The sequence below is a fragment of the Poecile atricapillus genome, chromosome 2 (genome assembly GCF_030490865.1).
Source record: "Poecile atricapillus isolate bPoeAtr1 chromosome 2, bPoeAtr1.hap1, whole genome shotgun sequence".
Classification (NCBI taxonomy): Eukaryota; Metazoa; Chordata; class Aves; order Passeriformes; family Paridae; genus Poecile; species Poecile atricapillus.
Window position 1 is genome coordinate 131,515,255 of NC_081250.1, and position 66,419 is coordinate 131,581,673.

The following is a 66,419-nucleotide window of genomic DNA, read 5'->3' on the forward strand; positions in this document are numbered from 1 at the left end:
CAGGGAGGGCATTTCAGGGGAAGGGGAAGGGGAAGGGGAAGGGGAAGGGGAAGGGGAAGGGGAAGGGGAAGGGGAAGGGGAAGGGGAAGGGGAAGGGGAAGGGGAAGGGGAAGATCCCTAAAAAATTATTCTTTATTAGTACATGGATTTCCTAGCCAATGACATGATAAACCACATCACAGGCCATGAAGTAACTGGCCCACAGCATCATAAGGAGGAAATGAAGGCAGAAGATGAACATATTTATTGAAGTAAAAGAGCATGGCAGCACTTCAGTCAGGACTAAGAACTGGGCCTGGAAGACATTAACAAATGGGCACTATAGGAAATTATTTTCCAGAGTATTGCACATTGAGCAGAATCTTATGTCTGTATTAAAATGTGCAAAAAGTGCTGTCATTTTACACAGATGACAAGTACCTGAGGAGCAAAGGTCAAAGGAGTCAGGACTTTCAACTAAATAGTCACAGGTAGGAACAGAAGAGCTCTGTGATCTTCTACTAACATCATGATACAAGTTTTTTCTCACACAGAAGAGGATTAAGTACACTCTGATAATTAACTTCTATCCTTCTCATAATAAGCAGTGAAAGACTATTTTAGCTAAGCTCAGTAAACCAAAGCTGTGTGCATACAGAGTAAAATTTCTTTCCTTTTATATGGTTACAAAAAATACCATCTGATTCCAATGATAATCAGCCACTCCACATGATTCCCATTAGCTCTGTCCATGGAACACCTGAACAAAAGCCAAAGGAACTTGGACATGTTCCTCATTCTGCCTTTTCATTATTTTTTTCATCTAAACATCTGTTTTCCCATGTTGACGTATGAGCTCATAACTTGCAGAACAAAGACAACCCGTGCCTTCATGTAGCAGCATGTTTATGTAGGTAGCACTGGGTTTTTCTGACAATTTCTCCATATCAATTGTCTTTAGTCTGTTGTCCAAATTCACTGCCACATTGCAAGAGGCACTGAATGCTCCTTTAGTAGGAAAAGTTTTTCAAATAAATAACCAGAAACTAAGGCATAATTTAATGAGGGATATTGGTTAAATATAGCTTTATAGGGAAAACATGATGATGATTACTTCATGAATAGCAATGCTATGACCACTATCACAGATCATGTCTATTTAGCTGCACAACACCATAGCATTTTCAAAACAAATGTAGTCCTTGTGCCCTATTTTGAAGCTTTTACATTTTTAGGGCCATGATCCTGTAAAAGTATTCACTTTTCACCAATCACGGAGATCTCTTGCAGTGCCCCATGCTAACTATGTGTGTGTAACAGCTCAAAAGGACCAGGGCCTCTTGAACACACTGTATTTAATATCATTGGATCCTGTGGAATGTCTCACATATGGAAAACCATGAAAAGTTTAAGTGCTTGCAGATCAAATAAGTGAATTTAGGGAAAAAAAAAATATGAAAGATAAAAATGTTAGAGATTACAAAATAGAGTACAAAGTAGAGTTGCTGTGGACTGTAATGCAATTTTTGTTAGTCCTGCTGGTGTTGGCTTTTCTTTGTTTACAGTATGAATGCTGAAAACCCCCTACAGCAAACCTACAATCTAAATCTGAAATAAAGTTAGGCTCAATGTTAAGCATTTAAATATTTTAGATTTTTTAACAGTTTACAGTGTTAAAGTTTTTCTTGCAATAATGCAGTTAATATTATTTTTAGTTTAGAGTTTGCATAACAACAAATATCTTAATTTTTTTTCTTCCATCCTTCTCAATTATATAAGCAGACACTGGAGTATAGAGATGAAGAAAGTGGAAGGCAGAGAGAGATAGCAAGATGATAAACAACACAGGAGTGTTGTTGCAGAAGGCACTTGGTAACAAATGAGATAATCAGTATCATTAGGTTAAGGTTAGGACAGTGAGGCAGTAAAAGTATGGATGTACAGATTTGTGGCATCACAAAGTACAGAAGTACAGGATACCAAATGTAGCTCTGTGTATTCCTTTGGTAATATAAACAGCAAATCAAACACTGTCAAACATTGTCAGGAGTATGGCACCTGGCTCCAGAGAGAGGAGACAGGCTGCTGTGGGTCAGAGACCATGGGAAGACACCAGTTCCAGCACTGGTTTCAGATAGCTGGGGCTTAACAAGGTTCTAGCAGATCCTGGTGGCACAGAAATAGATTGAGTAGCAGCAAATGGGGGGCTTCTTGTGATTATTCATGCAGAAATTTTTTTCTCAGCTGCCATTGCCCCATCATGTACAGCTACTCAATATATCTTTCCCACCCAGGAGGAGAGCTCAAATGACAGTTTTAGATGACTCTTGTCCCATGGCAAAGACTGACATTAAGAGAAAGAGATTCTTATATCGTGTTTACATACAGCAGATGCGAAGGTATGCAGTTTGTACCTTTTTTTTTGCCAAGCTTTGTTTCATCTGAGAAAATACACACTGAGAGGAAGCATTCATGTTGTGCAGCTTCATGGGAAGGTTGGAGAATTGGAATCCCTGTTTGCTGGACAGATGGACTCACCTGGAGAGCAACCGACCATGCTGTCACTACTGATTCAGCACATGTGGCCAGCTGACGACAAACTGGGCAAGAAAAGCCTTCTCAAATACCTCACAAATACCTTGAACTGTGTTTTTGTGCTTTCTCTTAGGGTGGCACTGCACTGACACTCTTCAATGCCATAACAAACTAGGTTGGGGAGCTAAAATAACATCTAACTATTTGAATTCTCCTCTCCTGGTTTCTGAAAAACTGGTGTCTGGTCCCATTCCCTCCGAAAGAGCAAAGGGTTTTGCAGAGGTGCTGAGTCTCTGCCACATCTCCAGGATACACAGAAACCTGCAGCATGACTCACCAGGTGTAAGTGTTTTGGGTCTAGACACTTAAGAAGTCTTGAGTTGTGTATATACAGCTACAGAAACTTATGAATCTGACTGTAGCAAACCCTGCAGAAACAGTTAAACGCTCCCCCTGCCCTAAGAGATGTAAAACACAATTTGGGAGGAGACCAAATAATAAGTGGGAGAGGAAAAACATTAAATAATAGAAGCAAATATTTATGTAATAACTATAAGCAGCTAGAGTCTGAAAGATTCAAACAAGATAAAACATTAAGAAGAAACACTTGTAAAGGTATGGATAATTTGGGAAAAATTGCTGGAGAAAATTAGTGTTTCATGCAGTTCCATGGTTCCACAGATTTGTATCATTCCCAGATGTTCCACAGATTTCACATCTGAGATTGTCCTCGAAAAAGAGTGTAAAAGAGAAGCATAGTTCCTTGCAAATAATTTAGAAAAGATAAAGGGGAACCTTAAGGGGCACAGAGCAAAAAGGCAGCCACAGCAGAGCAGATAGCTGAAGGAAGAGTAGTGTTACAAGAAACCTCGCTATGAAATGCTTTCACAAAAATTGCACATGCAATAAAACTCAACAAGTTTTACAAGTCTGTTTTCATGCTCTCCATTTATACTTAAGGCTAATTTAAGCTTTTATTTCAATTATAGCAGTTGTAGTACAAATTCATTCTCATAGTTTTGTTCCAATTGCTCAATTTTGATTTATTAAAAAACCCAACCATAGACAATGAAAAGTATCCCTCTCTGTTCTTTAAATAGCCTTCTGTTCTGTTCACTTCTGAGTGCTGCACAGTTGTAGTTACAGCTCTATTAATTAATAACATGCTGTTATCCTCAGCACTGAGAGAAGTGAAGTTACTGATAAAGTTTTGAGGTACCTATTTCCTTTGAGAGCTTCCAATGAAAGAAATGTGGGTGACTGATGATGTAAGTGCTTTGCAGCATGGCTGAGAAAATTGACCCTATCTCTCTGCACCCACAGGTATTCTAACAAGAGTGGTGTTCTTTCTGCAAGTACTAGTCTGGTTTCAAATTGGGTTGTTCCACAACTATCCTTCTCTTCTTTCTCTATCCTTCCTTGCTTCTGGGAAATATTGTATGTTAAGTTCCAGCAATGTGGGGATATAGGAGCTTCATGCTTTGGAGATCTCATGCCTAAATAAATGGTCTATTACATGATTAAGTTCCATTTTTATATATCAGATAGTATAAACAACTTTATGTAAAGTTATGCTGATTATAATCCCACAGTGAAACTGCCAGCAGCACTAAATCACATTTAAACCTCAATAGTTCCTCTTACTGTTATTTTCCTGCTATTTTCCTTCATGGTTTAGTCTATATAGAAGCTTAGATGTGAAATGATAAATGTGACAGATACACCAATATTTATATCACATAAGGTTTTATGTTTTGATTTAAAAAGAAAGAGAAGCTATGCTTCCTAAAGTCAAGATTCTCAGGAGAGGATTGTTGCACTTGTTGCATAAAAACATTCATGTGTCAGCCTCGAAGCACCCACAGCAATGGACAGGCCATGAGGAAAGACAAGCAGAAGTTTCTAGTCAATCAGCCTTTATATTTTTTCTCTTTTTTGTCTTTCTCTCTTTCCATATCCATGAAAGGGACAGCACACAATGGTTAGTTCTTAACAAACCAAATTAAAACCCAGTCTAATCTCCTGATCCTTATCAGAACAATGACATGACAGCACAGTACACTTAGAGGAATAAAGGATAATATTTTAAAAATACATGTAGATGCTCCTGAGACAATTACTTGTGATCAAGAGATACCTGCTTCCTATATGTGACAGAAACTTTATCATGCAAAAAATTATACTATGCAAGACCTAAAGCACATTTACTGACACTTAGGTTCCCCATCTGACTGCACAGATAATTTAGAATTTATACATTCTAAATTCTAAATAGTAAATTCTTCTTATTCGTGTTTGAAGTCTAACAGTTCAATGTTACATACTGATGTAGGTGCTACCAAACAATTCATGCTGTTTTTCACACTGACATGAAAGCTTGACTTTTCAAAAACTAACATATTTTCTCTCAGATATAGTTACAAAGCAGGAGGCTAGACTTGCTAGTGGTCACTTTCAATACCTGACCTTTGGCATACTCTTCTTAGGAAATTCATAATTCACAAACAAATTGTGAAACTCTTACTCATATTAAACAGGCTTCAGCATAAATAAGCATTATGTCACTCAAGCTTACACTAGATAACCAATGGAAAAATGGTCTTACAATCTCTTTTTGATCCTTCTGATCTATGGAATGTCTTCAAAATTAGACGCGGGTAAAACTCCTACCAACATATTTATCCCATCACTAGTAGTAACATCAACAAAGCATCAGCTGGCATTATCTATCTTTTGCCAAGAGACTTATTATCATAATAAAGAAATTGAAGACCTGTTTACTTTGAGATGTTCATAAAGCATTTAAATATATATTCACAGAACCATATTAAGCAACTAGGTAATATTTTACATTAAGAGTGAAGAGGATCCCTGTCCTGAGAGAATCTGATCATTGTCTAAAGTGTTTCACAGAAGAAAAGATAGAAACAAGACAGAGGAAATTTTAAAATAAAATACTGGAAAGTAATGGCTTCCCAAAGTACCATATAAACAAAATGACCCAGTCAGCTAGGGAAAAAGAAGCCCAAATCTCAAATGACAAGAAAAAAAAAAAAAAAGGGATTACAAAACTCACTAGTTTCCTTAGCAGAACATTTTTAAGGTACCAAGGAAGAACAGTTTTGATCTTTTCGGCTGAACAGCTAATGAATAAAATCCTAGCTGGTATAGCATCTCCAGTGTGGGAGTTTGAGAGCTTTGATTCAGAAAGTATCCAAGAAAAATAAGAATGGAAATCAAATTTCATAAAATTTATAAGTAAGATTGTCTTTCATACCACAACTCAGATCTCGAAAATAACTCAGGCCGTGACTTTTTGCAATGATCAAGCTATTTCCTACTATTTCCTTTGTCTTGTCTTTTCCCAGTTGGACCATTTTTCTTTAACAGCAGAAAAATAATAACAGAATAGAGCATGTTGTAGTGAAATTAGAGCTCTCCATCAGCTAGTCTATTTTATGCTTCTTACACCATGAGGTGAATTTTACTTCAACTTCTCTGACTGTGAACTTATATAAAGGATAGAGGGAACTAATGAGTACAGTAGGATGAATGGCAGTAAAAATAGAGAAGATGTCAAGATTTACTGTAAAGCATACCATGGCTTTAAATCTACTATAAATTGTCCAGATTTGTATGAGTTTCTCCTGCTACAAAATGCCCAAATGACTTCAAGACTGAAAGAATTCCAACTGATTAATTTGCATTATCTGTGGCTATTCATGTGAGTCAGTAGAAGGAATATCAGTACTCAAACATCATAACACATGCTCAAATGAGAACAGTTTCTGCTGTTTTTGAACAGCTAGATCCCTAATCATTATTTCACTCAAATATTGTATTTTTTTTTCCAAAAATATTCCATAATGAAAGAGAGCATACTCTAGGGATTATTTACTGACTAAATGCATAAAAAATAAGACAAACTTTAATAATGTTACCTTCAATTTTTTGAAGTGTGTGTGTGTCTTGGGAATCAGTTATTCAGGTTTTAGCTCCTGTTTTCCTGATGTTCCAAGCCCCACAGCTGCAGTACTGATCAGGATGGCAGGATTGCATTGGATAAGCAATATCTGCCATCTGCTGGAATGATATTTTCTAGCACTGATGAGCCTGGGATTGTTTGGGTAGGCGGCCAAATACAGAGAAATTGAATTAACAGCATTCTAGAAGTTGTTGAGAAATTGAAACTCAATCTGCAGTGTAATAAAGACCTTCACATGCTGTTTATTGGTGGAGAAATGAGTCACAGAAGGAATTATTTCCAGAGCAATCTAATTGAACAGGACTAGAGACCTCATCAAAGTCCTAATCAGCTTTTCAGTATGGTATCCCACAATTTCTGCTACTGCAGAAAAAAATAAAAATAAAAATAAAAGAGAGGGCATGGGGGTGATAGTAAACCCCACTAAACCCTATTTTCTATTCAAAGCATTTCAAAAATGCAATTTTCCTCTCTCCACTCTGTAATTATTTGCCATAAACATAGAATACAGCAATATTGCATATTTGAACAGAAAAGGGTCTCAGTCTTCTTATTTTCAAGAAGTACAGCATTTAAGTTATGATAAATGATAAATGACAATGATAAAGCACTTTAGAATGGGAATCGAACCTAGTGTTCCTGTAATGGTATTACAGACATAGATGGTGACTGTTGCATACATATGTGTGGCATACAGATAAACTTCCACAATGTATCTCTTCAGAATTTTGACAAAACACTGCTATTTGTCTGTACTTTTTAATGCCCTTGAAAGTATTCCATTAGGCTTCAAACTGACATTTCCATGATGTGAATGAATGGAATGAAATGCTATAATTACCTGAGCTAACAGAAATTGCACACTGCCTTTGCTACTCTTTGATAGCAGCAGTACACTACCTGGTTAATACATTAGTGTGCTGTAGTAGGACTCATAGTACTATTATGACAATTATCCATCACTTCTGAACCCACTTCCCTCTTAGCAGCAGCATATAATTTTGCCATACATGAATAGCTCAGTCTGGAATTTTCCACGCTGGATGTTTGCCTCTGGACAATTTTGTAGAAAACTTCAGTCAAAAGATTTCAGCTGTTTCTGAAAACACAGTTAAGGGAAAGAAAAAAAAAAATAATGAAACCCCCAACAGACTGTTTTGACCATGTTAAAATATTCTGGCAGCCTTTTCTTTTAATAGCTATAGTGCATTCATCCTTTGGTACAGGGACTTCCTCTTTGCAAGGTAGGTTGCATATTTATCAAAGGTAAACTTCTTGCTATCCTCACAAAATTTTATCAAAGTCTGTCCATGTTATAAACTTTGAAGCCTTTGCATAACATGTTTCCAGTAGATACTGCAGTACATCCACCCACTCCAGCCTTGGGCTGCACACTAGTTTCACAACCTTTCAGGCTCCAAGCAAGCTGATATCACGGCTGGCTGGTTCCCGTGATTCAAGACTAAGGACTTTCAACAGTCCCAACACTGAGTCCTGGTGGTATGGAACAGAAAAAAAGGGGAGCTGGCCAGGACAGAAAATCTATGGTAATTGTGGTTGGTGTGGTGTGGTGTGGTGTGGTGTGGTGTGGTGTGGTGTGGTGTGGTGTGGTGTGGTGTGGTGTGGTGTGGTGTGGTGTGGTGTGGTGTGGTGTGGTGTGGTGTGGTGTGGTGTGGTGTGGTGTGGTGTGGTGTGGTGTGGTGTGGTGTGGTGTGGTGTGGTGTGGTGTGGTGTGGCGTGGTGCAGTGCAGAAGGTGCAGAAGGTGCAGAAGGTGCAGAAGGTGCAGAAGGTGCAGCATGAGGGGAAAGCTGGGATGGGTTCCCAAGGTGCTGAGAGCACTGGGATGGGAACAATCAAGAGAAAAGAAAAGGTTGGTGTGGTTACCTTAGGCCTAGCTCAAGGTGGGATTGAGATGAAGATCTAGAGGAGTGTGAAAATGAACTAATAGGTGTGAAGGAAGGAGATGTGAAAGGGAGATGGATTCAATTAGTGATCAGATATGCTGGAAATAGTGGGAAATGTCTAGGAAAACACACTAGGACAAGCAGCCTAGAGCAGATGAGAAATCTAAAGAAGATTGGAAATCATTCTGAATGGGGAAGCTGAGGAAGAAAGACTAGATGAAGAGTTAGGAGAGAAGAAAAATATGGGTAAGACAAGTATGAAAACATAAACTGAGGAATGAAAGGGGGCCAGTCAAGGAGACAGGGTGGGAGTGGAGCTGGGATTTAGTTGGAGCAGAGATTAGTACTGACTTGAGAAGTCTGTCAGACTGAGTATTCTCAGCCATCATTTATTTCAAGACTCCTTGGTCAATATGGGACATATGTGGACTTTCTAAGGCATGGGCTGTAGGCTGGGGATCCCCAAGTGATGTCATTACACATTACCTTTTGCTCCTGTTTTATTCACTCATCTGCTCTGATGATGCATTTACTACTAGTGTAGTAAAGGAAACGGATTCTTTTCTGGCCAAAATGTGTTTTTAACAGAGGTGACTGAAGAATTTAATTCAGTAAACTTACCCACTATCAAAGACAGTCTGGTTTTACCTTGGCTATATCCAGGTGTATCCACAGTGCTTAGGAAGGCTGTGCACGTGTGCATGTGTGTATGCATGCATTTCTCTTAGGTTACCTTTCCTTCACAGAGTGGGAGCGAGGTATGAAGGAGGGGACAGTGATCTACCATCTCAAACCATTGTAGAGGTGCCATCCTCATAATTGCGTGCTGTTTTAAAAATGAACCTCAAGTATTTTCGTATTTCTTCTAGTATGAAGAGAGCTGAAAAACATAAACTTGCATTTGGAGAGCCAGCACGCTGAGAACCCTAGGCTGGAGAGGAAAAGATGCGTGGGCAGAGCTGTGGGCAGCTGGCAGTGAGCACAGGCTGACTGGAAGTTGCTGCATCTCTTGCACTGGGTAATATGAAGATCCCCTTCAGTCCCTGACCATACACTTACATTGTTGAGAAACCAAATCTCAAGAATTTCCCCCCAGTTTAACTCCTAATTTTTTAAGAACACATTGGTCTCAGGGGCACTCTGATGATAGACCATTAGTAATTAATTATTTTTGGATTTTAATAACCATGGTTAGAATATCAGTTATTTTGTGACTTCAGCAATAGAGAGACATCATTTTCTCATGCAACTGAGGAATGGGGAGACAATAATGCAGACATACTGCATAATGTCCCTATCCACTGAAGACTGTAGTGAAAATGACATCTCCTTAAGAGTAAGAGGAAAAAATTCACATCAGATTAAAGGAAACTTAGTCAAACTTAGTCATGTGTATGACATTATGGATGAGAGGATTTAGAGTAGATAGGTATCCATTTCTCCCTAAAAAGTTGCATATAAAATATCTAATGTCCTGTAACATATATGTCTTGCCAACTAACCAAAAAAAAAAAAAAAAAGCTCAAATATTTAAAATATTTCAAATACTTAACAGTATTTGTATCCAGAGTATCATTTGTATACTTTTAAAAGAGCCATACAACCACAACTGATTTTTACTGTCTTTACACTGGATTCAGAGTAAATATGAAAGAACAACCCATGTTATTCAGTGACAGACAAGGGAGTCTTTTAAAATGTGTTGGTGATGTGTGTACTTAAAGGCTTCCATTGCTCTCTGGTGGCAAAGGCTCCTGGGCATCAAACCTTTCCCAAGTGGTCAAAACCTGAGTTTTTTAAACCTCCTCTCAGTTCTAAGCTATTTTCTTTCTTCTTTCTCCGTGCCTGTTCCCATGCCTGTTCCTGTCTTGGGTTCATGTGAGTGCACAGTCCTGTGGTATTGCTGCCTAGTACCCAGAAAAAGCTGTGCTGGGCAACAGCAGCTCTGTCTTATGTGCCGCAGCTAATTAGTGTCAGAAGGAACAAAACCAAAGAGAAAAATAATGACACCTTGAAAATATTCTTACTTTTTTTTTCTTCTTTTTATTCTGAATTGTTTTTGTAGGATCAATAAATTATTTCTCTCTCCTGGACTGGTGTCAGAATCTGAATCACATGAGTACACTTCAAATGTGGGGTGTTGTATATTCATTCCCCATGAACAAAATTTCTCCCTCCCCCCCATTTCCTAGCTGGCAACATTGAGGCAGAGCTTAAATAAAACCTTTTTAGACTCACTTGGAACTTGCTGCTGCCTCTCTGTAGCCCAGTTTCTGGATGTTTGAGCTTAAATTCACAGTCACATGCCAATACAAAAACCCATATTGAGTTCAGTGGGATCATTTGTGACATTTTTCTTCTTGGTATCATTTCATGGTTTTGGCAAGTCTTTATGCCTCTCTCTCCAGGAGGAAGCATTTCAATTCCTTGGTCTCTGGGTAGTTCATCTTTGTTTTAAACTCCTCCCACTTGTTACAACAGGCTGAATTTTCAAAGTCACCAAAGTGCTCAGGTTGGGAGCAAGGCATGAAAGGGGTAAGGGCACGACAGAAATATTTCCGGAAGAGGGTACCAAGTACCTGTGTAGAGAACTGACTGCATGTACACAGGATTCAAGGTTTCTGTATGTCGTGCCTGGGACCAAGGAAAACATGACCAAGGCTCAATAAATATTTCTGAGCCAAGCAGAGGGGATAGGAGATGTCTTCCAAGGTCCAGTCTCATGGACAGAAAATGCCTTTTTTTCTGTTTGTACACTACACATATTATTTGGTTTCTCACGGGAACTCAATGAAAAAGAAAAAAAATAAGCAGTTGAAGAACTTAGATGATCCAAAATTCATTTAAGTAGTTAAATTGTAGCCCACTTTTTGTTCTTTTTTAACTTCTGTGCTGGCAAGGAATTTTCAGCAACACCTAATGTTCAAGATGTGAATTTTATCTAAAGACAATCTGAATGGAAAAGACTACATTTTCAACACTGACAGATTATTAGTCCTGAGTAAAAATGCAAATGTGATCAGCACATTCCTCAGAAAACAAAAAGAAGTGTAAAGTGCTGCTATTCTTTCTGGTGGCTTCTGACTGAGGAGATTAATGCAAGGAAGGCATGGTGAAATACACCAAGTCCAACAGTTGGTCTTTTTTCTCTGAGTGCTGCTCACCTGGTTTTTCTACTTGACTCCACAGTGCAAAGTTTTCAACATAATTTTTCATTTTTCATCATCATTTCTTTCCACATCATTTTTCAATGCTGGATAAAGCAGCTGACAGTCTTACAGCAGACAAAATTCATTAACTGGATGCAAGTTTGGAAATCTTGTTTTCTAATGCTCTGTTTCAACATCTTAAAAACCACATCCAGTGTTCCTAATCAGTTACTTCTTGTTAAAATGTCACTTAAATTATTAGGAAACCTGATGATAAAAGGAAATAAACCATTTTTCATATAATAATTATCACTCTTGATGCAGCTCTCATTTTCCCTTACACCCTTACAATATATTGATAACATGGCTGGTGAAGGGTGCAAAAGGGACCAGATCAAAGTTTTCTTTTTAAGCTATCCCAAACAATTTTCCAACATTGCAAGTCTCTATTTTTCATTCTCCTGACCTGTCCTTCTCCAGTACCACAGCACCTTCACCTCTCCTGAGGATTAAACTACTCTAGTGCTCTACTTCTTCAGAAGACAGTTCCAAAAGCTGCATTTCTGCTGTAATTTTATTGAGGCTTGGATATTTATCAGTCTAGACAGACAACTTAATCAGAATAGAAATATGCCAAGTACTCCCTAGTAGCCAAGACGGATACAAGATCTCTAAGGAAGAGCCAAAAATGGAGTACATTAAGTCAATTTTTTTCTTTATTTCAGGATGTCATTCTTCTTTAAATCATATAGCAGGTGGAGTCTCTTCCTTTTCTCAGCCAACCTCATCCATTCAAGTGTTTGGGTCCTTACAACAGCAATAAAAAGCAATATTGCAGAGGTGTCCCAAGAGACACATAAAGGGGATGCCAGTGTACCTAATCCCACCAAAAAGAAATTGGAAATGATGCATCAAAAAGGGTATTGACCTGCTCTGAACACTTTGCATTTGTTTCATTAAGAGTATAGAAATTTGACAGAAAATAAACCCTTTGTGTTCCAGCTGGTCCTCAGAGATCAGGGAGGCTGGGTGTTGCTGGGTTTAATTTTTGATTATAACCAGTTCTGCACTCTAACTCTGGTCATGTTAAATAAGAATTTTGATGAGCACAGATTCACAAGTAGTGCAATTTCAACAGTATGAGTCTGATTGTGTTCAATACAAATGTGTGTGAGCATGATTCAGGAATAGTGTGATTTACCACTCTGATATTAGAGCTCTGGCCAAGTTCAGTAAAGCCTTATGTGATCCAGAATCACAAATAGTATGGTTTATTGAAGAATCAGGAAAACAGGTTCTGGATTAACAGTGGCAAATGTACTAACTGCAGAGTTAATATGTGTAGCTACCAAAGGTACAGTAACAGAGATGAATATATGTCTGTGTGTGTGTGTGTGTGTGTGTGTGTGTGTGTGTGTGTGTGTGTAAATAAATATTCCTAGGACTGCTCCAATACAGTTGCTCATCTAGAGGCTTCCTTTTGGGAAGGAGGAGAGACACAGCCCATTGACTGATCCCAAAAAAAGCAGACGTGTTTTCCCCCCTCTCTAATCTTTTTATCTTTCTTTTTCTTCCTTCCTCTATACAAAAATTTTTAGTCCGTCCCAAAAGGAGGGAACAATTGCATGTTACAGGTGGGGGTTTGGTAATTATGTAAGAACATGTAAGGCATGTTCTCTTTTCATTTGTTTTCTTAGGGCAGTGAAAGTTAATAAGCAAAGTGCTCCATGACAGTCTTGGCTACTTTCACTCAGAGTTCAGTTGATACAAAGAGTAAAATAAACACTTTGGTCCTCCTCCACCTACAAAAGAAGCACTAAAGGCTGGCTGACATTCACCTGAGAGCTTTTTCATGCATTCTCATCTCTTTAAAGAACCAGATTTGTAGCAAGTCTTGTTTTGCATGGTGAAAGGGGGAGTGAAGCCAATGACTGGTTTGGAGACACAGGCGCTCTTCTGTGCTTCACTGGAACAACACTGGGCAGTGAGGCCTCCACTTTGCTCTGAACATCCTGCAGTAGTTAGGCCTTGCTTGAGCCAGGTGCAAGATAAGAAAGGCTCAGCTCATGTCTTTCCCAACCAACCTCAGCAATTCTTCACCAGCTTAAGGCAATCCTTGTTGCAAGTCTGACAATTTATGATAACACAGGTAGGACAAAAACTAGATGTAACATGCACATGGAGTAACTCTAGTAAAGACTAGCAAACTTCTAAACTATATTATATTATACTATATTATATTACATTACATTACATTACATTATATTATATTATATTATATTATATTATATTATATTATATTATATTATATTATATTATATTATATTATATTATATTATATTATATTATATTATATTATATTATATTATATTATATTATATTATATTATATTATATTATGTTATATTATGTTATATTACATTATATTACATTACATTATATTACATTACATTACGTTTTATTCTGTTATATTATATATTATATATAGCATTATACATTTTATAACAAGAAGTAGCCGGGAATGAATAACAGGAACTATGGAATTAGAAAAGGGCAAGAGTGCAGGCATAACTCTGGAATGAAAAACACGGCAGGGTCAAAGGGAACTGAAAGGTCTAGGAGGAAGGTAAGTCAGAGGATAAATAGATGAGGTTGCAGAAATGGCAGTAAAAGAAGCAGGGCCAACTAGAAAGGAAAAACTCCTAACATCCACTCTGGAGCATGCAGCATGTTACTTGTGCCCTGTAGAATAAATGAACTATTTATTGGCCTTTTAAAAAATCTCCTCTCCCCGTTATTGTTCAAATGATACAGCAAGAAATGCAGTATTTCAGGATTTATTAGAGAAAACTTTGAGAAAAATGGTCACCATAGATATAATTACTCTAAAAAATTAGGAATTGAAAGTAACTCTAGGAGGCACTTTGGCACCTATGTAACTGTATCACCTTGGATTTTAATAGGAGACCACTGTCTTGCAAAGAAATGTTATTTCTACCCTAATGCACACAGGCTGCTGATGTACTGAGAATATTTTCTTACTGGTTTTGAGTGGAATTCCCAAAAGAATATCCTACACTTCATGAGAGGATTTGAGAGTATGATTTTAATACAGGAAACAGAATGACTATTTTAGACACTGTATAAAAGGAGAAGCAATTGTTGAATAGTCTGCACAAATAACACATAATAAACCTAATTATCATAGAAATTATTATGTTAGAGAACTGCTCTTTTTTTTTTTTTTTTTTTACTTTAAATGGACTTTACAAATAGAATGGAAAAAATGAAGGAAAGGGGACGTGCAGAATTTTCTCAAGGTCAAAGGCCATAGTCTGGTAAGATGTTCTGTTAGCACAGAGACAGCACAGCTGCAGGAAGAAAGTTGTGATGCTGCTCAGAAATTCAGTGTGCAGTCATCAGTGATTGCCAGTGATCCCACCGGGTCATGATCATGGAAATGCCTTGAAAATGTGGAATTCAACTCCTGTGCCTTTTTAGGTCTTCAATTTTTTTTTTAAATGAAACATACTTGTTCACCTTTTGGAAGCTACAAAGTGTTTCTTAAAGCTTAACACAGAAAAAATGTATTAATAGTGAATATGGTAAAATGGAACTAAAGGGAAGCATTTATAAATTTGAGTCAAAATGATGACTAGAAGTTTTAGTTGGAGGACAGGATGGAAATTTCATATAGACTGAAACAGTCAAACTTTGCAATATAATATTTCTGTTCAGACATGCCAAAAGCTTGAAACTAAAGATTTTTGTTTCAAAAGAATATTCTCTCCTTTTAAAAATAGCTAAAACAAGAAAAAGACTAAGCAAAAGACATCATTCTAAAAGAAATGTGTGGGGGGAAGCATGCTTCACATTTTCTTTGACCAGAATTGGTTTTGCCTTTTCAGAAAGGAATTCTTGCTTTTGTCTAGGTTTAGTTTTTCAACCCCAAGTATCTGTTTAGTTCCAAGCTTTCTTTTAATTTGCTTTTTTTTGTTTGTTTACATACTGATTTCAGGCTCTAAAATATATTTTCTCAGTGTAAAAGTCACTTTTTTCTCAATATTTTTCCATACTTACAGGGCTGGAGCATATGCCTTAGAAGAAGATTCAGTTTTGGTTAGCCTGGAAAAAAGAAGACTAAGAGGAAATTAATTACTATCTTCAGCTAACTAAAGAAGAGTTGTAGAGAAAACAGCCATAGGCTCTTCTCAGATGGGCACAGCAAAACCACAAGAGGCTGCAAGCCACATCACAGGACATTCCAGCTGGAGATGAAGTTAATACTTTTCACAAAAGTGTGGCCAAGTACTGGCACGTGAAACTAGAGAACCTGAAGAATCTCCATTTTTGGAGTATTTCAAAACCTGTTTGGGCAAGCCTGAGCACCCTGATCAAACTTCAGAATTAGCCCTACTTCTTGCATGCAATGGGAATACATGGGTCACTCCGATTTAATTTACTCTGTATTTCTAAATGTGAATGTTTTGGATAGTAGTTCTCTGGGTTAGATCAAAACAATACACAGAATGATTGAGTAACAACTACATGACTACCAAAAAGCACTGGTCTGGCAGCTAATGCACACATTCCATAGAAATCCAAGTGGTATTTCATGCTCTACTTTAGACTTTCAGGCTGAGCTTGGCCATTGTCAAGGAGGAAATTTGCATCCTGAGCTTGGTTGGACCACACCAGCTAACTTTCCAACCAAACCTCAGGCAGCACATCCAGGATGTTTCACATTAAGCAATGTTGACGTAGTATGGCTTTCTCAGACCTACAAACCTCCATGTGTTGAAACATCTTCACAGATCCTTACAGCACACAGCAAAGCATGCAACCCTCAATCTCATTCTATAAAAACTTCTCTCTGGCAAGATGCAACACAGCTCTGACATTGTGTCTGACAGCTTGACCTAAGGAAAAAAACCTACCAAAAATAGCAATTATCTCTCAGGGTCATAGGAACATCAGATGGTACCCGAATGAAACCCAGAGGCACAACCTATTCAGTATGGACGCAGTTCATGAGTTAAAGCAGTGTGTGTGTGTGAGCCAGAGTGTGCCACCCCATGGCCAGGAACTGAAACAATCCCTGCCACTGTTTTATCGAGCACCATAGACACATATACTGTAGACGCTGCAGTCTTTCAGACAGTCAGGCTTCAATTAGTTCCAAATGAGGCTAAAATTTTTACTCTGTATGGGAATAATGTCCCTCTGAAGTAGATTTAAAAACAGGAAAATTTTTTTTCTATTTTATTTTCTAAAAATTCTAATTTGTATGTAAATTTTTCAATTAAGAAGAATTAAGAATGCCAAACCAAGTACCCAAAAATTAGGAAATACCGTCTCTAGGACTGATGTTTCAGACTGAATTCACATATGTTCTATGTATTATTCATAGTTTCATGATTGACTGGTGGGTTTTTTTCCTCCTCCCATGCGACTATATAGCTTTTTTTTGACTAAAGGAAGGGATGGAAAACACAATATTCTACCTCAGGAAAGGTGTTTGGTTTTCTGGGTTTCCAAGATTACAGCTGCCAAGAACAGGTCTTTTCTGTGGTAGACATCACAGCCAAGGGTGCCCAAGCTTCCCAGCACCCTGCTACATGAGCCATCAGGGAGAACAGGATGAGATTAGGCTTCCTTTGGGTGCCTAAAGTGTGCTGCATGGAAAGCTCACTGAAAGAGAGACATTTTCCTTTGTGATTGTCATTTCCCTGAGCTGATTTGGTATTTTGGAATATTTTCACCTACCTCTGGGATAGAATTACAGAAAATAGTCCAAGCCTGTAACAAAAATATTTAGTGTGGGACATACATGAACAACCAAAAGAACTTGAATAGGTCTACACTGACATCCCTGCAGTTTTCTGACCTTTGCTAGCTCAGGTACTGACAGCACAGGACAGTGAGCAATACAGACTGCAGTGCTACAGTTTAAATGTGTAAATGAGCCTGCATGCCTGGATTCTGTAATTGTATTTAAACCATGTGGTTTAAAGTTAACTTAGTGCCACTTCTATGAACAGCAACCACTTCTTGATTAAAATGCTGTATTAGGAAAACAGTCATGTCTATTTAAAAAAAAAAAAACAAACCACTGTGAAAACTCTACAAACACATATATTACTGGAGACATTTAATGTACACATAATACAATTTCATACAACCAAAGATATGAGCTAATAGGCCTATAATTTGGTGTTTGCTTTCCATTAATCAAGGGGTTTTTTCTCAGATGGGTAGAAAATCTTTGAATATTTATTTTTCTCTGTGTTTAGGGCTGATAGAAATTTGAACGTGAACAGTCTGCCAAAGTGTTCTTCACCTCCCAAGGCATTGAGCTCTATAAGTCATAACAACAAAATAGCTTTGATGACTAAACACTACTTATGTCAAGGGTTTAATGAGAACAGACTTATCCATCATACAGAGAATAAAGTTGAGTATTTTTATCAGAATGTATTTGAATTACATGGTTATGCACAAAAATGTGAACTAATATGGAAAATAATGTAAAATTGAGAAAAACTTTGAAGAACACATTACTCCTTAATACTGAATTTTGATTTAGGATTCTGTCTCAGCTCAAAAAGCTGATCATGCCAACAGAAAAAAAAAATAAAAATGAGGTGAACTTTGAAGGTCAGAGCAGAACATGGGTTACACATATAACTGAACTCTTCCTTTTCCCTTAGGAAAGAAATCCTTCCAGAAGCACTGCATCAGAAAAACTGTAACTGCTCAAAGTCTTGCTTTGACCACTCCAAGAAGACAACTGAGTGCTAGCCCAGGTCCACCAGCCATGTCCCAGGTAAACAAATTCTCAGGGGACAATAACCTTTTGCAACATGCACCTTCCTTCAGCAACCTTCTTCAAGCTTCTCTCCTAACTAAGCTCTGTGCTTTGTCTCTCTCCCAGTTCCAAATTTATGTGTTCATGTGGACTTTTCCCCAACTACCCCAAACACTGTGTTGGATGGGTCCTTGAATTCCTAGCTATGACTCAGATAAACTCATGTAAATTTAATGTAAATTTTTCCTCATGTAAATTTAAGCATAGTTGTCTTGGGGTGATTTTCTGATAATTAGTCTATTCCTTTATAGCCTTCTTCATGCCTAAAAATGGTTGCTATACCTTTAAGGTCTGGGAGGAGAAAGGAGCCTTGGAGCTCTTTGGTGGGCTTTTCCAAAGCCTCACCTCGTGCCATGTGGTCTGGGTTTTTGCTTGGCTGGCATGAGGTTTTTTGTTAGCCAAGGCAGAAGGGTTTTTTTGTTTCTTTCCCTGGCCTTGGAGAGGCTGCAGTAGCAGTTCCTCAGCAGCTCTTCGAAGTGAACTGGATGGTTTGGTGTTGGTCTGAGATCAAGAAACCGGCAGGAAAGACAAAGGGCCTCTCCATTTTGGCCCCATCTCTTGGAAAAAGCTGGGTCAGCAAGAGAAAGCTCAATTGCCTCATCTGCTGTGAAGAGGGGACCAATGTCAGAGACTCACCAGGTTCCACATCTGTTTGCCCAAACTGCTCTTTGAATCTACTGGGGGTTTTTTTAGTTGCTTTTTTTCCCCTGAAAACTCATGCCATTTTGCCCCCATCAAGTGGCAAACCGTTGTTTTTTTCTTTCCCTGACATTTTGGGGTTTTGTTCCAGTGTGTGTGTGTGTGCAAGGGGGTGGAGGGGGCTAAGTTCTGACAATTCAACATCTAGCATTTATTTACTTTTTACTGCTCCATATGGGCACTCTGTTTATCAATAAATGGCTGGGGGTTTTTTCACTTTCATCCACTAGTTTCATTCCTTATCGGCACACAATGATTGTTGGAACCCCTTTTTTTAGAGGAAACACTCACTCCCGAGTGTTTTTCTCCTAAACTTGTCTCTAAACCAAGACAACAGCACAGGACTTCAAGAAAGAATTCTTCTGATATTCTACTGTTCCCTTTGGCAGCCTTTTTCCAGGCTTAACTGGAGTAAACTGGAGCTTCTGCTGTTTGTGTCTCTTCCAACTCTTATCCCAAAACTCGGTGTCAAGGGAGGTCTAGCTCAAGATTCTCAAGCCATAGCCCAGGTGAACATGTCCTTGGGGAACAATTATTTTTGCCCCCATCACTTCCTTTTGCAATCCTTTTTCAATCCCTGACCAAATGAACCACTAGGCTTTCTCTCTTTTCCCAAAGCTGAACATTAGCAGATCCCTAATCATAGATTCAAACTGAGACAGCCCAAAGCCCCTAACCATCAACCAGATGAGAAACTTCTCTGAGAATAATTCTTTCCTGCCCCACTCCAAATGGGGATTCAAACTTGGCCTGCTTACTGTCCCTAAGCCTAACTGTAACCACAACTCCAACACCTGGTATCTGCAGAGACCAGCCAAGGACCCCAAGCCATAGCCGTGATGAACAAGTTATCCTAAGAGAATTCCTACAGCAAATTGTTTAATCAAAATGGAGTTCTAAGCTTTGCCTTGTTAAAAGTCTAACTTAGTCTGAATGCAAAGGATGGATTGAACCTTAGTTACAGATCCTGAACCAGCACCCAGATTAAAAAGATTTCAGGGAAGAGGTATTTTTGCAGCCTTTCTCTGGCTGCTCCTTTTCTGCCCCACACCAACTATAGTCCCAGGTTTTATCTCTCTCCCAACCAGGTATGTAATGTTAACATTAACCCTAATCCCAGACATCAGTTGAGCCTTCTCCAACATGCCCAGCCATGGCCTGGATGAAAAATGTCTCCAGAAAGAATTCTTTTCATGTCCTACCTCTTTATGGCAGTTCTTGGTAGCTCCACACCAAGTGCATCTCTAGGCATGATGACCTTCATTCTCCTAATGCAACATTTAACTCTAAGCCCATTCCTCAGCCTGGGCTGAGTCTTGGCTCAAGGCACCCAGCCATGACCTAGATAAGAAATTTCTCAATGAAAACTCATCCCTTTTCCAACTACTTGTTAACATTGCCAAGGATTGTGATTCTTGGATCAGGGATGTTGTTGTTGTTGTTGCTCCCTCTTTCCAGAAAAATAATGAGTATATAACTTATTATTTTCATGGAATTATGTACTGAGTTCACCTTAAAGCAACTCAGAGTCATGATCCATATAAGACAGCAAAATTGCTTATTGCTCAAGATTTTTTCAATTTCCTGTCACAACAACCTTGAATGTGTTTTGTTGGGATTCTGCCTATTTAACTGATCAGAGGCTTCATCTGCTTCTGCCGTATCCATCTGACTTCTAGTCTAAAGAATGTCTATAGCTGCAAGAGACATGGCTTCAATATCATTCAAGATAATTCTAAAAACTTCTTGAAACAGGTATTTTGAGACTGCAAAGCAATAGTTAGGTTTTCTTCATGCCATGAGAACCATCAGGTATGGAGTTTTAAATATGCTGGAAAGGTATTGTGTAAGGTATGTCTAATGGCTGCTGTGGTAAAACAAGGAATGCTTGCACAGTCAACAGAGCTGTCATTTTGAAAAATAAGTTTAAGCTTTGTCTCCATTCTTTTTGGTTTTGCCATTATTTTCTCTTTTTTAATGTGTCATGTGTAATGCGTAATCTTATGCTGTGATCTTTGGGAGAATGGCATGAGAAAGATGATGCTTTATATTAGCACTGCCGGAAGAGTCCTTGGGGTAACTTTGATCAGATCTATTAATACAGTTGAAGATTAATACTAGACTAATATGTGTCAAAATTAGTTCCAAAGAAAACATTTGCTTTATTTGATGAGTACAGTCAGAGTAGTATATTTGCTCCCAACTGTGTTTTAATGAGTCACACAGTCTTTCTTCAAAATATTTCAATTTGCTACGACTGTATGCCTATTTATGGCTCTATCTCATTGGTTCAGAATAAAAATATATTTATTCCTTTTAGATTAACTTACTTTACCAGCCGAATCAAACTAAAATTGGCTATTTCCAGGTGCGGATCTGCTCCCTTTGTTCTTTTTTGAGACAAAAATGTTTTTCCGACGAGACCTCGGCTCCTCACGATACTGCCACTTGGTGGTGCCCCGGCGCTGCAGTGAAAACCACCGTGTCAATCGCTTGGATTGTGGAATTTAGCCCCACCAGGTTCTTGCGGTGCTTTCTTTAAAATGAACAATATTTACTGTTCTGTGGCCAAGGTTTAATATATATATGTATATACACACAAAACACAAAATGTCCTGTAGCTGAACAACGCTTTCAAATTTGTTAGGCATATTTTTATTGATTTATTTATTAATATAAATTTATTCATTTATTCAAATAAATCATAATATTGATTTAATATATTCTCTATTGATGCATTATTTATTTATTTATTATGAATTTATTTATTTACTCTGAGCCTAAAACTATTAAAACTATAACTATCTGATCACTGTTCTGTCACATCTTCCTATATAGTGCAACATCTTAAACTTCTTAAAATACTTCTAGAATACTTCATTTGGGATGTTAGGGTGGCTGAAACGTTGCAACCAGTTGCAACAACAGTTAATATTTTCTGAAAAATGAAAATAGTCTACGCTAAAGCATCCTTTATGACCGATGTCCTTTTATGACAAGGTGACCCAAGCAGTGGATGAGGGAAAGAAAGGCAGTGGATGTTGCCTACCTGGTCTCTAGTAAAGCCTTTGACACTGTCTCCCACAGTATTCTCGTGGAGAAGCTGTCTGCTGATGATTTGGGCAGTGTTCGCTGGATGAAATACTGGCTCGATGTCGGGCCCAGAGAGTGGTGGTGAATGGAACTAATCCAGCTGGCAGCTGGTCACTAGTGGCGCTGCTCGGGGATCAGTACTGCGTCCAGTTCTGTTTAACATCTTTATCAATGACCTCCACAAGGGGATCAAGTTGACCCTCAGCAAGTTTGCAGTTGACAGCAAGTTGTGTTGGGAGTGTTGATCTGCTGGATAATAAGAAGGCTCTGCAGAGGGATCTGGACAGGCCGGATCGACAGGCCGAGGCCAATTTTAAGAGGTTCAGTGAGACTGAGTACTGGGTCCTGCACTTGGGTCACAGCAACCCCAGTGCCACAGGCTTAGGGCACAGTGTCTGGAAAGCTTCCCAGCAGAAAAGGAGCTGGGAGTGCTGGCTGACAGCAACTGAACATGAGCCAATATGTGCCCAGGTGGCCAAGAAGGCCAGTGGCATTCTGGCCTGTATCAGAAATAGCTTGGTCAGCAGGACCACAAAAGTGACTCACCCTGCAGTCAGCACTAGTAAGGCTGCACCTCAAATCCTGCATCCATTTCTGGGCCTCTCACGACAAGAAAGACATTGAGGTGCTGGAGCATGTCCAGAGAAAAGCAAGGGAGCTGGGGAAGGGGCTGAAGCACAAGTCCTGTGAGAAGCGGCTGAGGGAACCGGGGGTGTTTAGCTCAGAAAAAAATGAGGCTCAGGCGTGAGTTTATCGCTCTGTAAAACTACTTGAAAATAGGGTGTAGCCAGGTGGCGGGGGCGGCCTCTTCTCCTAGGAAGAACCTAGGAGTTTCTCCTAGGTCTCTCCTAGGAAACCAGTGACAGGACGAGAGGACATCATCTCAAGCTCTGCCGGGGAAGCTTCACTTTCGACATTAGAAGGAATTTCTTCACAGAAAAGGTGATCAGATATTAGAACGGGCTGCCTACCCCGGAGCTGTTTAAGGAAAGACAGGACGTGGCACTTAGTGCCAAGGTCTAGCTGGCAGGCTGGTGTTCGGTCATAAATTGGATTTGACGATCTCAGAGGTCGTTTCCAACCCCTCAGCCGCTCCCGCCGCTCCCTCTCCGTTCGCTGCCTGCCACGTCGAGCCCGCCGCTTCCCCTGCCGGCACCGCCCTTGGCTGGGCCGGGCAGGGCCGGGCGCGGCAGGGAAGGAGGCGGAGGAGGCGGGAGGTGCCGCCCCCGCCCCGCGCTGATGGCGGCGCGCTGCGGCGGGCGCGCGGCGGGGCGGTGACGTCGCGCGCGAGGCGGAGGGCGGGGAGGAGGAAGAGGAGGAGACCCGGGCGGCCCCGAGGCTGAGGCGGCCGCGTCCCGCGGAGGCTCCGTCCCGTCCCGTCCGTCCCACCACCCCCGGTGCCTCCGGCTCGGGCGGGCCGGCGCGGCTCTCCCGAGGCCGCGATGCGCTCGGCCTGAGCGCGGCCTCACCGTCCCGCCCGGTTCGGGCCTCTACGAGGCCGGGGACCGCGATGGCTGCGGGAAGCTGGCAGGAGGTGGCGGCCCGGTGGGCTGAGGAGGCGGCGGCCCGGGTGCGGGACGCCTTGTCGGGCGGGCTCGGGCTGCTACGTGCCGAACTGGGCCTCGAACTGGGCCTCGACCCGCAGGCGCTGCCCACCTGGCTCGCCCTGGCGGTCCCGGCCGCGCTGGGGTTCGTGCTGCTGGGGCTGCTGCTGGCCGCGGCCTGCGGGGGCGGCCTCCGCAAGAAGCCGGCGCGGAGCGCGGCCGTGAGGAAGGGTGACGAGGCCGTCGGCGCGGGCCTGACGGCCGGCGGGGGCCAGGGCAAGGCGGCGGGCCCGGGCCCCGGGCAGCTGAACCTCAAAGGCGACGAACAGAAGAAGCGAACCAGGAAGAAGCTGCCAGAGAAAGCGGCGCGGGTGAGAGGGGTGTGAGAGCCGGGAGGACAGCGGGGGTGAAAGGCGTACTGACAGCGGCGGGACTGGGCGGGCGCTGGCACCCGGCCGGGTCCCAGTGGGGAGGCGAGGGGGTCGCGTCTGGCGAGCGGCCCGAGCGCGGCTGCAGCTCCCCAGGCCTGTCCCCGGTGGGAAGGATCTGGGTGCCGTAGAGGTCCTCCCGAGCCGCCGTGCGATATTTGCCTGTGGAGGGAAGGGATGGGGGGGGTCCTGACTGCTCTGGAGCAGTCTTCTGTCGTCTGGTTTGTTTGGTTGCTTTTTGAAAACCTGGAGGAGCAGCGCTGCCACAAGTAAACTAAACGTTAATAGTCCCGGATGATGAGGAAAAAGCTGGCTTTTTGGAAGCATTTTATTGTAAACAAAAATTACATGAAAGCTACTATTACTATTATTACTCACTGAGTAATAGGGTTAGTAACGAGTGGTAGAGACTTTAGCATGGCTTAGAATTTCGAGACAGGAGTTGTAATCTAGGCAGGTAAAGACTGTTGGAAGCAGCATTCTAAGCCGTATAAATGCTATGATGATTCAAACTTGAGTAAGCTTTTCGCTTTGTATTTTCAATAGAACATGTTAGTGTCAATGTTGATGTGAGCGTGCCTCAATAGGAATCTGTCTGATTTTGTTGTTACAGTAAGGATCATCTTCTTTAATAAGGAAATCTCTGTCTTAGCAGACCCTTAAAAAGAGATCATTCCTGTAATTTATATTTTTTTTAAGTCCTCAATATGTGGTGTGGGAACCTTCTATCTTTGACAGTATGCATCCACTTAAGTGAAAATTAGTGGAATGCAGAAATTGTCAACTGTCCTTTCAAAGCTTACAGTTGTCACAGTTTTGGGGCTTGAAGGGATTGCTTCTGTAGCTTTTATATTGTTAGGTTGTTTGTAATCCTATTTATGTCCAAATGGATTATAGGAATGAAAGTGTAACAGATGTCCCCTGCCTATTACAACTGTGTCATATAATAATATCTTGCTCTATAAAATCTGAATCGTTTCCCTAATGACAAGAGAGAGACAGTGGGTTTGTTTCTTCATTTGAGTCTGTGGCAGCATTAAGATTTGAGAAGTTTGGGAAACTTTTTAATGAAAATGTAAGGCTAGAACATCTTAAACAGAACAAAAAATGTCTGCTTGTGCCACCAACTTGTATTTGAACATTGAACCATTGAAGTTGTTTCTGGAAGTTACAAGAGACTGAATGCTGAGAACCAAGAAGAGGAAACATGATGCAGAATCTTTCCAGTGGTTAGGTTCTCCATTTTGGAGAAAGCATGCTAAAGATGTAATTTTTTTGCCATCTGGAGAAGCAGATACTTCAGTGTTAAATAAATATATTATGCTTTATTGACAACAAAGACTAATCCTAGAAATTAAATCGATTTTGCTTGATTTATTTAGTTGAAACCCCAGTAAGAAAATAAGTCATAAACTCTTGCAAGTCACCACCTAAGACATTAAAAAATGCCTCCACACGGAAGATAGAGTGACTAGGTAGATATCACCGTTGACTTGACAATGCTTTGTAGTATAGGGCTTCATGAAAGCGAACTTTAGTAATTTTATATAAAAACACACATTTTGGTGAATATAAATAATTGTACTCTATTGAGCTTGGTTTACCTAGGCACAGAATAAAGTTAAGGCAATGTAAGAGCAAATATTTTTGTAATCAAAAGGGCAAAGTTGTTTTTAAGCTGTCATCCTGTATCGTTAAGATTTTAGAAATTATTTTTATAGTGCTGTGTATTCGTTATTTCCATGATGAGGTGAAAAAAATCCTACCTTCCTCCAAAAGGAAATGCACAAACTGAATCTTTAACTGTAGTACAAATAAGTTTATACCAGTGACAGAGTTTAATAGACCTCCCTTGTGCTCATTTTCCAAGGTAAGTTTAGAGACACCAATATTAGCATGTCCCAGTGTTTTCTGACTTTAATGTGAAAAACTCTCAAAATAACATTGGAAACTTAAAAGGTGCAACAAAAGTTCTTACTGATTGCTGCCTGGTCATTTTCATCGTGTGGTTTGTGTGCTGTGATGCTAATACTGAGGGCTGGAAGGGGAAAAGAGTAAGCCTATTACGAGTAGATTTACTACAGAGCTTGCTATGCCAGGGTCTAGATTTCCATTGTAGGCATTTCAGAAAGCTTAGAGCAACTGGTTTGTGGCTTTAAGAACACACTACAGATGTCTAATTAAAAGCTGTAGGGTTACTTTAATACAGAATTACTGAGCTCACTGTATGGCGGGTGATGTGTAACACTTTTCAGGATCAGAAATGTTCTTAACTGTAGCTTTTCTGAGGAAGAGTATTATATTGTAAGGGTACAACTTACCTCATGTTCCTAGTAAAATAGGTTTCTTGGAGTGGCACTGCATTGACTAAATGCAGTCGTACCTATGAGATTCTGTTTATTTACTTGTTGTGAGCAGAGCAAAAGAAAAATGGAGCTGAAGCTATTTAGCATTCATTAACATTAAAGTTTATAGGGCTAGTTCTGGCTTTCTCAGACTGCTTGGAGCAAGGTATCATGGTGCCTTTACATCAGATTCTGTGCAGTAAACCCAAAGCTGCGTTTTTCTTTTTTAACTTTTATTTTGACTCCTGGAAGAGGCAGAGCTCTTTGGCCCCATTAAGAAATTTTTTTTCTGTCCATAAAACTTCATATTTAATTTTTATTCCTTCACCTTATGAATAATTACTGTGCCTCTCTCTCCTGCTTCAGCAGAAGAAGGTGAAGCTGTTCTTATATGGTTTCTGTGCAATCTGCCAAACACCACAGAAACTTGAGAGTAGCCATCTTCTGTGCTCTGCTACCACTTTCAGAAGCCATTCACTCCATCTATTTGTAGATGTGGAAAATACCAAATTGACTATGTCCTTCCTATTGTTTGTCATGCACCTGGAGAATAAATGCTGCACACTCTAGTAAAAGTATGTGCATTCATTTGAGGAAGTTTCATATTTGGTCTGCATGAAAGAACTTTCTGGGCTATGGCTGTTTAGTGCTTATTTGCCCTTAGATTGTGTAAAGACTTTATACTTTCAGCTGGTACTCATGTTGGTTTGTGTATATGTTTGTGGTCAAATGGCAAAAGTATAGCTGTAGGATTCTTCAGGCCTCATAGAGAAAATTGCTTAGTTTCTTTCTGAAAAGGAGCTTACAGAAAACATTGGGAGACAGAGTCTTTCATTGGCCAAAGATATTCTAAGCAGAGGTATCTTTATAATGTGTAACTGAGGACTTTGGCTAATATAGTGTTGTAAGATTGAGTGATAACAATTTCATTAGTACTGTTTGAAGCATGAAACTGAATTATCCTTTGCACTACCGTGTTTAAGGAGTGCTTTTTGTTTTGACAGTCTAAGCAAAACATTTTCTACGTTTGGTATATCTTAACACCCTCGTGTGTGTGAAAAAAGGTTTATTTAAGTATTGGGATTCTAAGGTCCTCAGGCAAGAAAAGCATTCAGTAATCAGTACTGCTACTGACAGCATTACTTCTGCCTTGTTGCGTCATGCCTGGCAGCTTTAAGATGAGGGTAAAAAAGATGGCAAATAATAAATTGCACAATTTTGAATTAATTAATTTTGTCAGTGGTTGTTTGATATAGTACCCATAAAGTTTCAAACTTTGGGCTTTGGTTGTCTTTTTAAAATGAAACATTTCTGAATACTCTAGAATTTTTTTTTTTTCTTTCCTGTTTCTGTTCCTTTCTTTGATATATCCAAAAATGGTCACGTGGATTTTGGTTGAAATTCAATGATTCATCTATGGGCAGAAAATAAATGTGGAAAGCTTCCACTGAAAAGAAGAGTATTAAAATTAAGGAATGTATTTCTCCCGGAATGTATCAAATTGCAAGTTTTCAAATGTATTTCTAAATGTTGTTGCTTACGTGATCAGATGATCAGGCAGCATTTTGAACAGTCATGTGGATGAATTTTTCCAGAGGCTTTTTAATGGACATGAACTAGTTTATTAGTTCAGAGAAACAGATGAAGTTTTTTTAAACTGAATATTAAAACTTCTGTTTCTTGAATAGTTGGCAGGGATTAAGAATGTAGTTTTCAATTTAAGGTATATATGTAATAGCTAAGAAGCAAAGCAAGGTACAGAATTTAAAAAGTTAGTTGGCTGCAAACTTTTTTGATACACATCCAATACTAGATGCATCAAATATGTTATCTAACTTTACTGCTAGATAGGCTTTGGAGAAAATAGAGAGGCACAAGAACCGAGTTGTTCTCAAGATTAAATACCAGTTCTTTGCTATCCCTGTGGAATATACCAATAAGTTGGACTTTGTTGAGAAGAACCTTTAGAGAGAGTTCCTAGACACAGACTCGTAAAATACACTTCATTTTCAGAGTGCTGAGGGAAATGTACTGCATATTAGATATGAGAAGTCCAGTTTAAAGCTGGTTGTTGCAGGAGAAGAGGGGTTAGGTGACCTGATCTTTCAATTTCTATTTATAGTTACTTTGAAGAAGTTGGCATGCTTGCTAACTACAGTGAGCAGTACTATGTTATGCACTGGTGAAATCATGCAGGGGGTGGTTTGTAAGCATAATACAATGTGGCAAGACTTAAGTGCCTGTAACAGTTAAATTGAGGATCACATCAAATATTTGAAGGAATAGGCCACACTAAGTTGTGATATGGCTTTTGTTTCACTTGAAAGCAATTAGGTTTGTGTGATGCAGAGTTAAAATAACTTTTGGGTTTTTAATAACAAAAAATAACTAATGGTAATAGAGCTTGAAATTTATTTTGAAAGAATTGCAGGAATTAAATCAACTTTGAAGTAGCTGTTTATGCTTATTTAGTTTTCAGTCATTAATTTATCCTAGTCATTCTGAACGTGAACCAGTGACATTTGGGTGGACTCTGTAAATTACTATTCTTAACAATTGTTTTTCACCCAGTGAAATTAATGGCTCACAGTAGTATAATACATGCATATTTTCATCTTTTCTGCAATTAAGCAGAGTTACTTCAGTCACAGCTTTTTGTTAGAAGTAAATTACTTAAATTACTACATTTCTGTATGGGGAATATGTAGGCTAAGGTGTATGCCTTTTCTGTCAAAGGTAAAGACTCATGTAATGATTGTCCAGAGTATTAATTTTATATGTTGAATAATACATGCTCATTTTCTTTCATTAATTCTGTGAGGGGGACATGATAGACTAACGTAATGCCTGTAATCAAGTCTGTCTGAAAAGAACAATGGGGTATCGTGCTTAGTCATGCTTCATGTTTGATTTCTAATTTCTGCTCTACTACGAAGTTTAACTTGTGAAGGAAGTGAGCTGGGAGAGATATGCATAGAAGTTGCAGATGTTTGGTCAATGTAAAAATTACTTTTAAAAATTAGTCCCCTTGCTGAATTGCTACAAAGTGGTAATTGTTTTAATTTAATTAGATAATTTATGGCACGTACGACTGTAGCTGTTCTGAATCAGTTTTCAGAACAGCTACAGGTAATTTTTTAAAAGCTGGTAAATTTCAGAAATTTACCTTTTGTTATGAAATTCCTGGATTGAATAGGAGTGAGATGAAATGAGAAGACCCGTTCTCTTTCCTTTTTCATTTCTGTGTTTGGTAAATACAGTATTGCAGTAGATACTTTGAACACCAATCCACAATTTGGTCTGCTCTATTCAGTAGTCTTACAAGCATTTTTCCATTAACAAGTAATTGCATTTCAGTAGTAATGTAATTTGAGCTTTGCTTCATCTGCTTTCTCTAATTTTTTTATTATTTATGCTCATTGTTTACGCAGCCTAATGGACGGTCTTTCCTTGATGTATCTGAAGATGAAGTACTACAAACTGTCCGTAAGGACAATATAAAGCAGCCTGTGGACACAGAAAAGAAGAATGAAAAGGTTAGTTATGGATACAAAGCAACAGTGTTGAAGTTTGATGTATATTATTTCAGTATCTAATAACTCTGGTTTTGGGTTGAAATCGTGTTACTTATACGAATGAAGAGGCAGATTTCTTACTGTTTAGAGTACTAATCTAATTTGAAGTTGGAAAAAGCTAAAGTAGTATTTTCTTAACTTCTGAGACATCAGAAGTTGGCTTATCACAGAATGTTTGTCAAGGAAACCCCACTCCCAGCTCCCCACTAAACACTGATATCTCTGTTCATCATGTGACAGTGTTAAGCTTACAGAAATAAAGTTTGTTTCATCTTGATGGCTTCTTCGGGGATGCAGCATAATGATAGTATTGTTAAGTGCCTTGTAAATGGTCTACCAATTGGGGGACCACTATTCAAAGGATTAAGACCATGTGCCTGATTATATCTTTTGCCAGATGTATCTATTAGTAATTAGAGTTCTTGATTTTTGATGATAAGTGTCAGCTTTGAAGTCTGCTGTGAACTTTTTGTTATGCAAATTAAACAGCTACATTAAAAATATCTTTTTAAACATGAATCTGCAATGTCTAATCTAAAAGGTAACTGTATTACTGGCAGTGTTATTTTTTGAACTGTGAGGACTAATCTTGTTTTATCATATATGCTCATTTATGGGCAACATGGATATGCTTGGGACTTTCGATAATTTTTTCATTCGGCTCTTTAGCTAACACTGTGCATGAAATTTTCCTACTGTCTTTGTTTTCTGACTTACTTTCTTCAATAAAATGCTTTTGTTGTAGCTATACTGAGGAAAAATAAAAGATTACATATAAGCAGTCAGAAACACTTTGCTGTGAGGGTGGTGAGACACTGGAACAGGTTGCCCAGGGAGGTTGGGGATGCCTCATCCCTGGAAGTGTTCAAGGTTAGGCTGGGGTTTTGAGTAACCTGGTCTAGTGAAAGATGTCCCTGCCTGTGGCTGGGGTTGTAACTAGATAATCTTTAAGGTCCCTTCTAACCCAAGCCATTCCATGATTGTTGTCATTTCTTTAGCTCATTCAAGCTTTAATAAATATACTTGACTACCCTCCAGTAACTTCTTTTGCAGTTAGTATTTTGGCTAAAAGACTGTATCCTTTTAGTTTGCTGTAGGGCTTTAAATGTTTTTGCCATTGGCAAATTGAGTGACTTTTCTATGAAATATGTTTGCCTCAAAGTTAAATGCTGTGTGGCTCTTTCTCTTCCCCATGTTTTGCATGTCAGATTGACTTTCCTGGGTTTTTTTCCCCAAGAACGTAACACAGTTTTAACCTGAATTAATAACTCTATCTGCAGGCTTTCAAATAGATAATGTGTTTAAATCCTAAACTCAACTTCACCTTAAAATTGCAAGCATAATGGTCTGACTTATAAATGTGAAGCTGAAGCTGCAGCTCTAGGAAACAAGTACCACTGCATGGATGTGGATGATTGTTCAGATTGTGTTTTCATATCATTTTGGGGGACCCTGGGCAAAAAATGATTGGGTCAGGGGTGAATTGTTACTCTTCAATTAAAGGTATACTTAAGAACATCCTTCAAACTACAGTATCTGTACAGGCTTCTAATTATTTAGTAAGGCTTCTCAGTGCATCTGTAACATTTGTAACATAAACCTACTGAGGTTGTAACGGGTCCTGTGTGTCTTGGGGCACCATCTTTGGGATGAATGGTATAAGACAGTGGCTGTGATTGAAGTTGTATGTGCATGTGTTTACATATATGAATACATATAATCTATGGCCTGAAGGATGTGGTTATTTTTTATGCTTCATTATATGCTTTCAGTGAAAATCACACATCCTTTGTGTTTCTGTATTTCTTGGCTGCTTCAGGGTTGTGAATTTCTTGCATGGTTTTCTGCTTTGTGGGAGGGGAAGCTTTGGGTAATGTCTGGACTCTAGCTGTTCATAGGGCTTATGATTCTGCAATTAGTAACTTGCCACAGTATAGGGGTTTTTTAATGTTTAGTGTAAGAGACTTACTTAAGAAGTGACTGTGTGGATGAGACTGTGGGAAGTTAAGATGTCATCATCCATTCTGTTTGCAAGCACATAGCTGCATTGTCTTGAATACTAGAATTAATTCCTCAACTAGAGATCAAGAAGAAAGGTTTATTTTTCTATTGTTCTTGCATGGAGCACAATGCATCTAAAAGACTTAAAAAATTTTGGCAGGCTTGCAGTATTCCTCATGTGCTCTTTGGCTGTTGGCAGAGCCAACACTGGCATCTTTGTGTGTTGGAGAAGGTGACATTCTGAATGCATGGACTTCTGCAAAATGACCGGCTGGCTTGCTCCAGCTTTAGCATCTCTTGTCAGTTTGGTACTGGGATAGCAACTAGTACAGTACAAAGTTTAGCAGGTGGTGGGTTATTTGGATAAAAAATGATGCTTCTGGTTTTTCAGAATAGGGTAACACAGTTTGGGAAAGTAAAACACATTTTCAGGATTTGCATTCTTGATCTTTTTGAAAACAGTCTGTGTTAATCACAAACTTCTTTTTAGGCTGTTAAACTTTGATGTTTTCCTGAAAAGTGTAAAATTTGATGGCAGTACTTCATAGGAGCTAGTTATTTAAGGGAACTGAAGTTACAATTTGGAAATCATCTTGAACTGTTGTCTGGGATACTTCTGAAGTAATTTCAGGTGTTCTCTTAGTGCCAGAGGACAGTCGGGTAGTTACGGCTTTGTAGATGGAAACTTTAGGATCTCAAGTTCTAGTCTCAGTGTAACTGCAAATGGGAGACAAAGGTACAAACTTACTAATCTTTCTATGCTTGAGCTTGAAGAGGCAATTTATAACTAATTTTAATTCTAATTTTCACTTTACTTTTTAATTCTTTCCTTAGAAGTTGCCCTAAAAATAATTTGACTTGTTCATGTTTTTAGAGCCAGTTCTTCTCAGGTTGCTTCTGAAACCAGCCCCCTTCTCTTTTGGAGGCTTTTCAGAAATTAGTTAGCTGGTATGTGGGTAGTCTGCTGAGCAAATGAGAATTCAGTTTGGCTGCATCTGTAGTTTGGGTCCCCTAGTACATTAAACCATGAGTTACCTGTTCAGATCAGTTACCTAAATGTTAAAGGTGTGGTGATGCAGCATTGCATATAAGCAGTGAATTTTTTATCATCTCTGCTGCACTAACAAGCTATACTGCTCTCAGTATCTGTATTGAAGCTGCAGATTACTGTTGGGGCATGGTAAGTCTAAGGCATATGAACTGCATGCCATTGTGGGGGCCCATAGAATGTCTGCAGCACCTGTGGTAATAATAATTTAGGTGTTACCAATTCTGAATCCTAGCGAGATTGTTAGACACTTCTTTGACATTTAGGACTAGAAAACTAAATAGTGGGAACACAGGTGTACAACTAACAATGTGTAACAGCTAACAGGTGTACAGTCTGACTCTGTCAGATGTATCCCAGAAAGGCATCCAGCATTCTTAGAATATTTCTGAGACAGTGAATAAGTGAATAGTTCCCCTTATAACATTTGAGTGGGTAATCATATTTCTTTCAAAAGTCTTGTTTTTCATTCATGTTTATCTGGTAGTTCTTATTCCTTTCTTCACTAGGTTGAAAAGCTTTTCAATACTGTGTTTTCTTCCTAAGAAAGTAATCAAGTCAATTTGCTCTGAGGCTTTCTGCAATATACTTTCTCCCAGTATTTTGGGTTTTTTTTCTCAATACTCTTTTCAACACTCTAGTTTGCTACCTGTTGCACCAAAACTACTTTATAAACTAAACTTTATACTTCTTCACAAAACAAATTTTGACAGAGTAGTATCTGCCTGCTAAACAGCACATTACTCTTCTGTGACTGTGATGCTGCCAACATAGCTTCTTCTACCTGTCTTTGTACTCTGCAGCGTAAGTAACATTCCCTCCACCTGCCATTTCTGTGCACAGAGGGTTGTTGCGGAGAATCTGTTTTAAATTTATTCCTTTATTTTGCGGGGAGGGCAGGGGAGGGAATTCTTAATCACTATGCCAGGTGATCCATAGGTAATCATTAAAATAATTTTTATTTTTATTCTAGTCAAAGAAAAAAAAGAAATCAAAGGGAGATTCCAAAACGGTTCAGGATTCATCTCGTCAAGATGGAAAGGAAGTTGATGAAGGTACTGAACACAAACATACACAAAATGCAAACATTATGGCTTAAATACTGCTTAAGATTTACTTGTGTTTGGTTCATGAAGAAACATAAACTCATAACTCCCTAGTCACATATTATATCTGGAAGTCTGATATTTGAAACAACAGTATTTAGTAACTTCAACTGTTTTTTTTTAAATAATCTTATAAAAACTGAGAAATTATGGATAGTAGGGTACTTATGTTACTCATGGTTTGCTCTGTGAAGCCACGTATTATCACAGAAAAACTTACCTTTGGCCATTTGTTAGTGTTTTCAAACTAAGGTTGAAGCTGACTGGTTAAACTGCCCTCAGACTTCTCTTTGATGCAATTCAAACTTAAAATCTTTCCTTCCTCTCTGACTTACTGATATTTTCATTTGGGTGATGTTTTAGGAGCTTGGGAAACAAAAATCAGTAACAGAGAGAAGCGTCAGCAGCGTAAGCGAGACAAAGTTCTGAATGATGGTGGCTCAGGAGAATCAAATCTCCAGGGTGTAGAAAACACAGTTACTGTATCCATTGAACAGCTGATGCCTACATCATCACTTCCAGTTGGTCTGAGAAAAAATAAAGGTATGATGCTTGGTAGGTCTGTGAATGTGTCCTAGAAAGATAACTTTACTTGAATGCTTAAATAGTGATTCTGTTTTGCATGTATGTTAGGTATATTTGGAGGTGAAACTCTTGAAGAAATTATTTCAAGCTGTGTAAAAGTACTTTCTCATTCTGCAAAACTCCCCCTTTTCTAGCCATAATTTTGGGGAAGCTCAGGAGAGTGTTTTGGACCAAGTGGCTAAGACACTGGACTCCATTCACACTGGTGCATTGTCAGTTGCTGCACCGCTACATAGGCCTGTCCCTGTTCTTTCACTTGTGCTCTGTGACTCTGCCCTTTGTTTCTAGAAACTTCAAAGGCATCCTCAGCATTGCTGCAGACAGCACCAACTCCTTAACTTTTTGAGTACATCCTTGTGGGAAGGTTATGCCCCTGAAGTTCTCTTAAAACACCATTCACTGCTTAACATGTAGGCATTTTTTTACAATGTAGATTTATTAGCATCCTGTACTAAAGCTCTTCATAATGGTAACGTACATGTGGCTGAGATTTAGTAGTAATTGCTGTAGCTGAAGATTCAGTAGATATGGCTGCTGCTGCTGTTTGAGAACAGAAGGATTGCATGGGCTGGTTTAAAGTGTGTGTAGGCACAGGAATTCATATTTGGGTAAAACTGAGAAATAGGTGCTTTAATTAAATGAAACTTGATGTTCTAGCAAAGTGGCAAAAAGACTGAGTCTAACAACTGTCCAGTATCTTGGAACCATTTATTGAAATTTGTGTGCCTAATCCTCCTGTTTCATTGACACTCATTTTCACCTTGAGTGAGTGCATAATTGTTGCCCTGAGGACTAGATCAGTTGTTTCCTGTTGCCGTTTTTTTTCCCCATCCATTTACACAGTGCTTCAAGAAATGGTAGTTCCAACTCTCTGTATGCCCTGTTGCTAGTTATAACTACTGTAACCTCTCCAGTCAGAATCCTTTACGTATCATAATTTTTTTTGTATCTTATGTGTCACCTTGTACAAAACCAATCCAAAAAGAATTCAGCTGTATCTAGTGTTTTCATGGTAAGTTAGAAATAGTTACAGGGCTGAAATACTTAGATCCACTCTTTGCTTGTTAATGACAACCTGTGTTTTAGAGTTATGCTATTCCTTCATTGGGCAAGTAGCTAAAGTTCTTTGAAATCTGCAGTTACTTGGTATATGGGTTCTAAGTCACTTTGAGTGCATTCTGTCTGCAACATGAACACAAACAATAAAAAATAGAGCATTTTAATTTTATCCTTGAGTGTTGTGGAATTGTCTTAATTTACTATGAGGTACTAATATAGTCTTCTCTTAAAACATTAGTAATGGATTCTTAGAAGCTTTGTACATGTTGCTGTTAAAAAAATTTCATCTCACTTTGTTTCCTCTTACTTCTTAATCAGGTGATGTACTTTTGAATGCACAGATTAACAGTTCTAAACCTGCAAAGGGGGAGTCATCAGTTCCACAAGGTAAAAAGTTTTCATTATTGGGCATCATAAGTAACTAGAGAAGTATTTTAAGAAGTGAGAACGGCAACTGTCAGTGCAGGATTTTGAGTTACTGACATGGAGCTTTACTGTACACATGGCTCTTTTGGCTATGCAAATGTTATACTTCTGAGTTTCAGTTATTTCTGAAGAAGTTGAAAACTGTGTTACATGTAGAAATACAATTCAGTATTTCAAATTTTCAGACAGATTACCTATTATAAAAAATTTTATGTACAGAGCAGTAATATTTATTTTTAAGCTCTGCTGAAAAATTCTTTATGCTAGCTTTTCAGACTTACTCATTTGTGTTAATGAATTATTTGCTCAAAGAAAACCCTGGTACAGATAACTGCAAAGAGCTCCAAGGGCTCTCTGCAAAGAGTTACAAGTCCTGATTATTATTTAAGTTTGTTTCAGGTTGAATATACAAGTTATTCAGTGCTTTACATTCTCCTTTGAGATGAATAAATATATTAGTTTTGAAAGTCCTCACATATAAATATGTGTTTATAAAAAGAATATACTTGACCTATGTCATACACATAGCTTAAGGTATTTGACTAGTGAAAATTAGCAGTTTTCTCATAGCAGATACTGTTATAATAATACTTGAAGTGAATTAGTTTGACATAATGAAATCAAGATGGTTGTTACTGACATTAGGTGTGTTGCTTTAATCAAAAGTAGCTAGTGTAAATAAGCAAGTCAGCAAATGAATTATTAAAAGCATACAGATCCAGAAAGTAAATCTCTTTCTGCTTGTTTTTGAGAGCTTTACTCTCAAATGTTGCAGAGAAGCAGGGAGCTGTATTCTTCAGAGATGCCTAATGGGAGGACAGGAGACAATAATCAGGTTTCAGTAAGGGGAAATTCTGATAGGTCATGACAAACAAAGCTTTTGATGAGATAGTTCAAAGCATCTCTGGGCAAATCAGCCTTTATGGTTTCCAGAACTTCAATAGCATAGTATAATTTTGAAGTTAGCTGTGCATTGAACAGAAGGTGGGACCAGGTGACTTTGAGAGATCCTTTTCAATCTTAAGTTTTCTGTGATTCATTGAAAACTGGCTGGTCATTCAGAAGTTAAAGTTTTTGACAAGAGAGTAGTACAATAAACAGAGAATAATCAAGCTCCTGCTTCAGGACCTCAGCTGCCTTTTTTCAAAGTTGCAAAAAGGTTTTTCTACCAGCTGCAGTTTGGTTTCTGTCTCTCCTTTTGTTGCCTTTCCCTAAGACTTCATATTAGGCTAGGAGGACATTGACTGACAGGAGCATTGCTTGTGCTGTAGAGAAAGGGCAGTGTTTTTTGTACAGCAGTGGTGACCTTAGGGGTGTCTGTGTTTGGAATTGATTTGTCTGAGAAAATCTAGGCATATCTCACCTAATTAATTCTATGTCAATGAGGCCAGCTTGAATTGGGCATGTTCATCCTGCCTGAGTTAAAAGTTCATTTGAAAAATGAAATGTTTGGTCTGTATTTTTTGTTGGCATATGACACTGACTTGTGTGTGAGGGTTTGGCTTACTTTTAAGTGTTACACTTCTAATATGCAAATATTTCTTAATTGCTTGTAGAAGAAAAGTTTTTCTTTTTTTTCCGCTGCATATTTAAAAAGAGAAAGGGGATTTGAAATACAAAGCAGTTTGAGAAAGGTTTGTGATATATAGGCAGTGAGGCTGGGTACACTAGCCCTTATATTTTAGAGGGACATAAATTTAAAAAACTTCTATTGTCATCTTTGTACTGCTGACTTCTCAAAGTATATGTTAAACTTGCAGCGGCTAGTAATTTCTTATCAGGGTAACGTAACACAGACTCTTGCAGTGTTGTGGTCTTTTACTTTAGTGTAACATGAAATACCTTACTTACAAATTGAGTGCTACTGTGATTTTTATCTCTCACTGTGAGGGACAATATGTTCAGTTTGATATCTATGCTCTTTGTAAATCCCGTGTAGTGTTTGGGAAGTATTTTCTAATACTTGGTAATTTCATCTACATCCTGCTTGGAGAACTGCTGCATGCAGTTATGAAACAGAAAATATTCTCAGTTTAGTCCATGGGCTTTTCCACAAGTCATCCCCATACTCTCTAAGATAAATTAGCTGACAGTGTTGAAAGTACCCTCCCCACCCTTCTGCTAATCTAGAGGCACCAGTTCACCAATACATCAACCCTGTGAAGAAAGGGATGAGGAAATAGAATGCAGTTGGTGCTGGTTTTTCCTCCCTCTTCAGGTTAGTAGACAGATGGTGCATGTCATCTGAACTGGAAAATCAGCTGAGACAGAGCAGCAGCCCTCTCTGTATCACGCTGGTGTAGCAAAGCTGCTGTTCATTCAGGGGTTTTTTATTAAGTGAATGTGCATATAAGTGATATTTTAGTTCTTCATCCAGTTCTTATTTTAAATAATCCTTTTATTATTGTTATATTTAAGTTTCTCCGGGATTGAGTGAAAGCCATACAGTAAATGGAGGAAGCTGGAATGAGAAGTCTGTAAAAATCTCCTCACAGATTGGTGTAGGGGAGGAGAAATGGACATCTGTTCCTTCAACTGCAGCTGGGAAGAGGAAGACTGAGACATTGGCTTGGGGCCAAGACACTGGAGATGCTAATGGAAATGGAAAGGACTGGGGTGTAAGCCTGGTGGGCAGGCCCTGGAAAGAGCGTTCTTTGTTCACTCCTATTGGTAAGCTATTTCCAAGAACTTGCCTGACATAAGCATTTTTACATAAACGTATTCTTTGGTAGTGGATCTCTGAAATCCTTTTATGTTTATATATTGAAAAAATCTTGACATGGTATAGTGAAATGCAAGCTGAACAATTTCCATTTACTGTAAGTTCTGATGGCTTAGCATCTATGCCTCTGTATACAGTTAAACTGGGTTTTTTGAGTTTATCTGACATAAAATTATTTCTGTGAAGGAATGCAGTGTTATATATAATTTTCATAAAGTTTTGAAAATTATTACTAAGCCATTTTAAAGCATAATTTCTTTTAAATAATGTCTTAAAACCCAGGCTGTAAATCTATTCTGTTGGTCCAACATAATCAAATCAACTGTCTGTTGTTTTGGCAGGTGTTTTTTTAGGCTCTAGGCATAAACATTGTTCAACTCTGTGACACTTAGTGTTGCACTGTTTTTCTCATTAGAAACTGATTTTTAGTGCTCAGTACAATTTTCTGCCTTTTTCGCTTGTGCTGTCCATAGTAGTAACGGAGAAGAAATTTCTCAATATCTCTCAGGGCAACAATCATCAGCTTATTAGTAAGTGCTGTAACCTGGCCCTTCCCACTGTTCAGTCTAACTAATCCTCATCTCTTCTGGAAAGCAGTGTTCCCTTGTAGTCAGCAGTGTTACTTCAGTCTTGTCAAGTCTTAACCCCAGCCGGCAGCCAAGCTCCATCCAGCTGCTCACTCACTCTCCCACCAGCAGAATGGGAGAGACAATCGGAAGGAGAAAAGCTGGCAGACCAATGGGTTGACATAAGGACAGTTTAATAGGGAGAGCAAAACCAGTGCATGCAATCAAAGCAAGGAAATAATTCTCTACTTTCCACGGGCTGGCAGATGGATGTTCAGTCATCTTCAGGAGAGCAGGGCTCCATCATGTGTAATGGTGACTTGTGAAGACAAACACCATAACTCCAAATGTCCCTCCCTTCCCTCCTTCTTCCTCTGACTTACATAGTGAGCATGATGACACATAGTAGGGAATATTCCTTTGGCCAGTTGCGGTCACATGTCCGGGCTGTGTCTCTTCCAACTTCTTGTTGGGTAGACAAGCCCCAGCTGCCTTACTGTCCTTGATACAAGAAGTGGGAAAGACCTTGACTCTTGTGTGAGCACTGCTCAGCAACATCCCTGTATTACAAACCCTGTTTTCAGCATAAATCCAAAATACAACCTTACCCCAGCCATAATCTGCTAGAAGAAGTCTAGACCTTCTTTTATTTCTCTGGCATATTTTGGAATAGTTACTGAGGTTAGATCTGATATACCCTTGGAAGCTTTACCACTGCTAAGTAGAAGTAAAGGGCTTTTTTCATGTTCTGGCTAGATGTGTTCTGCTGTGTATTCTAATAGGCAGTTTGTAGTGGTTTTTTTTGTTTTTGTTTTATTGCTGAGGATAGATCATGTCTACCAAGCTGATTTGCTTCTGGTAAAATTAATAATTTTGTGGAGAGCAGTGAAAGTCTTTCATGATGACTAGTGCTTTCAATACTGTTGCTCACAGTGTTGTATCCAAACTAGAACAGGTGAAAAACTGGTCAGGCCCAAGGTAATGGTCAGTAAGTCCTACTGTGCCTGGAGGCTGATGACAAAGGGAATGTCACAGGGTAGTACTTAAAACTGAACTATTTATCATCTTCAAAGTGACCTGGAGGAGGCAACCGTGTCATTGACATCCAGTTTCCAGATTATACCAAGCTTAAATGTGGGGGCAGGAATCAGTTGAAACAGTCCAGGTCAGGGATCCCATCCAGAAGGACCTAAACCTGATGGGAGTAATTGGCCCACAGGAACCTGAGGAATTCAGTGAGCATAAATGTTAAGTGCTGAATCTGGGTTGGAAGCAACCCTGGCTGGATATTGACTGCCTGGGTTGCAGCTTTGTGAATTAAGGGTCTTAGTGGGCTGTTTCTACTTATTTTCTGCCTTACATATAACAGTCTAGTATGTCTTCATTTTTAAGCAGTATCTCCTATTTGTCCAAAATTGTTCTGAATTTTATTCCATTCTTTAACATATATATAATATACTCCTAGCTGTGTTCCATCTACATGTACTTTTCAAAACTTAATGATTGTAGTAATGGGAGGAATAATTGTATGTGGCTCGAAAAACAGTTGACTTCTCTTTTGTAAGAAGTTTATATATAGAAAAGGCTGTAAAGGGAAGATGGTCTTAGAAAGCTTGAAAATTGTTTCAAGCTGCGTGTTCATAAAGTCACATCTCTATCAGCACTGATTAATGCCCTCAGTTGTGTGAAATGTCATCATGGCTGCACTAGCCAGTGCTTTTCTGATCTGATTCATAATTAAATAGCTAAATTTTCAACATTGCCAACAGTGTGTGACACTTTTTTTTTTTTTTTCTCCCCTTCCCCCACAGCTGCTTGGAATGTGGATGCAAGGATTAATACCTCTGAACAGAATACTACTTCTTTCTCGTCATTTGGGTTAACTCCTGGAGTTTCTGGTATGTGTGCCTTTCCAAAGATTTTTCCACTGTCTTCTACTCCACCTGGTGGAATAGAGTTTGCCAAGTGTTACTAATATGCATTTTCTCATTTTTCTTTGAAAATAATACTGCAAAAAGGTGGAAGACACTTAAAAAGCTATTTTGTTATGCTGAAATTTTGCAGTGAAGTAACTGTTTTAAGTTGATAATCAAAAGCTAGATCAATCACAGAATATTAGTTAGAAGGTTGGAACTAGAGGGGGTTGGAATGAGGTGAACTTTAAGGTATATTCTAACCCAAATCATTCTCTGATTCTGTGACTTCTTATTTATCTGTATAAATCTATTTAGACTGTGTTAAGTCTAAATAATGGGCATATGAGATTGCTGAGTGTTGCGATGTCTGAATTTAGAGATCTGAAGACTTCTTTCTAGGAAAGCACATTTACCCCAGTCGTCTGAGGTTTGTTATTTGATAATTGAGTTTTTTCCCCATCAAGGAGCTGAATCACTACTTTGAAAATATGTTCTAGAGGCAGGATATGAAGTCTGGAGTCTTTTCTCTGTATGACAGATGGAAATGCTGAAGCTCTAGGGCTTCTTTTTTGAGGGGTTGTGTGCGATAGAGTACAAACCTGTCTTCATAACAAATCTTGTGTGTTAAGCAACTAACATAAGTCCTACAATGATTTATTATACAATAAAGGAATCATGTGTCAGGTTCTCTGTTCTTCCTTATGCCATGAGCTTGGCATGGTAGTTTTTTTCAGAAGTAGCTGGCCAAGTGCTTATGCACTTCAACTATATTTACTTGTATTGCAGTTTACAGGCTTTCAACTGTTGAACTTAGTGTCCAGCACCTTAATTAAATTAATTAAAACAGAGGGTTTTAATTTAAAAAAAAAATCCCAAGCAGCCACCTGAATCTAAGTTCAGTCTCTAAGCTAAAACTTTTGAGAGTTTGTTAAATAAAGTAGGATGCGCTGAGATTCAGCTGCAATACCACCATTTCAACTTCAAGAGAAATATGAAACAGTGAAGTATATTAGTTTTCTTTGATGCACCTTAGCCAACAATGTTGTAATATAAAATGACCACAATAGAAATGAGAAGATGTCCATGTTTCTGTCATCTGAGGTATCTTCTGCAGAGGTGTATGTAAAATAGAGACCCAGGTTCTATTTAAACTGAATTTCAGAAGTTTCATCATACAGTAAAATATTAATTTATATCATTCTTAAAATTAGTTTTTGTTTGTTTTACTTTTTTTTATGAAATGGTTTCATTTGTTGTTTGTTTTTCTGAAAACAGTTATGTTAGGTGTGTAACACCTTCTGTTTTCATGACTGGAATTTGCCTTACTGTTGTTTGTCCTGCTGCTTTTAAAGGTTCTTGAAACCTTTGTTTTAAATGAGAATTGGATTATTAGTAATATATAATTTGTTTGATGTTCAATGTATTTAATGAAGTTTCTTCCTAGTGATGTTTTCTTTTAAGCTTCTCCCTGTAAGAGATCTTATTGATAGAGGGTAACAATTTTATTACCCATAAAATTTCATTGTGTTTTTCAGTTTGAGGAGACTGCTTTTATTCACCCTTATCTCTTTTTGGGTTCTTCTCATGACTTTATTTCATCTTCTTTCTTCAGCTTCCTTGTTTTCTGAATATACCTTATGCACAAGGGCCTACTAGTTTTTCTGTCTTCTTCCTAAAATCTGATGTTTTTCTTTGAGCCTTTTGTCTTCCTTTCCTACTTCGGTTGGACTTCCTTCCCCACAAAAACTTCAGGGAGCTTACTAACTTACAAGTACAACTTTATTTGTTCCCTTTCAGGTTCCAACAATGAATCAGTTTCTCAGGCTGGTACTTCTGATTTTCAGTGGGATTTAAGTCATGCTCAACCCCCTGTTGATGACGAATGGTCTGGGTTAAGTATGTTCCTCTAAAATGTTCATTAACAAAATGTTAATTACTCTTAAAGTGTAGTTATTTATATTAGCTACTTGTATTAGACAGTGGTGGGTATCTGAGGAAAAACCTGAAATGCTTGACTTTTGTAAGCTAATGGATAGTTTGAAGGAATTAGAAGTATTTTGATAAATTCTGATAGAAAATGGGTAATTTTTAGGAAAATACTTGGATATTCAAACTCAGAAGTGAGAGAGCTCATGCATTTTAAGGTAGAAAAATCCTTGTAATGAAACAGTCTTCCTGCAAGTGATGAGAAAAATCTACTGCAAGTCTGCAAAATATGTAATTAGTAGGATAGAATTTGAGTCAGTTTGTTTCTGCATGTTTGTACCTTACTGGAAAGTTAAGGTGACATCAGACTCTTGTATTTAATCTTACTTGCTTTCTCATTTAGCAAACATTAGGATGTTCTTACACTTATATAAGAAGCATTTATTTCTATGGGCTAGAAATAATGGAAATTACTTGGGAGTTGTAGTAAAGTTGGTGTTTACTCCCCACTTTCTCTTCCCTATTTATGAAAAAACATATTGCACCTCATCAGAAATTGACCTGAACAGTTGTTCCAGAAGTTGACAAAAGCAGCTTTGCATGTTACCTTCTCTCATCTCTCTGGAATAGATGTAGTCCTTGACTCCACCACTGTTGGCATGATTGCTCTGTTACAAGATAATTTTGAAACTTAGCTTTTGTCTTTTATCTAGTTTCAGGATAAGGAGAGCACATTTCAGTTAATCATTTGAAAGTCATCCGTTTTATATTTTATCAAAAGCATAATTGAGTCACATATCTGAGCATAGAATGTTTCTTACTGAAGCTTCAGTTAATAGAATTTCAACATAGTTGTCAACTAAGAGTACACCAGCAGAAGTGGGCAAATGCAAGTTTAGGCCAGCGATACACAGATACAACCTACTGCTTTATTAGGATCAGGAAAATTAAACTGAAGAAAATTAACTGTATGTACAAATACTACCAATTTTTATTATTACTAAGAACAGATTTTTTTTCTTAAGCAAAGTTTTTTACTGAGAGGGCAGTACATAAACTGAAAGATGTTATGTTGAGTAATATTTTTTTTTCCAAATCAGTAAATTTTAGCATCTGAAGTAGGTGTCATTAAGATAATATTTTTATTAGTAAAGTTTCTAACTATTCTAAGTATTCTATCTAATCTTAAGATCTCTTAAGTATTTTTGGCTTCATAATGTTTGCCAGTAAATTTAATTTGATTTATTACTGCTTTTTATTTTTGATTTTTTTTTCAGTTGTTTAAATTGACTCCCACTATAGTTTGCAGATCAAATTTGCCTGTTCTTTAATTTGGTACAGACTGGGGGGGAGAAATATTTGTGATGTTAATATAAATGAGAAATGAAAATGAAATCTTCTACATGTTCTGTTTTAAAATTGGTTCACTGCAACTTTATACTAAGCAGAAAGTCTAAATCTTTGTTCTTCCCTTCAAATATTTTTAATTTTTATGTAACTGACCCTTTAAACTTATCATTCCATCATAAATGAATAATAACAAAATAGAGTATGGACATAAGAGTCTTAGAAAAAGAAATTATTAAAAATGTCAATGTTATGACTTTTGAATCAGTGAGATTTACAGTTTCAGATATATCACTTGTAAAGGAATCTTACTAAGGTAAGATTGATCAGTGTTACAGTTCATCCTAATTTTTTCACAAGCTAGAAAGAAAATACATAGAGCAGCTTAAGATAGAGAACAACTCATGAATTTGTTCCTCTTCACATAGTTTAGAAAAATATCTTGAAGCAACTGCATCTAGCTAGCTGCTGCTGTGATTAGGCTCTGTAAAATCACTGTCATTACTTTAAAAAGTCCTCCACTCGCTGATAAAGTCTACCTTTTTTTCAGAAATACAGGAAATTGCTATTCATACCTTGGTATCAAGAAGTGTATAATACATATGTCTAGGGGTTCTTTCATTTTTAAACTGGAAATGAGCACCTGTGGAGTAAGGCAATATTCCTGAAAAAACCTTTTAATCTTTGTAGATGGACTTTCTTCAGCTGATCCAAGCTCTGATTGGAATGCACCAGCAGAAGAGTGGGGAAACTGGGTAGATGAAGAAAAAATTGCTTCTGTTCCTCAGCGTGAAGAGAGATCTGATACTCAGAAGGTAAAAGGTGGTATTTTCTCCTTAGCTCAAAGACTTTGTCCTTACCACTGCCATTTCTTAAAGTAACTTGAAGGGTAATTATAAAGGTAATCTCTCATCATGGTTACACCGATAAGAGTAGCACGACTGTGTTTGCTCTGTACACAGAGGAGGAAAACACTGAATGTTATTGAGAAGAGAGAAATCACTTAGCTCCATCTTAAACCTTTGTGTCTTGCCATAATTGTAAGGACTACATCATCAGCATATACTGGGAAGGTTTAGATCTGTTTTTATAAATCTTGCCAATAATTAATTCTCAGTATGAAAAATAGCACTTCCATGCCACTAGTGCCTGGTGTTCTCTTGCCTTTTCCATTCCCAATTCTTCTACCTGTATTACCAGATAGCATGTAAAGAATGTGGTCTTTTTAGAATGAACTGAACAGATAAGAGATAAGACTGTGTTCATTTCCAATAGTATATGCAATTTCTTATAACTATCAATTTATGTTTAGTCTATAGAAGGTATGTTTCATTGTCATTTTAAATGCTAAATACCTTCTGTTCCCATATGAAGATCTCAGATAATGAAAGAGAGAAAGTGGAGCCAATCCTTCAGAGTTCTGCAAGTGGCAAATCCAAGAAAAAGAAGAAGAAAAAGAAGAAGCAGGGTGAAGAAGCTAACTCTCCTGCACAGGTAAAATCTGGATGGTTTAAAGGCAATTACAAGGAATTACGAAATTGCCTTATCTTTGGATATTAGCATCATGAATAAAAAATATTTTTTGGAAATTCTTTATGGGATTGGGTTGTCTTAAATTGTTTCTCAAGAGTTAAAGTAATCCTAATTTTACTAGGATTTCCTTAAGTGGTTGTATTCACAAGTTGAACATGAGATAATTTGTAGTTTTGCTGGATTTAAGAAAACCACAAAATATATGGAAAGTATTTATCCTGAATTACTTATTTTCTATCTATTCTGAATTCTATACTGTAGGGATGCTTCCAGGTAGAATTGTCCTCTGCATGGGCAGCCTTCTCCTCCTGTCCTATGAATGAGCTGCTTTGGCAAATATAGCTAGTTAGGAGAATGAAAGAAATTGAAATTTTCTCTTAAGCTGTCTTCAAGTACAATTGTGTGAGAATATAATGGTTTTCTGAAGTATTGTTTTAATCTGATTTATGTGAAATGGTAAGTGTCAATGCTTCAAACTCAATTGGTGGAGCTGCTCTGTGAGTCAGATTTCAATGAGGGAAAGAATATTTTCAAACTGAGGATGGTTGGAGTTTTCTGTGTTACTTAAATAGCGTTTGAAGAATTGATTTGAAACAGATGTGTAAAATTAGCAAAAGCAGATTGCATTTCACATGGCAATTGAATCATGTTTGATTAGATGAAACAAGTACTTTCCTAATGGGAGAAAGCTTTTAATAGCTCGTGATCAGAATGCATCCTGCTTGTGTTTATTGTGACAGCCATTCATAGTTTACATTCTTTACAAAATGACCAATGTTCAGAGGACTCTGGCTAGATGAATTAGGGAGGGAAAGCAAAAACTTCAGTCATACTTGCTTTGGATTTGCTTTTATGGTTATCACATATTCAGTTTATTAAAAGTTCTGAAACATTAAATTCCTGTTACATGAAATTTTATTTTCAAGTTGTCTGTGTGGAGGTGGAGCTTGTGTTGATTTCCCTTGTTCCTTTTGAGGCAAATTCAGTCTGGGAGTGCTAGGCCTGCAGGTTTGTTTTTTCATCTTTTATTGAAATCTGGTCTCTGCTATGGCTCTAAGTATAAGTTAAGATTAGTAGGTTATGGTTAACAGGTGTTTGCGAGTGTCCTTCATGAATCTCGGGATCAGCAAAGGCATTCTGATTTTTTTTCCATTGCTTATGAGCTGTCTTTTAAATTATATACGTCAAGGTCTACTTTCTGTATTAACATAGTCAGATTTGTTATTCAACTCAATGTTCTCCAACCATTGCAGTTTTGTTACTTCAGTTTACAGATAAGAACTTATCTGTATTAAATTTTTATGTGGAATTGGGAATTCTGCCTGATAGGAGCAGACTGAACTGCTAATACATCACAGAAGCTACCCTTGTTATAACAGTTTAGTAATTTAACTTGCCGGTCCTATTTCAAACTCATTCAAAATTTGTATATTTATCCTCTGAAAATGGAACATGTTCATTTATACATCTTCATCTTTTTCACTGATTATACTTAAATGTTCACATTTGTTGACTTCAATGTTTGTCAAGGCAGTAGAAGCTAACTGAATACCTTGGAGTAAGTCAGTATGTGCTCCTTCCTGTAAGGAATCAATAGACTTAGGCTATTTGACTGAATTTTTGTAAGGAAATAACTTTCCACTTTAGATTGTCTAAGGAGTAAAGGTTGAGATTCTTGGATCCTTTGTATATATTTTTTATTTCTGTACTGAGGTTTACTTCACAGGCATTATGGCAAACTAAACTGGGTTGCAAAAATATTAAAGTGTATATGAGGATAGAAAAACAATACAGCTTACATTTTAAAACTTCTAACAAAGAACAGAACAGAGAGCAGTCAAGTGTCATTACAATACTTATGCAAAGTGTTTTGAGTAAACTCATTTTAATTTCACATTCTTATAATTTAATGGGAGTGTGAAGTGCAGTTCATTCTGAGATTGAGATTTTTGTTAAATGCAAGTGAATTGCATGAAATGTCCTCCTTTCTGGGCTTTATTGCCTTCTATGGGTATTTTTTTGTGTTTATACATTTTGAGTGTTAGCATAGGCTAGTATGAGCCCACTACTTCAATTATTCTTTTTGGTAGGTTTTCTGAGTTACAGAAGCTGATTATGGTGACAAAACTCATTCAAAGGGGAGAAGAGTCAGAACTTGACTGCAAACACAGACTCTTCTTTTTTCCCCTCCCACTCCCCTTTTTGTAGGATGCTGAAGAACTGGATAGAGAAGCTGGAGAGCAATTTCAGGCGGGTACCTCAAAAGTTCAAGCACAGCAGGAAAGAGCTTTTTCTTTGAAGACCATAAGTACTAGTGAACCAGCTAAGGTAGGGATGCAAAATTTGATATATGCTACAATTTGATTTGGAAGTGCCCAAGTCATTTGACACATTAATCTGTATAGATAAGGTTACAGCAAGAATACTGTTTCAGGCTGTATGTTTATGAATATAAAGGTAATTAAGCAGTTGAATTTTAGGTAAAGGTCAGTTATGAGTTTTAAAAATTATGTCTAGTCTGAAAAGCAGTATCTTCCAAATCAGTAGTCGCTTTCTTTACTGGCATGTTACTTTCTTGTTTGAATAGTCAAGCAATGGTTTAAAACTTGGAAATGTAGAAACCTAATAGAATGAATAGGTCTGAGCACAAGACTAGTGGCATATTCTACCATTAAGTTGCAGCAGAATGAAGTGTTACTAAGTTAATATATTGACTTAAATGCAGTCTAAAATTGATTTTTGATACCTGTACTGAGCTTAATGACTGAATAAGAAAAGGTTTTAATCGAACCAATTCACAAACTGTTTTCTTCAGTTCACGGTTGAAACATACTCTAGAGAATACAAATTCTATTTCAGTCTTACTCCAAATAGCAGCTTTCTTAGATACTGCTACCCTATGAAGCATCACATTCTAGGAAAAATATTTAATCTATTTATCTAGGTAAAATATTTAGTATTTTTAGTGGCTTTGATTTTTGTTTTTTATTTCCACAAAGAGTGAACAACACTAGTGACACAGCAGTTTGGTACCAGAGAGTATATGTCAGAATACTGAGGTTTTAATTTTTAATTGCTAAGCATTAGTTTCATAAAACTAATGAGATCTTAAGAGTCGAGTGAAACCATTAGAATGAAATCTTTCACAAGAGGCTACAAGTCACAAAATAAACAGTACAGAAGTACTTTTTTGGTTGAGAATGACTTGAGAAGCACATTCAGACACACTTAAGGCTTACTCTAAATACATCAAAGTAGAGCTTTACTATAGTTATTTACTACAACTGATTATTTTAGATCTGCTCAACCTTTAATCAAGGTTGGCAACAGCTGCCTGTTCTGTCTGACTAGTGTATTGTTGGGTTTTGTGGTGGTTTTTTTTAAAGCTGTGCTTGAAAAGACATCTGCCTGTGTATGCAAGTGGCTTTATTCCTGGAAGCGTGTTTGTTTTATTTAATAGGCTTGAGTTGAAAATGTGTAGACAGAAAACTTGGATTGTGACATCAAGGTGGCAGGTTTCTGACTTCTAGAAAAGGGCATAATAGTGCATCCTGAAAGACTACAGCTTCTGCTGTTCAGAAATCTAAATTGATTTGAAAAATATCTACAGTTATTTTCTTTTTCTCACAAGCTGTCAACACCGCCAAAATACAAGCTGAGCTATTAAATTCTTGGTTGAGTTGCTTTACCTGCTGGTCAAGTGTGACTGTCCTAACAAAACTGTAATACCAATAGTTACCTGAATCGATTACCTTGCACTAGAAACTTAATGTCCTGCTTTTATTTTAGAAATCACAGTTTAAGTTCATTTATTTATGTAGCTGATGATTGCTAGCTATAAGACAACATTAAAATCGGCTAAGCTTGGAATTCCTGTAGGATAGGACTTCATTTTATCTGCATGGTTGGTGCATAAAAAAATATTTGAGATTACTAATTTTTCAGTTGATTGAGAGAGATACTGCAATTATGGATATTAAAAAACTTGTTCCTGTTGATGTGTTTGCGCAGCAAACTACTCATGAAAGGCTGCAGAAGTGCTATTTTAAATTCATGTGTTGGGTTAATTACGGCTGTTTAGTTTCTTGTTTAGTATGATACAATTAAGAAATTTTGTATCTTCTTTGCTCTCTTGAATGTTCTGACTTAATTTTTGAGATGTTTACGTTATAGTGATGAAAGCACTGCAAACTGGTGACTGTGATGTAGGATCTGTACATCTGCATCCAGGGATGTAGACTTCACTATCTGGTTTTCATAGTTCTTGGCTGTTGTCGCACAACTACAGCTATGATTTCTTAATAACATGTTAAAGTTTGGGGTTTACTGCTTGGCTGAGACAATTTTAACTACAATAAGTGTTACACACTGGGATACAGTTACATTTTGTCTCTGTAGCGGGAACCTGCAAAATCTAGATAATTAAAAACACTACTAGTGCCTTTTACTCTGCAGTCATTTCTGCAGTAAGTTCCACTGAAGTACTTGCTGACTACTCTCACCAATATTTGTTATTCTATAAGCATACAGAGTGTTTTGAGCAGTTTACAGGAATGACTGGACATGCTTTTTGTTTGATTTGTTTGGGGTTTGAGTTACCTATTTGGTCCTATTTAACTTGCCTGTTTACCTTGCAACCAAATGACTATGTGTCACTGTTTTACATCTCTGTTGAATATTCTAGAATCTTTTTAGGGTCTTAGTGACTTATAGATTGGTCTTCCTTTCTTTGCATGTGCTGTATTTTAAGAATTAATGTAATTTATCTTCACTTGTATGCAATTAAAATTTTTGGCACTAGATGGCAGTCTTAGTATTAAAGAACTCAATTTAAAATTTTTAAGGATTTTAATATTGCCATAATTTTTCAATGCCATCTTCTCAGCAGCTGCTAAGTATACTGCCAAAATAATACTATATAAGAGGGTTTACTTTTATATTACTTTAAAAACTTTTGGAAACTTATTTTTATATCTCAAACAGTCTGAGGAGGCTTCTTCACTTGCTGTTTCTACTGAGCCATCTGTAATTGTATCAGAGAGCAATTCTGACAAGATCGCTTCCCAAGTGCCACAGATGCTGCAAGAGACAGATGCTTCTAGTCCCAATATTAAGCAAAACAGTGTGCCTCCTCCGCAGAGTAAGTATCTCTCAGTGCAGTTTATTTGTCTGAAGTTAAAAGCACCTTGATATATTTATTTTCATTGTGAGGAAAAATAGGCTTCATACACTTGGATGACTGAAAATGTCTGTTGGGCTTGTCCAGTCCTTAACAGACATTTGGATGTACTCATGAATGTCAGGACTGGAGCTCTGTGCTGTGACTGAGGAGTTCTGCCAACACTGTTTCAAAGGATTCCTTGCAGGTCTTCAGTGAAGAAAAGATGGTTACTGACATTGCAGTTGACAGAATTTTTAGCTACCAGAAATTTGGGGAAAAATACAAATAATTCAATTTTTAGCCTACTGAGGTATTTTGATTTATCAATTTAGCTCATTAGCATCTTTTTCCATATGTTTTCATGTTATCATAGAGGGAAACAATTGCTTATTTGGGATTAGAAAGGTATTGGATGATTTTGGGCTTTTTTGTACTCTAACAGCAAACAGATCAGGCTTAACTGCTGCAGGTATATTGTTTTTTGAAAGTATGCTGTGCCCAGAAACATCAAATGTACCCTCTGTTGTACTTGACAAAAGTGTTTTCACTCACAAGCATTTTAGTACTTGACAAAAGTTCTCACACAGTAACACAGAAAATCTAGAAGGGAAGTGAGGATGTGAAAGGTATTGCTTGAAAAAAAAAATTGTTTTGATTCAGATTCTTGAATAAAAAATAAATACTGACAATCTATAGTTAGTTGCTGACTTAGTGGTGAAGTTCTAAGTGAGTTTTTAATGACGGCAGAGGAAACATGGTAACTTTGTAGTTACAAAATCTCATGCAGCTGCATTAATTGGCTTCTTGGTTTTGAATACATGAAACAATGGAATATTTCAAGTCAATGTATCAACTTAGAACTTTTTGTTCTGGTTCTAAAATGTGAAATCTTTTGTGATAGATTAATGCTTCAGCAATTGAAAGAACATCTCTTAGGTTCAGTGTGTACAATATTTAACATTTTTTTACTGCTTTTGGCAGCCAGCATGTTTTAAGGCAATCTGTTTTATTAAGAACATAGTGCTTCTGTATTGGATTATGGATTCCGTGTAAACGCATCTTTACATAGTGCAGTACTTTTAAAAATATTTTTCTGACACGTCACATGTAGTAGTTAAGAGCAGTGTAATCTGGTAAAAGTTAGCATTTAATGTCAGTTGTGTAAATGTACATTATTTCTAGTAGGCCAGAAAATAACAATTACTGTAAAATATTGTATTTGCAAAATGAATTACCTTTGATGTGTATCACTCTAAGTGTTTGTGGGATAAAAAAGTAGGATGAAATTGGCAAGCATTGTTTTAGATGTATTTCAAATGAAATTCTTTTCATTTGAAGTGGATGAATAAAACTTCTAGTTGATTGATTTGCATCACTTCACAATATCACAGTGTGTATTATCCAGGATTTTAAAAGCCAATTCTGTGTAAATGTTCTCAGTCCTAACACTATAATTATGTTTTGTTTTTTAGCAAAGTCTGAAGAAAGCTGGGAATCTCCCAAACAAGTTAAAAAGAAGAAAAAAGCAAGAAGGGAAACGTGAACTTCCTGAGATGGACATGTGTTGCTGAATATTGTCATGAAGATTATGCTGTTTATGCAATAATTTGTGAACATGTACAGAATTTTATATAAATTTCAAACAATTTTTAAAAACAGAACTGCTGTGAACACAAACATCTTTAAAAAGGAATCAAATGAAAGTAACTTTATGATATAGCAAACAGAACATGCTACATTTGAAAGACATTCTGAAGAATCTGTTTTTCCAACTTTTGGAGAGAGATCTTAATTAAAAAAAAACTGGTTTTACAACACAGTGCCCTGTTTACAACAGATTATACTCTCATCTACAGCTGCGGATAAAAGATTAATTTCAAGGAAGGGTTATCTGTAAAAATTATCGTCTGTACAATAGTGGGTGTTTCTTGCCTCTCTTATGAGTGGTGCATTAGAAGCACAGAATGTCAACCATATGAATTTGTTTCATGCCTAAATCAAAGTGCTTTGATTAAATACATAATCTGCCATATCTTTACAGTAAGTTGGTTAGCAAGTCTGCTAGCTATCGCAGGAATCACAAGTGCAAATCATTAACCATTTGTACAGTCAGACCTTCATGGTTTATTATATGAAGTTAACACAATAAAACTGCTTTGGGTTAAAAGTTTGAGAATGTGATTTGAAACTTGAGTATGGTTCATGAAATTATTTTTTATAATGTCTATTACCTTACTTGAATTATTGAAGATAACAGTATATTTTTAAGAATGCAGTAATGTGCATAAAATTGGTTTTCTTTTTCATTCCCTACAGTTCTTGGTTGATTCAGGATCCCATCTAAAAACTGTATTCTTTCAACTTCTAAACTCATGAAACGAACTGAAATCAAACTTTCCCTTCTCCTAACACTTGTTGGCTTACTGTACCCAATTCTCTTGTCTATATTACTAAAACTCTGAACAAAGCAAAGTGAATTTTTCACTCACAAATTATTTGGATTTCAAAGATCTGTTGGAGAACTGGAGTAGCTTCAGACAGCTTTAATTGACAAAAACAGTTATCAGGAACACATTTTTTTACTGCCTTAACCTGTAGGATGTAGAATGTGTCTAGACTTCTGGACAGGAGTTAGTGTTTTTATATTAAAAAAAATAAAAAATTATGCAAGTAAAGCAGTTGTAAAATAAAGACCATTTCCCACTTGAAACTGTTAATTAAAATGGCATTGAAGATGTGTTGTCATTTTCAGGCACTGTAATGACGGGGTATTGAACTGGAGATGTGTTTGTGTCTGTAAGGTACAGGCTCAGCCATGTACACTGTAAATAGCCTTTACAAAAATTGGTTTGCTAAGGATGGTATTTAACATCACCTGGTAAGTTCAGTTAAAGAGTCAGGATTCTTTTCAAATGATTGACTTCTGGTTTTGTGGCACAAACAGAATTGTTAACAGCTGTAACACATGGTACTGATCAACAGTGGTGTGCTCTTACTGTACTCAACTGCAGTTTGACAGTATTGCAAGGCAAGAGCAGATAATGCAGCAAGCTGGGTTTAATTGTACTGAAAATGCACCTGCTAATGGGGAGCTTTCCTAATAAAAGGATACTAATGTGCACAGGTGTTAATTCCTGTATATCAGGAACATCACACTCTAAATTGACCTGTTAAATTAAGCATATTGACAGTATTGATTTATTTACTGGGAGGGAGTAATGTTTAAGAGTGGTATTTGTCATGATTCACATAAATTTGGAACTTAAGTACAGCTTTTCAAGGAGTATCTTAAGGTAAACATGAAAAATAGGATATTACAAAATCATGCAGAGTCCTTTGCATGTAAACAATATTATAATTTTACTTGTCTTCATAGTAGAGGTTTAAAAATACCCTTTGAATTCAGGTTTTTAATGTGTCTGAAATCTGTTTCCAGTCTGTGTTATGCTATGAGCCTCTTTTATAGAAAATACAAAGATTTTATGTCATGAAAGAGGCTGCCCCCAAGGACTTTCACTGCATAAATTATTTTTTTTTCCTCTCGAAAATAAAATTGGTAATATTTCTGAGTTAGTCAAATAGCTTGTCATTCTGGAAAAAGACTCATACTAGCTAAAACATAGGAACCCTGCTAACTGCTACTGCTAAGCAGGGTCATATAAATACATAGCCTTCCTTTCAAAATGACGTTACCTATTTAGCAGCACCTCTTACTGTTTTCTTAATGTGCAGTTTCAGTGTCTTAGAAAGCAAAACTTGCTTTATTTTGACATTCATTTAAGAGGTAACTATATCGTATTGTCTATAAATAGAAACTTGGTTATCTATGTACTGTCATGTTTCTATGATTCAAGCAGTGGTTAGTCTTAATGATACACTGAATCCAGACTTTGGTACTTGGATAGAACAAAAAACACCATTTTAAAGAAACTTAATATTTTTTTTCTTTTTTCTTTGGGTTTATTTTTTCTGTTGTTGAATGCATGGAATGGTTTCATAAATCCAGTATGTTGTTTTTTTCTAAATACTCTGGAATTATTTGTATGTGTAATTTAAACTTGTGATGATGTGTAATTGGATAGTCATGGCATATTTTTATTTCTTTTGTGGGGAGGGAAAGGTGTACAGAATTCATATGTGCTTGTTACAAAGGTAACTGTGCATTGGTTTGGAGGGGGGTGAAAACTGTATTTCTGATGCCCTTTTAGAAGTCTAAAAAAAGTGCAAGTGAAGAGCACTACTTTAATATTTACTAAGAAAGAATGTACATATTAAAAGCATTTCAAAATTTATAGAAATACTGCTAGTACTGTTGTGTTGTAACTGATTTGTATCTCATTTGAAACTGCCCTATTAATAGTTCCACGAATAAGGCTTTTGAAAAGTGCAGGTTTAAGCAGACTTTCATCTATTGGTTGTTGTGCCTTTAACTCAACTAGGTTGCAAATCAACATTTCAGCTGTTAAAAATTTCAGATCTCACACAGACACTTGTACCCGTGAGTCTCCTGGTGACCAGTGAATAAAAATGAGCAGTTCTGTTTTTTCAGGCCAGTGCTAAAAGATTTCTTCATTGTTCTGCTGTAACTGGAAGGAAAAAAATCCTGAAAATTTTAATTGCTTCTTAAAATACACTGGTAAAAATACTGTTAAAATTCTGAGTAAATTACTTCATTTAAGAACAAAGAGCATCAGCCAAATGAACTGGGGGGTGAGGAAGAGCAGGAAGGGCAGCGTGGCTGATGGTTCGTAAGGTGAAAGTAATGCGGCAACACGATGGATATTGCTTGCTGCAGGACTAACAGAACTGCTGTTAGTTTGGGTGGATGTTTGGAGCAAGATGGGATGATTTCTGTTTCTTCGTGGGTGGGGGCTGGGAAATGTTGCCTATGTTTTGTCTCATGTTATTAATGATTCATGGGTTGTTCCTGCTGAAACTTGGTTGAATTACTAAATTCTGTTTTCCTTAGTGGGGCCCTTCGGTTGAGGAAATTATTGAACTTCTGCTTTTTTAATTTCTGTTTGTACCAAGCTGAAGGTTTCTGGTTGACTGAAAATTGTTTTTTCAACTGAAACTGTGATGTCTTTAATGTTGGTGTATTCTGAAAAGTGCATTTAAAACTCCTAACATAAAACTCAGGGCTTCAGGAATTCATACAATACTCTAAAAAAATGTGCTTAAGAACATCTGCAGCTATAAACGAACATATTTTCTGTCTTATTTGTAGCATTAAGTGATCCCTTAACTTGGCTCAGCATTTTTAATTCAGTCTATGGCAGAGGGTAAGTCATGGGTCACTCAGAAACAGATTGCTAGACTAGTTATGAGGTGTTCCTTGTTTCCCTGCAGATAACAAGTCCTGTACTAAGTATTTCCACTTTAAAGTGATTCCTTATTTCAAATACCTGGTGTATAAAGTATAAACCAAATATGTTGTTACTGAGGTTCTTACAAAGGCTGACACTGTTTGTTTGTCATGTTTTTCCTTGGCCAACCTTACCTATGCAGCTAACAAATAAAGCCTTGAGCTATGTCTGCAAACAAAGCTCCAGATGGGAGAGAATTCCTCTCTGGTGTGATTCTGGAACTTGGACTTGCTCTCATGCAGCCAGGCTTTAATGTGTCTTTTGAAGAGGTGTGGGACCTGGGAGACCAGTACCTTTCTGAGCTGTAGCCAGTTAGCCAAAAGAGTAGGAGCTGTATCAAATGCTGTCCCTCTGCTGCTGAGGGGCTGAGTGGCTGGGCATGCATCTAAGGCCATGTGCAAGCTTTGCTTCTGCTCTCAGAAGTCTTCAAAGGCACTGTGAAAGATCCGTAACATCACTTTTTTACCTGTTCACAGCAGCAGCTAGTGAATGGAAAATACCTGCAGCCATGTCTGAAATCACTGCACTGTTAATTTTTTTCAAGAAGGGACAGATTCCAGGAAAAGCTTCCCTGGAGGGTAAAGAAGCTAATGAGTGCTGGGACTTTTTTTTCCAGAATGCTCTTCTGAAAGCACAGAAACAGTTCATCCCCTTCAAAGATAAGGGATGTAGGAGGAGCAAGAGTCCCCTTTGGCTTAACTGCAAGATTCTGAGCCTACTCAAAAGCAAAGCATACCAGAGATGGAAATGTGGATAAATACCCCCTGAGAACTATGTGGACGTTGCCAGGGTGTGCAAAGATGCAGTTAGAAAAGAAAAAGCTCAACTCCAATTGAATTTGGCCAAGATGTCAAAAAATACAAGAAAGGGTTCTTTGGGTACAGACACAGCAAGCAGAAACAGAAGGCAAATACTGTCCTGTTGATAAACAGGAGAATTAGTCACTGGTAATGCTGAAACGGCAGAGGCTCTCAACATTTCCTTCACCTCTCTCTGCACCAGCACTGGCGGGCCCCTGGCCTTGGGACCAAAACTCAGGCTGCTGGAAACACAGATCCAGCAGTGTCGGTGAAGGAAGAGTAGGGGGTGAGCTATTACAGGAGCTGACATTGCAAGGCTGCTCTCCATCATCTTTGGGAAGTTGTGGACTTCAGAGAATGGCAGAAGACTGAAAAAGGCTAATATACCCCCACCCACAAGAAAGGCTTAAAGGAGGATTTTAGGAATTTAGGGAATTTTACACCCATCAGTCTTGCTTCAGTCCCTGGGAAAATTTTGGAAGAAATCCTTCGGGTAGCTATCACAAGTCAGATGAGGCACAGGATTGGGAAAAGCCAACATAGATTGATTAAGGACAAATTGAGCTTGACAAACATGGTCACCATCTGTGACAAAGTAAGCTGCTCGGTTGATGTAGGGTGGGTGGTGGACATTGCCTCCTGGATTTCTCCAAGGCCTTCAGTCTGGTTTCCCACAGCCTCCCTCTGGAGAAACAGATGGGCTGTGGTGTGGATGAGTGCTCCATGTGGGAAAGGCTGAGGCAGCACCCAGAGGGCACCGGTAAATGGCTCCTTTTCAAATGGGCAGCATGGCAGGAGTGGGCCCCCCAGGGACTGATGTTGGGCCCAGGGCTGTTTAATAGTCTCATACAATGATTGGGAAGATGGGATCAAGTACACTTTGGAAGCAAGAGCCACCCTGCAGGAAGATTTGGATAGGCTGGAGAGTGGCTAACAAGAATCTGATGAAGTCCAGGAAAGGCAAGTGTAAGGTCTTGCACCTGGGAAAACAACCCAGGTGTGCAGCATGGGCTGGGATCTACCCAGCTCAGGAGCATCTCTGTGGAAAGGGATCTGGGGATCCAGGTGAACAATCAGAGCAATATGAACGAACAGTGGTGTGCTGGCAAAGAAAGACAACGGGATGCTGGGCTGCATCCACAAGGGCATCACCAGCAGAGATCAAGAAGCCATTGTCCCACCCTGTTCAGTGCTTATCAGGCCACACTGGAATTCTGGGCTCAGTTTTGGTCCCTGCTGTGCAGAAAAGATGTGGACAGGCTGGAGAAGGTCCAGAGAAGAGCCACAGACTGGGAAATCTGTCACAGGGAAAAAGGTTGAGAGAACTGGGTTTGTTCAGCCTTGAGAAAAGAAGGCTTCGGGGAGAGCTTATCACCATGTTCCACTATTTAAAGTGAAGATGGAGACTCCCTTTTTACAAGAAGTCACATGGAAAAGACAAGGGATAATGGGTACAAGTTTCTCCTGAAGAGGTTCCAATTGGACACATGGGGAAATTTTTTCACAAAGGGAACAATCGGCCGTTGGCATAATCTACCTGGGGAAGTTGTGGGTTTCCCCAGCATAGGAGACTTTTGAGATCTGGCTGAAAAGATTGTGATTTGGGGTTTTTTCCTGTGGTATACGTAAAATGCATCTCAAAAATTGTATTTCTATCAATCAAATTCTTCAGTTATCAAGGTGATTTTCTCCAGAAGTTTGAGACTTTGACAGGTCCATCTATTTTTCAAAGACTTTACTGCTTTAGGTTACTGCAGTGTTAAACAATATCCTTGTCATAACCACTGCCATGTGGTTTCTCAATTACAGAAGAATGTAATCCATCAGTGATAGTGTGAGGTGGAATAAAACTTAACAATTCAGTGATAAAAAAGGTCTTGGCCCAACTGAGTTTTGTCAGGATCAGTTTAGGACAGGGTGGCTGCCTCAGGTACCTGTTTCTAGTTGTCAGTTACAAGTCACCCTGCTGTGTCAGCATCATCTTTCACTTCTTTTGGTGTATGTTGTTCCAGGTTTGTGCCTTAGTTACACTGCCCTTTAGCTTGGCTACAAAGTTAAAGCCTTTCAATTGCTCTGAAGCTTTTTCAGGTTAAACTCTGTTTCCGTGGTGACTCTTGCAGAGCTGTGGCCAACACCCAGCAGCAGCAGGGCAGCCCACCCTAACCCTTCCTGCCCTGCCCCTCTGACTCACCCCCAGCAGGGACAAAGGTAGCTGTTAAATCAGGTGAGGGCTGTGCTGATACATGAGAGTTATTCTTACTTCAGCTGGCTCTCTGGTATTCCTGCTGTAAGTCAAGTCTGTGGTCTGTGTCGAGTAGGGTTAATATTAGTGTTGCATTAAGTATGAGACTCGCACAATTGTATTTAACAGTTCAGGGTCCACCTTGGTAAATACTGTCTGTCACCATCATGCCTGCCTGGTCATTTTTAAAACATTTGAAAATCTTAATCAGTGGATATTTCCAATATTTTCTCCATTTTCGTTGGAGTTCTTTTCTGCATTTTCCAAGGATGGAGGTTCAAGCAGCAGTTTGCTTTGAATAAAAGTGTTTATTTAACTAAACAAACAAACAAACAAAAAAAGGAAAAAAATAAAAAGGAAAACCTGTCTTTTTTAATAAAAAAAAAATAATGTTACTTGGACTTGACCTGCATATTGAACATTTTTGAACAGTAGTACTAGTAGTAAAAAGTATTTAAGTGCTTTTCTGGAGTGGGCTCAGCACTTGATAGAATTGAGCTGGCAGATCAATACTGTGCTATTTTATATTCATATACTACAAACATGCAGTTCAAAGTCATCCAACTCACGCAGCCTGCTGAGGAACTTCTTTGTGATGTTTTAGAAGCATGTCTTTTTCTGTGAGCCCTTAGCAGGCATGCAGAACAGAACATTTAGTGACGGTTTTTGCAATGATTAAAACAATTTTAACTCATACTACCTTAAACAGAAAAAATATTTTATGGAGATGAATGATTGAAAGGTTCCAAAGCCTGACACAGGTGACTGAGGCAGGTTTTACATACCCAAAGATTGCCATATGTTTTGGATTTCTGCAATCACATCATGTGAATGTTAAACTATGGTCAAACCTAGTCAGAAGTCATATGTGTCACATTAGAAAATAACTTTTTGTCTGTTTCACTTGGAGACAGAACATCAGTTGTGCAGCACAAGATCGTTATGGAAAAGCAGGATTGCAAGTGCTTCACTTTACGTTAAGAATTCCATCTCTAAAAATCTTGAATTTGCATTTGTATGCCACTGGAATTTGTGCTGCCAGAGAGCATTGGGCTGGAACACATTTTCTTATGTGAACACTTAAAGTAATGTTAACATCTCTTGAGAGCACCACACATTATCTCCACACAGGGTTTCACTTCTGCTTTGTCTTGCTGCTGTATGGAGGACATGATACTGTTTGAGGCTTTAAACTCTTTAGACTTAATCATTCCAAATATTTCTTGAGCAGTCCAGCTCAAAGAAGGTATTTTAACTGAAGTTTAACTTAAGAAAGAATTCCTAATTGCAAATTTTTTTTCTTATGGCAGATCAGCAGCTCAGCCGTGCTCCAAATGAAGTGGAATGTGAAGTGAATCAGCAGGGTGTTTTGTCAGGGCTTTAAGGATGTCTCCATCAGCATCAGCATAGTAAAACTCACAGTGAGGGGAGCTGTCTTACAGATATGAAACTGTCCTGTGTGGCAGTTAAGTGGTTTAAAGGCTCCTATACATTAAACATCAAAAGGGAAGGGGGAAAATGTGCAGATTTGCATTTTCTAACTCTGTTTGGGTTTGGAGAATGTCGTGTTGGTGATCAGTGATATTTTACATTATAAATGAAAAGAAAGTTCTCTCCAAAGTGGCAAATGTATATCATTCTATTCTGCAGAGATGGCGTTTCTGAATGCTAAGACTAAACCTCTGGTATTCCAAAGGTTTATGCACAGATGTTTGACACTAAATGAGTTGCAGTGGAGATGATGAGTTACAACTGTGTCTTACTACAATTACACTTTCTCTGTGCCTTTAATAGTCCACTACTGAATACCACCGTGAGTTAGGACAGCTCTGCAATGTTGGCTCAGTCAGGATTTCGCAAAGTTGCCTAAGGCTATAATCAAACATGTTCAGATGTGCATGCCTACAAAATGCTTTGCAGTCACAGTATAGTTATATACATTGATAACCTATATTGGGACACAGCAGAAAGCTGGGTGATTGTGAGACATGCTTTTGAAACAATGTTTATACTGCACTTGGAGGTCAGCTGGCAAGTAATGCTATTTCAGTAGAATTATACTGGCATTTATTATGTGATTTGCTATACAAAAGATGACAAATGAGAGATATGATTTAAACTATCACTGTTACTTCTAGCATTAGGTATCTTAGGAGGATGTTTTGGAGACTGTGATGAAGAGAAGCCAAGAGTATCTTTCAGTTTTTGTAATTAGGAGAATATTATCAGTCTTGATCTTTTTTTTCCTTAGAAGAAACAATATAAAATATACAGTACTAGCTTCAATCTCATCCCACACACACATATGCATGGTACTGGTGGCTCCATCTTATGCAGCTTTAAATTTAGATTTCCTAGCTGCATTTCCTAATACATACAAAAGATTTATAAATTGGGACAAACAATCCAATTAAACTTTCTGCACCATCAGCACTGTACAGAAGTGTTCCCCTTGCTCTTGGAGTAGTAATATCATCAGTGCTGTATCTCTGCACTTCATGAAGGACATACCAGGGACCTGTAATTACCTATAGTGTATATAAAAGGTTACATTGCATGTACAGTACTTGCAGTTTGCCTCTGCAGAAAAAGGCACATATTGGCTAACTGGGTTTGAATTGCTATTGTGTGCTCAGCAAATCAATCAGCGAGGGGACTCAGGACAGACAGATGAAGGGGACAAACCCAGCTGATATTTTCACAGTATAAAGCCACCAGCTCCTATGGCATGCTCTGCAGGCTTGGCTGGAAAGCAGTTGATCTCCACTGGTGACTCCCTAATAAGCAGTGGATGGGTAAACAAGCAGAGGATGTGACACTGTGAGAAAGTTAAGTGCTTTTTTTAGCATAGAAAACAATACATGTGAGGGTGGAAGTTTCTGCAATGTTCTGTGGCAAACCTCTGCCTGCAGTGGACACTGGTGAGAAGAACTGGACGGCATTCCCTGGAGTTTGCTCAAGAGTCCAGCAGACTTGGAAGAGAGCAGGAAAAGAGGGATAACTCCATAAATATTCAGAGTAATGATGCTGATGCTTTTCAGTTGCTTTCAAGTTGGTGGTAGCTCAAAGCTCCAGATTTTGGCACATTTGACTTAGTATGCTAAAGAATAAAGTGCACCTGGGGGAAAGTCTAAGCAGGTCCCCAGGTTAAAGTGGTGAGTTACTGCTTGAAACCTGACTGGCATCTAAAAATCTGAAACTGGGAAGTGTTTCCTGTGTAAGTTACAGGCAGTAATAAATCACAGCTATGGAAGATTTGTTGTTCTCGAGCATTGGTCCTCAATAGAATGGAAGGACATGATTTGTCACTAGACTGAGATTATTGATAGAAGACAAAATGATCATGGGTTCTACTAGACATAACAACAACAACAACAAAAATCCAAACAGGTGTGCAAACAAAACATGCTTGATAATCAGATCAGGGTGGGGGGAGGAAATAGCTACATTCTTTTATATTAAAACAAAAAAGGTGGTCTTTTAAAATAAGGGGAAAACCCACGATCACATAATGAAGGGAATTAAATCTGGCAATATTCCCAGTGTTGAGCCATACTCAAATGAATCCATAAATTAAACATTAACTAATCTAACTAATGGAACTAAAAGGAAGTAAATGCTATTTGATGTATATTAGCTTTTCTTAGAAGGTGTGCCTCTCCTATCAATCAAAGACCTGTGACCTCTCTGACTGCAAACTCAACACAGTATTAAAAACTGTCACTGAGATTTCCTTTGCTCAAGCAATCTGACAAGTAGTGAGACCGCTGGCAACACAACAACCAATTTATCCTACAGCCCTGTCTCATCCTTGTATGCTGTACTTTATGTTCTATAATTGGGTACAGATTATGGATAAAATGTCCCAGTCAGTTTAATACTGTGTCCTGCATAAGCATTCAGGCCAAAAGAGCAAAAAACTCCAAGCATGACCTTCCACTGGGTCGGCGTGTAAATCTGGGGGTGTTTTAATCTGAGTAGTGAAGAGAAATGGGGGTGCAATCCCAATACTGTGTCCATTGATTAAATAAATACTCTTATGTCTGATGCTTGCAGTTTTAAAAGCTTGTACAAAACTGTCTAGATCCCCACAGTAGTGAGGGAAGCAATAAACAAAATACTTAAAGGACTGAAAGCAGTGTCTGATGAGCAGAATGTTAATTTATCAAAAGAACTTGGAGAAGAATTTGCGTAGAGTAGAAGTTATTAGGATATGAAGGTAAAGGACTCGTTAGCCCGGTGGAGGAAGAGGTGATGAGTTTTAGTTGGATACAGGACTCCTGCACCTACCAATTTTGTTGGTAAGAGTTGTAATTAGTGGCGATGTCTCCACTTCTCAGTATCTTCAGGCATGCTGAGCCAGCAGGGGTAAACCAAGAAGAACTGAAGTTATTACAGAAATTTACAGACTTCCCAAGGCAAAAGGAGAGAGCTGTTTATTGCTAAGGCAATGGCAGAGCCAAGCAATAATTCCAGTGTAAACATCTTCTGCAAGGCAAAACGTGAGCCTCTGGCAGCCCTGTGCGCAAGTGATCAAGAAAGAACAGCAGGGGCAAGGGAGGGGAGAACAGGAGTGGACACAAAAAAGCCGCATGCTTTCAGAAGCAGAAACTCTGTGTGGAGCAATCTCTGAGGAGACTGCAGCCCTTGGGAAGCAAACTGTATCTGAGGGAAAGCTTCAAGAACATGTTACCAAATTGCAAATTTGCTGCCAAGCAAATAGTTAGATAATTGCCTAGCTTATCTTTGAGGTTTCTCGCAAATGTAACACAGACGATTTCATCTCACCCACAATGTTAAAATTAATCAGTGAGGCTGGTATGAATGAGAAGGCCAGAAGAAAAAAGTGCTGAATCTCAGCATACTCTAGCACTCATAGGCCTTCTTGTGAGTCCTGTATCTTCAGAGTGAAGTTGAAAGGCTTTCGAGTAAGAAAAGGGGAAAAAGAAGGATGCAGTAAAGCAAGCTTTTCCTTGAAGAACATTTGAGCTCTTGGCAGAGCAACATACCAAAATATTATAATGACATGTTTCTTAAAACCACCACCTTCAAGCAGAATTAGAAGCTGTGGCCCAAGGAAGCTACAGTTACAAATACACTTTATCATCAGGAAGGAAAATGTGTAAGTATATAGATCTCCTAAGATATTAGAATCACTATATTCTATAAGAAAAATCATGACAAAATATCTCAGTAGTGAGCTAAAAAGTTCAGACATTTCTCTCAACAAATTTTAAAGATTTAAACAGAACTTTTAAAACAAAGAAATAATAATAATAATAATAATAATAATAATAATAATAATAATAATAATAATAATAACACCAACAACTAACCATTTGCTGTCCATTGTTCGGTGCTCAAACACAAGAATTTAGCTCTGCAAGCAGTTGCACATCATGCTGTGCCATTGCAATGGCTTTCTTACAGGTTCTGTGTTCTGAGCTGTAACATGCTGGAGGAAAATACTGTTCTCATTCTGATCCTTTTTATGCAAACCAGGGGAATGAATGACCTCTTGAACCCAATTTGAATCGTAGCAGCAGTCCTATTTGATTGCATGTTGGCCAGTCTTTGTGGCAGAGGGGTAGTGTCAGACTTTTATTGGAGGCTTACTTCTTTTAGAAAGCACAGGTATTTTTTAAACTTCATTGCAATAAATACTTCGACAGCTCTGAATTCTTGAATCATTTGCAGCCATCCTGAAACACAGGTTCTGAAGCAAGCTGAACAAAAGGACTCTTAAAAAGGCTCTTTACAACAATCGGAGTCACTTTCCCAAAGTCGTCACCCCCCTGTGCCTGAGGACAATACCCAGACCTTGGTTTCTGGACAATGTTTAACCCTTTTCTTATCTTGTCTTAACTTGCCAAATACAAAACAATTAACAATGCCTTTGTTCACTCTGGAGCACGTGGCTAATCCTGCAAGCAGGAGATGTGATTCTCTTGAGCTGCCCTTTTGTTTATGTGCCGTAGGCAATGCTGGGCAACAGCGTAATTGAATTATTCAAAGCCAGCTGAACTATGCTGCACCACCTCCGTGGGCTGTGAGCACAGAGAGAAGGCGGCAATCACAGACAGTTTCTAAGCCAGCTGTCCTCTTCCAGCAATCTTGTTCAGACAGGTATTAACCGGGTTGGGAAGTACCAGTAACCAATTTTAGTGAGAACTAGAAAGCACAAGGAAGTGTTAAATGGACCTCTGGCAGGAGGGAGAGGTTGTCCCTGCAGTGAGAAGATCGCGGGGAAGACCTGGGGAATACAGAGCAGAAGCAGGGCACGGAGCACACTGGGTTTTGTTAAACAGCCTGCAGCACAGAGATGCTTTGGCAATGCAGCGAAGTGGGGCTGTGTCCCTTCCCAGCTGGCTAGCAGAGCTCTCAGGGGGTGCTGTGGGGAATGAGTGGCTTTGTGAACGGGGTTTTGTGATCTACAGCTCTGCCGTGGTAAGGAGGGGCAGGCAGGAGCCATGAGACTGGGTCTGTTTTCTGGATACATCCCACAGCCTTC

General features: G+C 38.2%; 1 protein-coding gene across 2 annotated transcripts; it reads left to right on the plus strand.

The window, feature by feature from the left end:
• Positions 1-23,500: 23,500 nt before the first annotated feature.
• Positions 23,501-56,048, plus strand: MTDH (metadherin). 2 transcript variants are annotated; one of them, XM_058831765.1, is made up of 13 exons: positions 23,501-24,127; positions 29,961-30,065; positions 34,127-34,208; positions 34,623-34,802; positions 36,222-36,290; positions 38,748-38,999; positions 41,429-41,515; positions 43,331-43,429; positions 45,497-45,621; positions 46,181-46,300; positions 48,548-48,667; positions 51,323-51,479; positions 52,973-56,048. In XM_058831765.1, the coding sequence occupies exons 1-13, from the start codon at positions 23,723-23,725 to the stop codon at positions 53,041-53,043; spliced, it is 1,872 nt and encodes a 623-aa protein (XP_058687748.1). In that variant the 5' UTR covers positions 23,501-23,722; the 3' UTR covers positions 53,044-56,048. The 2 variants fall into 2 exon arrangements, with proteins under 2 accessions (XP_058687748.1, XP_058687750.1); XM_058831767.1 differs by lacking the exon at positions 48,548-48,667 and having other exon boundaries at positions 23,502-24,127.
• Positions 56,049-66,419: the final 10,371 nt, after the last annotated feature.

Bases quoted from the DNA above. Each gene is read 5' to 3' on its own strand.
- MTDH (XM_058831765.1), top strand. From the start codon at position 23,723: ATGGCTGCGGGAAGCTGGCAGGAGGTGGCGGCCCGGTGGGCTGAGGAG. The intron at 34,209-34,622 runs GTACTGAACACA...GTGATGTTTTAG, and splicing joins TGGAAAGGAAGTTGATGAAG to GAGCTTGGGAAACAAAAATC. The intron at 46,301-48,547 runs GTAAAATCTGGA...CCCTTTTTGTAG, and splicing joins AAGCTAACTCTCCTGCACAG to GATGCTGAAGAACTGGATAG.